Raw genomic sequence first — 72,089 nt, 5'->3', positions numbered from 1 at the left:
ACAGCACACTTTGCACAAGGAGATGCTGTATGATACTGTAATGCAGAGGAAGCCTTTTCTGTGTACATGCCACAAACAGAGTCGATTGAGGTATGCTAAAGCACATTTGTGTTGTGTGGGCTGCCAGAAGAGGAGGTACTGCTGACCCACCACCAGAGGGCACCCTGCCTGAAGTGCGGGCTTCAGGCACGAGAGGGCGCTGCCGCCACGGACACAGCCGGGAGTGACAGCTGTTACTCATTACTTCCTGACAGCTGTCACTCATTCTTCATCATCTCACTCCATAAAACCCAGACGTCATCTCCACCTCATCGCCGAGATATCATACTTCATTGGAGGTAATATCATCAGCCATTTGTGTTTATCTTAAGCTGTATATTGTGAGTGTTTGCAGGAGTACCGGTCCCTCTTCCTGTGGAGGCTGAGTGAGTGCAGGACGGCACTCTTTTCCTCTGAGGAACTACTGTAAATACATCAGCATTCTGAGTGAGAGGTGGAGGTGGCATTCCCACCGTTGTTGTTACTGGGTGTACACACACCCACACTTGACTGTCTTTGTTCTCACCAGCAGTACCAGATCCGACAGTCGGGGACGGTGATCACCTGGGAATTTGGGACTTGGCAGCTCCAGTATTCACCAGGTTCTGTGGCGGCGGAAATCGTGTGGTTCCGGCTCTTCTCAGGACGGACGTCTTCTATCCTCGAGCCTGCCCACACGTCACCTTTGTGGATTGACTGTAATTATATTCTGAGATTGTCTGTATATTCGTTGTGCACATTTCACAACATTAAATTGTTACTTTTTGGCTCATCTATTGGCCGTTCATTTGCGCCCCCTGTTGTGGGTCCGTGTCACTACACTTTCACAACAGGATATCTCGGCCAGCGTCATGGACTCCGAGGGGCGTCACCCAGCTGTTGAACAACCAATGGGAGAGCAGGGAGCGCAGGCGTCTGCAGGAGGCGTGATTGGTGAGCTACAGCACATTCTCACCGCCTTTACGGCTCGGTTGGATCAAATGACCGAGCAAAACATCCTCCTGAACCGCAGGGTGGAGACTCTCTCCGCGCAGATGGCGGCGAGCGCTCAGGGCGCTGCTGCAGCTCGTCCTCCTGCCGACCTTGTGCAGGATATGAACGTTCCAGTGGTGGTTCAACAACCCCTCCCACCATCCCCTGAAGCATACATAAGCCCTCCTGAGCCGTACGGAGGTTGTGTGGAGACGTGCGCGGACTTTCTCATGCAGTGTTCGCTCGTCTTCGCACAACGTCCCGTCATGTACGCGTCAGATGCTAGTAAAATAGCTTATGTGATTGCTCTGCTTCTGGGTAAAGCACGCGCCTGGGCTACTGCGCTCTGGGAACAGAACTCACGGTTGTTATCAGCATACACTGGGTTTGTGGGGGAGTTCAGAGCAGTGTTTGATCACCCTAACAGAGGAGAGACCGCTTCAACAATGCTGCTGTCAATGCGACAGGGGCGCCGATGTGCAGCCGAATTTGCAGTCGACTTCCACATCGCGGCTGCGAGGTCCAGCTGGAATGACGTTGCACTCCGCGCCACCTTCATAAACGGACTGTCGTTAGTCCTGAAGGAGCATTTGGTTGCTAAGGAGGAACCGCGGGATTTAGATGGGCTTATCGATCTCGTTATACGGTTAGACAATCGGTTGGAGGAACGCTGTCGGGAGCGAGGCGAAGGACGTGACCAGATACGCGCCGCCGCCCTCTCCCTTCCGGTTTCGAAAAGGGGCCGCCCTCCACACGCTCCACAGCCGCAGCGCTCTGTGGGGCAACAGCTCCTCCTGCTGGCATTGTTAGGGAAACGCACAGGGCCAAAATGAGCAGGCTGATCCGCGGGGAGTGTTTTCTCTGCAGCTCAAAAGAGCACACACAGAAAAACTGCCCCAAACGGCCACAACAACAACCGCCCTCAGAGACTGGGCTAAGGGGGGGTAAAAACATTCACGTGAGACACACACAGATTGCCACACGACTCCCAGTTACAATCCTGAGTGGGGATTTAACCCTTCAAGCCCCAGCACTGGTGGACACAGGGTCAGAAGGGAATTTGCTAGACAGCAGATGGGCAAGGGAGGTAGGGCTCCCTCTGGTGGCGCTTCCTTCACCATTGCAGGTTCGGGCACTAGATGGCACCCTCCTCCCTTTAATCACACACAAGACACAACCAGTAACTCTGGTGGTGTCTGGAAACCATCGGGAGGAGATTGAGTTTTTTGTAACTCCTTCTACCTCCCGCGTGATTTTGGGCTTCCCATGGATGTTGAAGCACAATCCCCGGATTGATTGGCCGTCTGGGGTGGTGGTTCAGTGGAGCGAAACCTGCCATCGGGTGTGTTTAGGATCCTCGGTTCCTCCCGGTTTACAGGCTAAGGAGGAGGTCAAAGTCCCTCCCAATCTGACGGCAGTGCCGGTTGAGTACCACGATCTTGCTGACGTCTTCAGCAAGGATCTGGCACTCACCCTTCCCCCGCACCGTCCGTACGATTGTGCCATTGATTTGGTTCCAGGCACTGAGTTCCCGTCCAGCAGGCTGTACAACCTCTCACGACCTGAGCGCGAATCAATGGAGACCTACATCCGGGACTCATTAGCTGCCAGGCTGATCCGGAACTCCACCTCCCCGATTTGGGCAGGTTTCTTTTTTGTGGGCAAGAAAGATGGCAGACTCGTCCATGCATTGATTACAGGGGGCTGAATGAGATTACGGTTCACAATCGATACCCGTTGCCATTGTTGGATTCCGTGTTCACCCCCCTGCATGGAGCCAAAATCTTTACTAAGCTGGATCTTAGAAATGCGTATCACCTGGTTCGGATCCGGAAGGGAGACGAATGGAAGACGGCATTTAACACCCCGTTAGGTCACTTTGAGTACCTGGTCATGCCGTTCGGCCTCACCAACGCCCCCGCGACGTTCCAAGCCTTGGTTAACGACGTCTTGCGGGACTTCCTGCACCGATTCGTCTTCGTATATCTGGACGATATTCTCATCTTTTCTCCGGATCCTGAGACCCATGTCCAGCATGTACGTCAGGTCCTGCAGCGGTTGTTAGAGAACCGACTGTTTGTGAAGGGCGAGAAGTGCGAGTTTCACCGCACGTCTTTGTCCTTCCTGGGGTTTATCATCTCCTCTAACTCCGTCGCCCCTGATCCGGCCAAGGTTGCGGTGGTGAGAGATTGGCCCCAACCAACAAGCCGTAGGAAGCTGCAACAGTTCCTCGGCTTCGCTAATTTCTATAGGAGGTTCATTAAGGGCTACAGTCAGGTAGTTAGCCCCCTGACAGCCCTGACCTCTCCAAAAGTCCCCTTCACCTGGTCGGATCGGTGCGAAGCCGCGTTCAAGGAGTTGAAACGACGGTTCTCTACTGCGCCAGTTTTGGTGCAGCCTGACCCTAGCCGCCAGTTTGTGGTTGAAGTGGACGCCTCTGACTCAGGGATAGGAGCCGTGCTGTCCCAGAGCGGAGAGACCGATAAGGTTCTTCACCCGTGTGCCTACTTTTCACGCAGGTTGACCCCGGCTGAACGGAACTATGACGTCGGCAATCGAGAACTCCTTGCGGTGAAAGAGGCTCTTGAGGAGTGGAGACACCTGTTGGAGGGAGCGTCTGTGCCGTTCACGGTTTTCACTGACCATCGGAACCTGGAGTATATCAGGACCGCCAAGCGGCTGAACCCCAGGCAAGCCCGCTGGTCACTGTTCTTCGGGCGTTTTGACTTCCGGATCACCTATCGCCCCGGGACCAAGAACCAGAGGTTGGATGCCTTGTCCCGGGTACACGAAGAGGAGGTCAAAACTGCACTGTCGGATCCACTGGAGCCCATCCTGCCAGAGTCCACTATCGTGGCCACCCTCACCTGGGACGTGGAGAAGATCGTCCGGGAGGCCCTGGCACGGAGCCCGGACCCAGGTACAGGTCCGAAGAACCGTTTATACATCCCACCAGAGGCCAGAGCTGCAGTCTTGGACTTCTGTCACGGTTCCAAGCTCTCCTGTCATCCAGGGGTGCGAAGGACCGTGGCAGTTGTCTGGCAGCGCTTCTGGTGGGCGTCTATGGAGGCCGACGTCCGGGAGTACATCCAGGCCTGCACCACCTGTGCCAGGGGCAAGGCAGACCATAAAAGGTCCCAAGGACTTCTCCAGCCGTTACCGGTGCCTCATCGCCCCTGGTCCCACATCGGCCTGGATTTCGTCACGGGCCTCCCGCCGTCCCAGGGCAACACCACCATCTTCACAATAGTGGACCGATTCTCCAAGGCGGCCCACTTTGTGGCCCTCCCGAAGCTCCCAACAGCCCAGGAGACAGCAGACCTCCTGGTCCACCACGTCGTCCGTCTGCATAGGATACCCACCGACATCGTCTCCGACCGTGGTCCCCAGTTCTCCTCACACGTCTGGAGGAGCTTCTGCAGGGAACTGGGGGCCACCGTGAGCCTCTCGTCCGGGTATCATCCACAGACGAACGGACAGGCAGAGCGGGCCAACCAGGAACTGGAACAGACCCTCCGCTGCGTAACATCCGCGCACCCGACGGCCTGGAGTAACCATCTGGCCTGGATCGAGTATGCGCATAACAGCCAGGTGTCTTCTGCCACCGGCCTCTCCCCATTTGAGGTGTGTTTGGGGTACCAGCCCCCATTATTTCCCGTGGTGGAGGGAGAGGTCAGTGTGCCCTCGGTCCGGGCCCATCTTCGGAGGTGCCGTCGGGTGTGGCGCACCACCCGTTCTGCCTTGTTGAAAGCCCGGACGAGGGCCAAGACCCATGCAGACCGCCGGCGGTCCCCGGCCCCTGCATACCAGCCACACTGTTTCTGACAGATGCTGCATTAACAAAAGGATCACTTTAACCATTTCCAAATTTGCACCGTTTTTATACACAGTCCTTCCACATTTAATTTTAATTCCGTTGCAGTTGTCCACACAGGCAAATAAATTGTCACTATCCCCATGTTGATTGTTCTGACTGCAGATAGTAGGAAACATAATATTCTGTAAAAAAGCACAATATGCCTAATTAAACTTTACTGTAGCTGACAAATTTAGTGCTCACATTTAGAGCACAAACTGCACATGGCAGCTGTTTGCACAAGCCAGCATCCCTATGCCGTTGACTCCTATCATGTTCTCTGAATCATAAGTGGTGTTACGTTTAGGAGATTGATTCATACCTGTGATTGACTTCCAGCTGCTTCTACTCCCCCTGAAAAAAGGGCAGTGATGCAGTTTCAGTCTTTGGCAAAGCACACAGGCGATCTCAAGTTTCCCTCCTATCAACAGATGTGCTGCTATCTGATGGTACGATTGTATTTGTCTTGGACATTGTTCGAGCTTTGATCATAAATTGCAGTAATTATTCCTCCTTCTGGAAACAAGGCGTGGAACAGGAGAAGACAGCAGCGTATGTAAGTGTAGACACAGAGGCCGATGTGTGAGAGGATAGTCGAAACAAATAAAGACCTGTTTCTTTGTTTCTCATGATGTATTTCACAGCTCAGCTACCTGATTGGAGCCACTTAGCAGATAGATAGATGATAGAACTGTGTTAATGGAACAGAGTGGTTTGTTATTGATTTTTGTCAGCCTACCTTTTTGGTCATACCAACATCCAAACCTGTGGCCACCAAATCCAGCCACTTCTGGAATTTCAGTGGCACCCAAATACTCAACATAAAATCTGTGGTATACCACTAACCTCTATCTTGCTATCAGGGAATTTGCATTCTATTTATTTAAACTGCTGCAGAACTCAGAGTGCCATGTTTTATTTGACGTGCCTGGTATTGAAACCAAACCTCAAAGTAGTTATGTTTTTAAATTTGAATCAGTAGAGGTGTGTTTTCACTAGGCCAATAGGTTTTTGCTTCACTTTGCTTCTTTCCAACAGGGATCAACTCTGGACCAAAATACAAACTGTCCAAAGTATGAGAACATCACTGCTGCTTCTGTGGAAAATTGCTGCACATTTTGGAGTCTAGAACACTGATTGTTGGAGTTATTCTGTAGATACACTGTTTTATTTTATCATGCATGTTTTGTGTTCTCTGCTCTGGTAGAATGTAGTTCTCTCTGCTCTGATAAAGTGTATTGTACTGATGTGATGGGTGAAGGTTACTTAAGATATGTGACATGACGTGTTTCTGCAAGTTGTGGTATCTCTGTGTGCACGCTAAGCTCTTTTTAGGACATGTGAAGATGACTCATGCAGGACGCAGCCGAAGCTGAGCAGTAAGATAAAGAATAGAGAATTGAATGTTCCAACCACAGTGTGATTGTGATACATCAGTCCTTTTGTCAGAAGAAGTGTGATTAATCGTTAGATGTCTTAAACACATCTTAACCGAGCCCAAGATTAAAAAGGTTCTGAACATCCTGAATGTATTGTGCAATCAGCAGTTCTGCGGCAACAGCTCACGGGCTATCACTCTTCCCCTCAGGAGCTGTACCGCCCATGTATGTAGGGAAGTCCTAAATAAAAAGAGCGGGAGCGCAGGCCAGACTTTAGTGTAGCTTTGGTGTACAGCCTGACTGCACTCCTCGCGAGCTTAAATTGAATTCTATCTCTCACTTGTTTTATTGCCTGGTTGTCTCTTCCTCTTATCAAAGGTACAGTAATCTAAACCCGACAAAGACTGGGGGCTTGTCCGGGATCCCAACAGACCTGACGGATCCAGCGAGCGTGATTGACACCAGAGAAATCCTTGGCCAAGGTAACTCAGACCCTTTGACGGGACTGGCTCAATCCGTTGGCTGGGATCTGAAAGGTTGACGGGATCACCGAGAGGGAAAGAGACCGACAGAGTGTGAGTATAGAATTTGATTCTGATAAAATTGTTGTTGTGAATGGTGGCAGTAGGCTGCGTAAAATAGAAATGTTGAAATACTGAAATAGTGACAGAAAGTCACGGTTAAACAGGGAAATAAGTGCACAGTGAAAAGGCAGTTAAACCTCGCAGGGATGGTGGAGTCCCCTAATGCAGGACATTAGTTAAATTCCACGGGAGGGCGAGCTCCCCTGACCTAAGAATACGCGTACGGTTATTAAAAGTGTTTCTATGTATTTGTGTAAATAAAATAACTGTGTGTGAGTGTAATAAAAGTGACTGAGTGAGAGTGTGGAGTCACTTCGACTCCCCTCTATGAAAATCTCACAGGAAAGTAAGTAGTAAGTTTTGAGAAGAAGCAAAGGCAAGGTCTTCCCGTGCCCTCCGGGGTGGCGAAAGGGAACGCACTTCTCAGAATAGTTGATTACTACCCTGTGATTGTAACAACACCAGTGGATTAGGACCCTGTAGGGGCAAAACCATCACTGGTCTAAAACGTTCTGAAAACACAAAATGGGAAAATCTAACAGTAAAAATGAGAGACCTAAGTCCCGGGACGATCTAAAAACAAAAGATTGGATATACATGAATAAAATTGATCCAAATTCAACAAAACACTTAGATAAGTGGATAAAAGATGATGGATTTGATGGACGCCTGCAGAAAGAGTCATTAACTAAACTAAAGAACAGTATTGAGAAAAAGTGTGGAACAAGTGAGAAAAAGAAAGAAAAAGAGGGTCAAGGTGAAATTGTAACATGGGAAAGAGAAGTTGAGAAACGAAAGAAGGGCCTTAGAGAAGCAAAGGAAAGACAGAAAGAAACAGTAAATGATAAGAAGGAGCAGGGGAACGTGATGTTTCACAGACAAGAAGATAATGAGACAGGGCCTGCGGCTCCAAAAGTAGAAATGGTAGTAAAATTGGATACTACAAAACACAGTCAGCCAGAAGCTGAAATAAAGGAAAATAAACTCTATCCAGATTTACCGCAGGGACAACCCCCATCATATGTAGACCCTACACAACACATCATGAGAACACGATCCAAAACACTAAAAGATGAAGAAAATCAACCTGGACCATCAGCCCCACCGGCTGATCAGGAACCAGGTGGATCAGGAGTCTATCCAATGATTCATGTGGCAAATCCACATACGTCAGGACCAAGAACTATTCTTGTGTACCGAACTTGGACACAAGCAGACGTTAAGGCAGCTGTGGAAGGTGTAACTCCCCCACGAGAAGATGTAGCCCAGTACATTATTGACATAACCGCTTTGGTTAATCCTACAATCTTAGAGGGGATGAAGTTCAACAAGTCATAATGGCAACTGTGACAAAGGATTGGGCTGATGTAAAAGGAGATTGGGATCCTGCAGAGGCAGACCACACTCCATTAGCCCATGATAGTCAGGAATTGGAAGATCGATTGGCCGCACTACTGCTGAGAATTAAGCAGAAATACCAGCAGAAGTCAAATTACACAGAAATAAATCGCACAAAACAGAAAGATGATGAACCATTCGAAGACTATCGACATCGAATGGAAAAAGTTTTTAAAGTGCACAGTGGTCTTCTACCACTGAAAAATGATAGCGTGTATGAACAACAATTGAAAAATGCACTCCATGCCAACTCCAGATCAGATATCCGAGCATGGGTAGACAAACACATGATAACGCTCCCAACAGCTGGGTTACAAGAGTATGTAGACCACGCCATACACGCAGAAAGAAATCTGAAAACAAAAAAGGCAGCCCCAAAAAGGAAACAGGTGACTACCTTCTATTCTGATGAGTCTGAATGGCAGGAAGGCCAAGTCTTTTTTCAAGGCAGAAAATTCGGACCACCTCTTGGGCGGGGCCGTTTTAGAGGCCCACCCCGAGGACGTTTTCAATCAAACCCACAGAGGCAATGGAAGCAGGACAGGCAAGGGTACTCCAGGACTGGACGGTAACTATGAGAGCCTCTTGGAGGAAGTAACCCCAACATCTGCAGTAGCAGACTGTATTTACCATGATGGGAAAAATAGAGCTGCAATTGCGGTCTCTCATGTTCCTCCAGAAATTCAGAGATTACATAGGACTGGGACTCCCTTCCATGTGTCCCTCTTCAAACCATATCCCGTGACTTGGCAAAGCCTAGGGTTTATGGTCAAAGAGGGCGTAAATGCAACTGATTGGGTTGAATCCCATCCAGGGAGTGGAGAATTTTTCAGTCCTTCCACCGGTCTATTCCGTGTACTCCTTCTCCATAGAACGGATTTGGAAGCAGGGAGTAGTGTTGACCATTGCGATAATCCTCAACAGACAGCATGATCATATTTATTGAATCCAGAGGATGAGCAGAGGTTGGTGGAAGTTCCACCTACCCTCTGGTCCCAAGGACCCTCTGATGTAGGGCTAGTAAAAGGAGCCCTACCAGTGCAAATTAGACCAAAAACGGAATATCGCCCATGTGTCCGGCAGTACCCTTTGAGACCCGATGCGACGGAAGGGATCCGACTGGTAATACAAGATCTATTGAAGGCAGGAGTCATGATCCCCTGCCCCGATTCACCATGTAACACACCTATCTTTCCGGTAAAAAAGGCTCCTCCCTCTGTAGGTTGGAGAATGGTGCAAGACCTACAAGCTGTCAACAATGCTGTTGTTCAAAGAGCTCCTTTTGTCCCGGATCCGTACACGTTGTTAAATTCGTTGCGACCAGATGCTAAAGTATTTACTGTCGTTGATATTAGTAATGCTTTCTTTTCTGTCCCGGTTGATCCAGACAGCCAGTTCTGGTTCGCTTTCACATACGCAGGACAAAGGTATACATACACACGATTGCCACAAGGATATGCTGAAAGCCCAACCATTTATTCGCAAGTAATGTCAGCTAGTATGGCCAAATTTGTACCACCAGGTGGTAGCCATATTTTCTTGTACGTAGACGACATTCTGATAGCCTCTCATGACAAAGATACCTGCATCACAGACACTTTGGCCACCTTACATCACCTAGCCAGGGAAGGACATAAGGTCAGCAAGAACAAATTACAGTTGTGGTCCCCGACAGTAAAGTATTTGGGACATGAATTGAGTGCACAAGGACGCACTATTGTTCAAGACAGGAAGACGGCTATTCTCCAGGCACCCAAGCCATTGACAAAAAAGCAGATGATGTCCTTTTTAGGCATCACTGGCTACTGCCGTAGCTGGATTCCAGATTATGCGCAAATTACGTCTCCTCTCTTGAAATTAATGTATGACAAAAGTATATCCATGTCAACAGCATTGAAGTGGACCCCAGAGGCGGAAGCGGCATTTGTGCAAATCAAACAAAGTCTGGTGTCTAGCTCGGCTCTAGCCCTACCAAATTATGACAAACCATTTGTTCAAACTGTCGATTGCAAAGGTCATTTTATGACTTCTGTATTGACGCAGCAATATGGAGAAAGGCTTCGCCCGGTTGCCTACTATTCTTCCAAATTAGACAGTGTTGCTTGTGCACTTCCTCCGTGCGTACGTGCAGTAATAGCAGCCTCTATGGCTATAGAGAGTTCTGCCGGAGTTGTGCTTTTCCATTCATTAATACTAAAAGAACCCCATGCAGTGTCAGCATTGCTGCTACAAACAAATATGACATTTCTGTCTCCAGCACGTCATCTTTCTTGTATGGCTACGCTCCTATCTCAACCCCATTTGACTATTGAACGCTGCACAACATTAAATCCTGCCACACTCTTGCCCATCCCAGTGGATGGAGAACCACATGACTGTGTGGAGGAAGCCCAACGAGTATCTAAATGTAGACCCGATTTAAAAGATACATCTCTTTCAGAGGGCACAGTGGTATTTGTGGACGGCTCCTCAAAGAAAAATCATCTAGGAGAAACGATGACTGGGTACGCGGTAGTGACACATGATAGTGTCCTACAAGCTGTCAAGCTATCTGCTAACATGTCGGCACAAGCGGCCGAACTGGTAGCTCTCACCGTAGCCTGCCAAATTTTCAGAGATCAATCTGTCACAATCTATACTGATAGCCAATACGCATTTTCCACGGTGCATGTGTTCGCTCAACAGTGGAAAAATCGTGGAATGGTCACTTCAACAGGGAAGCCTGTCACACATGCCACTCTGCTCACCAAATTATTAGAAGCAGTCCAGCTACCCAGTCAATTGGCTATTTGTAAATGTGCAGCGCATACAAAAGGGATTGATCTTATTTCCCAAGGTAATGCGTTCGCTGATGAATCTGCAAAAGCTGCTGCTGAAGGCCATCTTCATGTGGTTGCTGATCCTAACACACTTACAATTGATAAAGCAACTGAAGTAACACCTGATCTCTTGGTAGAAATGCAAAATCAAAGCCCGGACAGTGAGAGGAAATTATGGGAAAAACATGGAGCCGTCAAAAACAAGGACGGTCTCTACATGTGACCCCTTAACAAACCTGTGTTGCCCAAAAATTTGTATAAATGGGCAGCTATTTCAAGCCATGGTGTTTCCCATGTCTCGACAGGGGGGATGATTAAACAAATCGAAACAGTGTATACAACATTTGGATTTAATAATTTTTCAAAACAATTTTGTAAAGCATGCATGATATGTGCAAAACACAACGTGCAAGGGAATTTGAGACCTCTACGAGGAAAGTTCCCTGAACCACAATATCCATTTCAGACCATACACATGGATTATATTCAATTGAACAAAAGTGAAGGGAAAGAATTTTGTTTGGTCATTATTGATGCATTTTTAAAATGGGTCGAGAGCTTCCCCACAAAACATGCAGATGCATTAACAGTGGCAAAAGCACTGTGCAAAGACATAGTACCTAGGTATGGTATACCAGAAAAAATATATAGTGACAATGGACCGCATTTTGTAAACCAAGTTGTGAGAAACATTGGACAACTGTTTTGCATAAACCTAAAAAACCACTGTGCATATCACCCGCAAAGCGCAGGACTAGTGGAAAGAATGAATGGGACAATTAAAAATAGGCTAAAGAAGGCGATGGAAGAAACAAACAGACCATGGACACAGTGCGTGGACTTAGTAAAAATGTATATAAACATCACAAGTACAGCAGGATTAACACCATATGAGACCCTTTTTGGCCAACCGTACAGATTACCTCAGTTCAGAAATCCATGGGAAATACCAAAAGAAGCAAACCTAGCTGATTATATGAGAAAGATGCTGGAAAAGCAAAAGGACAGGACCTCAAACATTGATGATCCCATCTCGCCACAGAACAACCCTAAAGTGGTACCTGGAGACTGGGTACTGATAAGAAGCATCAAGAGGAAACACTGGCACTCACCTAAGTGGGAAGGTCCATTCCAAGTACTGCTCACTACACCCACAGCCTTAAAAATAGGAGAAAGACAAATGTGGATACATTTAACACATTGTAAGAAAGTGATCTCTGTAAACCCAGTGTAAGTACGGAAAGTGAGCAAGTCTGATAATAGTGTGTGGCTCTGGTGTTAAGATCCAGGGCAGACACGAAAATCAGCAGAAGAAATTACAAGCCACTGACCAGAAACTTAGGACACTGACTTTAGGGAGATCCTGACTATGTCGCACCATACACCATTATGGATGAAAACAGCATTGTGCTGCTGGGCATTAGTGTTAGGAGCCATAACAGTCACTATATGGGGAATGCACGTGTGGACACCATTAATGAAAAAGGGAATTGACTTTGGGGAAGTAGAGAACATCACAACCAGAACAGACGAAACTACAAGTGGAAATTCAATCCGCCGCGTTAAACGATATGTGGTTACCTCAAAGGGAGTAACCTGCTACAATCATGGGAGGCAGATACTATGTGGACTAAATCCTTGTGAAGACCAGGAAACATCCTACCAATGGTTTTATGCCTGTTACACCACACCCAGGATCTATTATGTTGTACAGATACCCTTTTTGGCCCTAAGACAAGATAGCTGGATTGGTGATCCTGGACAATGGCTGGCTTATGATTTCTACATGACTACGGGTTTTCCCCGTGCCAGTCATTGGTGGGGAAATACCTTTCTGATGAATGGCTACCCGTCCGCCTGGCCACAAAATTCCTATGGGTGGACAGACGAAGCGTATAGTTGGAAAAATATCATATCAAACCTAACAGTCAGCGGCCGAACCAAAACAGTGACATTCACAATAAACTCGTTAAAATTCCCGATAAGCAGACCAATCGAACGGATATGTCACACGTTTGCACTGTGTGCATACAAAGCGGGGTATGATCCTTGCTGGAAGATTGTGCTATGCCCAAAGACACCAAATACAAATGCCTCAAGAGACACCACGAATCAAACAATACTGGGTGACCTTCTCCCCGGACCGGGGTCTGTAAGAGCCAAGCAGGCCCGCTTGCATAAAGGGCCTCTGTCAGCGGACAAAATAACAATTGGCTCCTGATGGCGGAGCAAGCAGTAAAATCCACAAAACAGGATTGCGTAGTATGTATGGGGCCCCGACCAATTTTACAGGTGATTCCAGCAACGATATCGGACGACTGCCTATTGGTGGTAATGAAAAATACAACAATACACCGAAACCACAATTGTTCAGTATGGGACCACATTTACCCTGTTGCGGCTGCGGTAAAAAACAAACCAATATTCTCAGAAAAGGTAGCTTTGGGAAATTTCTCCTGTATCAAACTGCCCGGAACAGGGAAACCACTGGGAAATCTGAACGAGACTAAGTGGTGTAGTCGAATAATACAGATAAACGGTTCATTTGTACCAGTCAGCCGAAGTGACGTGTGGTGGTGGTGTGGAGATAATAGAATTTTTGACAGATTGCCTAGGAATGTGTCAGGCTACTGTGCTTTAGTGTCCCTACTCCTCCCAGTAAAAGCCATTCCCATTTTAGCCAAGGACTTGCTGACGCACCTAAAGTCTGTGGTGCCTGAAAATTGGCATAGAGTAAAAAGAGATTGGAAAGGAGTGGGAGATCCAACATATATTGACGCAATAGGAGTCCCCAGAGGAGTGCCTGATGAGTACAAACTGGCTGATCAGATAGCAGCTGGATTTGAATCCTCCATCTGTTGGTGGTGCTCAATTAATAAGAACGTAGACAGAATAAACTACATCCACTACAACGTGCAGAAATTGGGAAATTGGACAGAGGAAGGTTTTAAATCGGTACATTCTGAACTGGCAGCCACCTCACTGATGGCCTTCCAGAACCGCATAGCCCTGGACATGCTACTCACTGAGAAAGGAGGAGTCTGTGCAATGTTTGGAGAACAGTGTTGCACATTCATACCGAACAACACAGCAGCCGATGGAAGCCTGACCCAGGCCATTGAGGGCCTGCGGACACTGAACAAGAAGATGAAGGATCACAGCGGCGTTAATGCCGAATTCTGGGACTCGTGGCTGGACGTGTTTGGGAAGTATCGCACTTTGGTCTCCTCTGCGCTTATATCTATAGCAGTTTTTGCTGCAATTCTGACCTTGTGTGGATGCTGTTGTATTCCTTGTCTACGTGGTCTAGTCAATAGAATGATAACCACTGCTATCTCACCAGCCAGACAGGATTCAGCTCAGGCATACCCCCTTCTGGGTAACCATCCAGGCGATGACGATGATGAAACTGATGAAGAAGACGACTACGACCACTATCTTCCAGATCTGTTCCCTGATCCAGGTGATTATGGTGAACCTGACGATGACCTCAACACCAACGATAAGACCTCCCGAGTGTAAATGTATTCTTACCATTGTTTAATGACCCTGCAGCTGAAAATCTGAATAAGAAGTGGTTGCTTAGTAACAATTGTTTACTTTTAGGTGAAGATGTAATACCATTGGAATGCATGATAAACAGGGGGGAAATGTTGGAGTTATTCTGTAGATACACTGTTTTATTTTATCATGCATGTTTTGTGTTCTCTGCTCTGGTAGAATGTAGTTCTCTCTGCTCTGATAAAGTGTATTGTACTGATGTGATGGGTGAAGGTTACTTAAGATATGTGACATGACGTGTTTCTGCAAGTTGTGGTATCTCTGTGTGCACGCTAAGCTCTTTTTAGGACATGTGAAGATGACTCATGCAGGACGCAGCCGAAGCTGAGCAGTAAGATAAAGAATAGAGAATTGAATGTTCCAACCACAGTGTGATTGTGATACATCAGTCCTTTTGTCAGAAGAAGTGTGATTAATCGTTAGATGTCTTAAACACATCTTAACCGAGCCCAAGATTAAAAAGGTTCTGAACATCCTGAATGTATTGTGCAATCAGCAGTTCTGCGGCAACAGCTCACGCGCTATCACTCTTCCCCTCAGGAGCTGTACCGCCCATGTATGTAGGGAAGTCCTAAATAAAAAGAGCGGGAGTGCAGGCCAGACTTTAGTGTAGCTTTGGTGTACAGCCTGACTGCACTCCTCGCGAGCTTAAATTGAATTCTATCTCTCACTTGTTTTATTGCCTGGTTGTCTCTTCCTCTTATCAAAGGTACAGTAATCTAAACCCGACACTGATGGTCCAGAGTCTGTAGCCTGTGATGTCATGGACCAGGAGGCAAGTTGGGTAAGGGTCCGGTCTCGTCCCAAACATGGACGAGTCATCAGTGAGTGATACAAGGATGTTACATTCAGCTCATCAGAGCTTTAGTTATTGAGCTGTTCAGATATCATCGATGTTCGTGCAAGACATCGAACTTGGGAGGTTGGACAAAGTTGGATGACAGTCAAACAGAACGCTGACATTACAGGAACTACGCAAAAGATGAGGAACCGTCAAGACAGGAAGCAAAATTAAATATTGACTAATTGAGATTGTCGTTGAGATTCGTTCACATTTTTCAACAATTTGAAAATTCTGACAAAGTGCCAGCTACAGGAACAAAGCTGGACGACGGTTAAACGATGCCTCCAAAAGTCAACGTATGTCCAGATTTGTTGTTTTGTTTTGGCTTTGGTGTCCTTTATAAGTGCCGTGTGACCGAGGATTATGGCTCCTTCACATATAACACGATTGAGACAGAATGGCATACGAAGGAGGATTTGAATGGCACCCATGGAAAATTGGAGCCACACTCAAACGCCTCGTACAGCAGTCGCCATATCCATTCGGGCACAGCACATGGACTCTATATTTGCATAGCGCTCGCGCTGGAAACCCATTCGAACAGTGGGCAAGATGATGTTGCACTGTCATCTGATCATGTTTGCAGCATTCGCACACGTGTTGTATGCAGGTGGGACATATCGTGCCGTGGCCAAGGAGCTGCACGAAATCATTGGCCATGTCAAACCTTGGCCGAGGCAGCCTTCACACCAGTGGCTGAATGTCGGCGAATGCCAGATGAATGGCCATTTGACCCAGGTGCCACCCACAAACATCCAACATCACTCGCGGGGCACTTAGAAAATGTGGGGCCATTCGCGGTGCCAGCACGAAAGCAGAGAGCAGGCCGAGCTGAGCTGGCTGTGCGAATGGCCCCACATTTTCTAAGTGCCCCATGAGTGTGTTACTGGGCAGCACAAATGGCGAGTGAGTGTGCCATCCCCGTCCCCCCGAAGCACAAATAGCATGTGAGTGTGCAGTGTGCCCCCCTCCCCCCAACACAGATAGTGTGTGAGTGTTGTTAAAGATTTTGTATATATGTTATCACTGTTAAACGTTTGTACATTTGTCTTCTTTCTCATGAGAACGGTGTTGTGCTGTTTTGCACTTCACCCTGAGAATGTATGTGTTATTCAACCTTGTTTTAGCTTTGTCTTCTTTCTCATGAGAACGGAGATGTGCTGTTTTGCACCTGTCTTAATGCAATCCTGAGAATTCAATTTTGTTTTAGCACTCTGGGGTCAATCTGAGCTGGGAATGAAGGACTGGATGTACTTATTGTTATAACATAACTTTGTTTTCGCAGCCTCTAACGACTGGGAGCAAGAGAACGTTTTGACTATTGTGATGTGGTGTTTAGTGTGAAGGAGTGTGGAAGACAGGACACTTCAGGCAGATGCAGAACAGCTGATACCTGCAACAGACGAACGAGATGTGCTGACCTGAAGTGTTCTTCCTTACAGCTGCACTTGACGTATGCGTTTATGTTATGGGAAGAAACTTGTCTTGCGTCATTACCCCCACCCTTAGGACAAGTTTCTTGTTTATGTGATGAGGGCGTCTCTTAATAAAAAGAGCGGAAAAGCAGGCCAGACTTTAGTGTAGCCTTGGTGTACAGCCTGGCCGCACTCCGCGCGTAATATTTGATTTTCTGTCTCACTGGTGTTTCTTGACTCTGTTTGTCTTGTTAAAGGTTTTAAAAAATGTTTGGAGGAGAAAATACCCAACAAGTGTGTCGTCCCCACCCCCACGAGCCGGTAGGTGCGGCTGAGGTTGCATACGGTGACTGCAGTACAGTGTGATTGCAGTCAGCAAAGCGCGCACAGCTAGATGGCTGTCATGTACACAATGGTACAGCTGACAGCTGTGGAACACCATGGCATATTGCAAACCTACACCACCATAACAGAGATGAAAATAAGAACCCAGCCCGGCTGCGTGTCACAGCACCAACGTGCCAGCTGACCGGCAGACACGTCATGTCACAGCCTGACAGCCTCACAGAAAAATCATCATGGCCAGCTCAATTGCCCTACAGGCTGGAGCCATGACCCCATCTATGTGAGCACGTTGCTGCAATGGGAAGGTTGGCATGTCGTTCATGTATTGATTGACGTGGTCACACACGCACACATGCACTACAGTTATACATTTGTCAGGGGACCGTGGTTGACATGTAATCACGTCATGGGTTGGATGACATTTGAAATCAAGCAGGGAGGGGGCTGTAACATGCTGAGGCCAGAAAACATAGAAGAAGCCCAAAGGACGAGATTCCACCAAGTTAACCTGGAATCCCATGAAAGTATTTAAACATTATTAAAAAGAAAAAATAAAACAAAAATAACAGGTAATGTATTAATTAACTGTAAATTTATGTGACCCTTTACATACCTTATTATTATTATTATTCTATGTAAATTTTTCATACTGTTTATGTTTATCCTAATATTACAGTTTTATAAATTTTGTACGGTTTGAAATTTTTGTTTAATGCTCTTAAGCTGCTGACATGCCTTGTAAATGAACTGAAAATGAAGTTGAAGCTCTCTCCCAAGAAAACAATCCCCCTGGTTTTCTGTGTGCTCAGTTTGTTTGAGGTTCAAGCCCGTCACCTGACGGCAGCAGTAAATTCAACCCAGCAGCATCTTTCAACATGCAGCAGATACGACGTGCTGTCGAGTGTTGGGAGGACTTCACCGTGTTGCCTCAAATTACCCATAATTCTCTTCGATGCTTCAGCTGGCCACGCAGATGTGCCGCAGCACAGATGTTCTGATGTACAAACCAGCCTTGAGTCGTGTGGAAACACTCATCAGCTGCCCGGTCTCAGCTGCCTGATCCATCAAATGCTGCTGGCCTTTCCTTTTATCCTTGCAGCACAAATAAATAAATGATATCATTTGGTGTTAAAACGGGGAGTTGTGCCTGGATTTTTGAAAACGATGGCAATCAAGCAGAGTGAATCATTTCTCATTAAAAAAAATGACTGCACCCCCCCTTCCAACTGCCACATGGCCTTCAGGCTGCATTGCATAAAATGAAATGGTACATTTAGTAGCCACTCTTCAGCTGGAAACAAACATGTTTGAGTTCCAAGTGCAGTTTAGACATTTTTATTTATTTATTTTTTAAAAGAGGAACAAATGAGATACTGACATCTTCAGCTCTCCAGTATTCACCAGTAAAATTTTGAGTGAAAATGTTGCTCAGAAGAAAATAAATCTGTGTTAGTTTCTACTCAACATGTTCATTTTCATATCCAGTGCCCAGGTTGGTCTCGTCCGGTCCAGAGCAGGGGCACTGCTATTGTGAGATGGCAGAAAGCCACTGTGCCATAAACCAACAAATCCACATCTACATTAGAGCTCTATATCATTTCTCAAAACTATACGGTTCAATATATATCATTGGATGTTCAATACTTGATACGTATCATGAAAATTCAGTAAGGTATGTCGAATATATTCCAATTCTAAAGTAGAACTCTACTAGTGTATACTAAGGTATATCTAAATATCTAAAAAAAAAAAAAAGAGTAGAATAGAAGAGTAGAATAGAGTAGAGTAGAGCCACTTAGGTGCCTGGTCTTGAGAACCAGGGATGGTTTTTATTATTTATACATTTATGTGCTTAATACTGCCTCTATAAATTTTATTTAAATGCATACATAAATTGTAGTGTTGGTTAACACAGCTTTTTAATATTTTAGTTTTATTGCTTAATGTGTATTGTATTAGTATTTTCTTTTGCCTTTTTTTTCTTTGCCTTTATCCTACCTCAAACTGATATCACAACCTTCATGTTTATTTGATAAGACTGCCAACCCAAAAGACCTTTTATCATTTTCATGATTTTGGCTTCCCTAATCCTAACTGACCGATGATGATGATGATGATGATGATTATTAGTAGTAGTAGCAGTAATAGTAGTAGCAGCAGCAGCCTTGTGTGCAAAAAAAAAAATGTCTTCAAAAGTAGATCTTTAGTCTAAAAGTGTTGGGGGTGGGTATTCCATCCCTGTTCCACTCTGGATACTTCCCTGACCTGCACGGTGAGTAGAAAAAAATGGAGAACTTGTGCATTTATGTCTCTTCATTTTCAGAAACAGACTGTGCATATTTGATAAAAAAGAAAAAAAAAATCTAAAACGCGTTTTTCTTTTTTTACTTGATGTGCACAGACTTTGAAAGAAAAAATGCATAAATATATTTCACAAACTCACCACAGGTGTGCTGCTGTTGTACATTGTGTCACCACTGCACTGTAAAACACAGCGAGATGACATAAACTGTTTTAAAGCTCTTGAAGTTGCTGCATAAAACTGGTGACTAATAGCTCGTTGCATCCAGTGGTGATATATCAAAAATATGGGGCTGGGATTATCAGTATGTGAACCAAATGTTTTACACTGGTGCTACAATAATCCCGTGACTTGGTTTAGACACCTAGTCTACATATTGATAGCCCAATTCTGCTATCCGGATGACCTACCTCACACTAAAATGAAACTGAATTGAAAATGAAGTTCAACTTCAAATCAGGAGAAGTTGGGATGATGTGGAGAATGGCAAACAAACAAACAAACAAGCAAACTAACAAAAAGACGTCAAGTGGTCATTGTGCTTGTTTCCAGAGGGGAAGGTTGCTGGTTCAAGACCACCCATGCTCATTCTCAACGTAATGTGGAATTGCATCAGGAAGGGCATCTGGTGTAAAACGTGCCAAACCAAAAGCAGATCCCAACAAGCAGATCCGTATTGGATCTGCTGTGGCCACCCCAAATGAAAAAGGGAGAATCTGAAAACCACTTGATTTGACTTTTATTTCTCTTCCATTGCAGACTGTGTGAACTCAAGATATTGTTTTTTTTTGTGGTCCTTTTCAGTTTAATATACATTCATACATTCATTCCTGCAATTGACTGCAACTCCCCCCCCCCCCCCCCCCCCCCACCCACACACACACACACACACACACACACACACACACACACACACACACACACCAGGAGACAATTTATTCTAAACATAATTAAATCATCATTTTTACATCCAGTTTTCTTGACATAAATCAAGGGATGGGCAAATGTACATTTCCAAGTCACTGTTTATGTCTTGGATTTTGTTTAGCATAATTATTAAGAAATACAAAAAGTATGGTTGTGTGATGAATGCAGTTCAATTCAGCTTATTTTATATAGTGCCAATCACAAGTTGCCCCAAGGCGCCTCACAGATTTACCTTCACAAACATAAATTTGCCTTCACATCGGTAAATCTGTGTCACGTAGACAGTTCTCAAAAATTGAGCAGTTTTTCCACTCACATTCACAGAAGCCTATTCTTTCAAAGCTGTCATGGTTGTCTTGGTTGCTTCCCTCACTGGTCTCCTTCCAGCATGGTCATTTAATTTTTGAGAGCTCCCTCCTTGGCACAGATTTATCATATTGTTTGTATTTCTAAATGATTGATGAACATGAAGTCCAAGACTGATTCAGTCACTTGGAAATGTTTATGTATCCATCCCCTGACTTCTTTCAACACAACTGGCTGTAAAAATTACGATTTAATTGATATATTTAAAATAAATTTTCCCTCTCCACTTTTTTGGCAATGTGTTGTAGACCTTAAATGCAGGAATGATGTATATTAAAAAAAATAAATAAATGAAGTTGACCACAGAAAGCATGAAATATCTGTGGTTCTTACTGTCTGCAATGAAGTATAACTCAACATAAGTGCAACGATCACTGTGTGTGGTTATTTTGTTTGTTTGTGCATGTTTTTAAATTGTATTTTCCACATTGTCCCAACTTTTCCTCATTTGGGGTTGTACCTATCCAGTTACTACAAAGCTACAAGCTGAGATCTAATGTCTAAAATGTGACTGAGGTTTGACCATCATTTCTGGGGTTTTAGCCAAAAGAGGAAAAATCTGTGATGTTTAATGACATTTCTAAGAATTTAAAACAACAAAAAGATAAAATTATACATTTTTATTCAAAACTGAACAGCTCCCATGACATATTACTGCCCAACTAAAGGCAGTGCTTCACAATAAAATGAATGTTGACAGTAAATCTTTGCCAGGACTTCTACAAGAGTTTATTTTGAGTGAAAACAAGACTGAATGTGATTTGAAAATGTGAATTATACAACATTTGAGTTGTGTTGATTCCTGGTTGGAAAATCTCCTTAGTACAAAGTGAGTGTATTGTGTGCTCACCAGCAGTATCAGATGTGTATCCTGAGGGAAGTCATTACTTTATGATGCGGTATGTTCTGATGCCAGCATGTCAAGATCCACCTCAGGATGATTTGCATCTTCCACAAGTGAACATTGTTGCTCACCATCAGTGGCACTTCATGACATTTTCAAGGTTTGAACTGAAAATAAAGAGTTTGTACTAAGATTGTACAATGTAACTAACCATAATACTTGAGATCTGATGTGCATCTGGAAAGTAACATAACAAAATGCAGAAAACGTGAAGTGCTGTGAATACTTTCCGGATGCACTGTATATACGAGGGCCGTCCGTAAAGTATAGGTCCTTTTTATTTTTTTCAAAAACTATATGGATTTCATTCATATGTTTTTACGTCAGACATGCTTGAACCCTCGTGCGCATGCGTGAGTTTTTCCACGCCTGTCAGTGACGTCATTCGCCTGTGAGCACTCCTTGTGGGAGGAGTCATCCAGCCCCTCGTCGGAATTCCTTTGTCTGAGAAGTTGCTGAGAGACTGGCACTTTGTTTGATCAAAATTTTTTCTAAACCTGTGAGACACATCGAAGTGGACACGGTTCGAAAAAATTAAGCTGGTTTTCGGTGAAAATTTTAACGGCTGATGAGAGATTTTGAGGTGATACTGTCGCTTTAAGGACTTCCCACGGAGCGAGACATCGTGCAGCGCTCTCAGGCGCCGTCATCAGCCTGTTTCAAGCTGAAAACCTCCACATTTCAGGCTCTATTGATCCAGGACGTCGTGAGAGAACAGAGAAGTTTCAGAAGAAGTCGGTTTCAGCGTTTTATCTGGATATTCCACTGTTAAAGGAGATTTTTTTAATGAAAGACGTGCGGACGGGTCCGCGCGTCGGGACGCAGCCGGCACAGTGCGGCGGCACAGGAAAAACACCTCCGTGTCGATAACCATTTGTAAAATCCAGGCGGCTTTTGATGGCTTTCAGTGGAGTGAGTATATGAGAAATTGTTTAACAGTTGGACATGTTCCAACTTGTCCTTAAGGCTTCCAACGGAGGTGTTTTTCCTGTGGCGGAGCGTCACGGCGGCTGCGAGCTGACGCTGCAATCCGCCCGCACGTCTTTCATTAAAAAAATCTCCTTTAACAGTGGAATATCCGGATAAAATGCTGAAACCGACTTCTTCTGAAACTTCTCGGTTCTCTCACGACGTCCTGGATCAATAGAGCCTGAAATGTGGAGGTTTTCAGCTTGAAACAGGCTGACGACGGCGCCTGAGAGTGCTGCACGACGTCTTGCTCTGTGAGAAGTCCTTAAAGCGACAGTATCACCTCAAAATCTCTCATCAGCTGTTAAAATTTTCACCGAAAACCAGCTTAATTTTTCGAACCGTGTCCACTTCGATGTGTCTCACAGGTTTAGAAAAAATTTTGATCAAACAAAGCGCTAGTCTCTCAGCAACTTCTCAGACAAAGGAATTCCGATGAGGGGCTGGACGACTCCTCCCACAAGGAGTGCTCACAGGCGAATGATGAGGGTTCAAGCATGTCTGATGTAAAAACATATGAATGAAATCCATATAGTTTTTGAAAAAAATAAAAAGGACCTATACTTTATGGACAGCCCTCGTACAGTAGTGTTCAGAATAATAGTAGTGCTATGTGACTAAAGAGATTAATCCAGGTTTTGAGTATATTTCTTATTGTTACATGGGAAACAAGGCACCAGTAGATTCAGTAGATTCTCACAAATCCAACAAGACCAAGCATTCATGATATGCAAACTCTTAAGGCTATGAAATTGGGCTATTAGTAAAAACGTAGAAAAGGGGGTGTTCACAATAATAGTAGTATCTGCTGTTAACGCTACAAACTCAAAACTGTTATGTTCAAACTGCTTTTTTAGCAATCCTGTGAATCACTAAACTAGTATTTAGTTGTATAACCACAGTTTTTCATGATTTCTTGACATCTGCGAGGCATTAATTTTGATGGTTTGGAACCAAGATTTTGCTCATTTACTAGTGTGCTTGGGGTCATTGTCTTGTTGAAACACCCATTTCAAGGGCATGTCCTCTTCAGCATAAGGCAACATGACCTCTTCAAGTATTTTGACATATCCAAACTGACCCATGATACCCGGTATGCGATATATAGGCCCAACACCATAGTAGGAGAAACATGCCCATATCATGATGCTTGCACCACCATGCTTCACTGTCTTCACTATGAACTGTGGCTTGAATTCAGTTTGCGGGTCATCTCACAAACTGTCTGCAGCCCTTGGACCCAAAAAGAACAATTTTACTCTCATCAGTCCACAAAATATTCCTCCATTTCTCCTTAGGCCAGTTGATGTGTTCTTTGGCAAATTGTAACCTCTTCTGCACGTCTTTTATTTAACAGAGGGACTTTGCGGGGGATTCTTGCAAATAAGTTAGCTTCACACAGGCGTCTTCTAACTGTCACAGCACTTACAGGTAACTCCAGACTGTCTTTGATCATCCTGGAGCTGATCAATGGGTGAGCCTTTGCCATTCTGGTTATTCTTCTATCCATTTTGATGGTTGTTTTCCATTTTTTTTCCATGCGTCTCTGTTTTGTTTTTTGTTTTTTTGTCAATTTTAAAGCATTGGAGATCATTGTAGATGAACAGCCTATAATTTTTTGCACCTGTGTATAAGTTTTCCCCTCTCCAGTCAACTTTTTAATCAAACTACACTGTTCTTCTGAACAATGTCTTGAACGTCCCATTTTCCTCAGGCTTTCAAAGAGAAAAGCATGTTCAACAGGTGCTTGCTTCATCCTTATATAGGGGACACCTGATTCACACCTGTTTGTTCCACAAAACTGACAAACTCACTGACTGTATGCCACACTACTATTATTGTGAACGCCCCCTTTTCTACGTTTTTTTACTAATAGCCCAATTTCATAGCCTTAAGAGTGTGCATATCATGAATGCTTGGTCTTGTTGGATTTGTGAGAATCTACTGAATCTACTGGTACCTTGTTTCCCATGTAACAATAAGAAATATACTCAAAACGTGGATTAATCTTTTCAGTCACATAGACTACTATTATTCTGAACACTACCGTAGCCACATATATTTACTACCTGTGTGGGGTGTCTGTCATTTTCTACCACAATTGAAGGTGTACCATATTCTTTCGGCTCCATCCTGGTAGCACTAGCATACACAGTTGTATGTAAAATTTGTGCACCCCTGATGATTTCTATGATTTTCCTTTATAAATCATTGGTTGTTTGGATCAGCAATTTCAGTTAAAAATATCATATAGAAGACAAACACAGTAATATATAAGAAGTGAAATGAAGTTTATAGGATTTACAGAAAGTGTGCAATAATTCTTTCAACAAAATTAGGCAGGTGCATAAATTTGGGCACCCCAACAGAAAAAAATACATCAATATGTAGTAGATCCTCCTTTTGCAGAAATAACAGCCTCTAAACAGCATTAGTGAAGGTTACAAATGATCTTCTTATGGCCTCAGACAGTGGACTCCTCTCTGTGCTTGTTCTGTTAGACCTCAGTGCTGCTTTTGATACTGTTGACCATAAAAGTTTATTACTTAGGTTAATTATGGAGTTAATTATGGAGTTCCACAAGGTTCTGTGCTAGGACCAATTTTATTCACTTTATACATGCTTCCCTTAGGCAGTATTATTAGACAGCATTGCTTAAATTTTCATTGTTATGCAGATGATACCCAGCTTTATCTATCCATGAAGCCAGAGGACACACACCAATTAGCTAAACTGCAGGATTGTCTTACAGACATACAGATCCTTACTCTGGATGGCATTACCCTGACCTCTAGTAGTACTGTGAGAAATCTTGGAGTCATTTTTGATCAGGATATGTCATTCAGTGCGCATATTAAACAAATATGTAGGACTGCTTTTTTGCATTTGCGCAATATCTCTAAAATTAGAAAGGTCTTGTCTCAGAGTGATGCTGAAAAACTAATTCATGCATTTATTTCCTCTAGGCTGGACTATTGTCATTCATTATTGGGTGATTCTTAGACTACGGGCACTTATTATGTCCTTTGATCATATTGTATGAAAAACAGAAAAAAGGGGAAATTTCACACTTTTATAGTTATCTTTACAATGAAAGTGTGTTAAGAAATTTGTTCTAGTAGTCTATGATGACTTTTTCACCTTTTTTCAGCATCATTATATGCAAATATTGCTGTTTTGTGCTTGTCCTACACCCAGACTTTTGATCTTCAATGATAAAAATGAATGGTAAAAAAAACATTTTTTCTAATGTTTTAAAATATCTCTGAATAAAATATCAGTAAAATAATCAAAACATAATTGGGGTATTCAATGTCATACCACTGTTGTGATTTTTTTTTAAACAAAATGTAGTTGTCCCACACTATTGCCGTAATTTCCACCACAACACTGTAATGTCCCTTTAAACTGTTTGTATGAAAGATTGTTTGGGTAGTTTCTATGGAGATAAACAGTGACATCAGAGCACATGTATATAGCGCTAAATCACAACAAACAGTTGCCCCAAGGCGCTTTATATTGTAAGGCAATGGTGTGGTGGAAATTACATTTACAAGGCCAATAGTGCCCGTAGTTAAAGAATCACCCTATTATCAGGTTGTCCTAAAGGTTCCCTGAAAAGCCTTCAGTTAATTCAAAATGCTGCAGCTAGAGTACTGACAGGGACTAGAAGGAGAGAGCATATCTCACCCATTTTGGCCTCTCTTCATTGGCTTCCTGTTAATTCTAGAATAGAATTTAAAATTCTTATTCTTACTTATAAGGTTTTGAATAATCAGGTCCCATCTTATCTTAGGGACCTCATAGTACCATATCACCCCAATAGAGCGCTTCGCTCTCAGACTGCAGGCTTACTTGTAGTTCCTAGGGTTTGTAAGAGTAGAATGGGAAGCAGAGCCTTCAGCTTTCAGGCTCCTCTCCTCTGGAACCAGCTCCCAATTCGGATCAGGGAGACAGACACCCTCTCTACTTTTAAGATTAGGCTTAAAACTTTCCTTTTTGCTAAAGCTTATAGTTAGGGCTGGATCAGGTGACCCTGAACCATCCCTTAGATATGCTGCTATAGACTTAGACTGCTGGGGGGTTCCCATGATGCACTGAGTGTTTCTTTCTGTTTTTGCTCTGTATGCACCACTCTGCATTTAATCATTAGTGATTGATCTCTGCTCCCCTCCACAGCATGTGTTTTTCCTGGTTCTCTCCCTCAGCCCCAACCAGTCCCAGCAGAAGACTGCCCCTCCCTGATCCTGGTTCTGCTGGAGGTTTCTTCCTGTTAAAAGGGAGTTTTTCCTTCCCACTGTCGCCAAGTGCTTGCTCACAGGGGGTCGTTTTGACCGTTGGGGTTTTTCCGTAATTATTGTATGGCTTTGCCTTACAATATAAAGCGCCTTGGGGCAACTGTTTGTTGTGATTTGGCACTATATAAATAAAATTGATTTGATTTAAACACTTCCTATAGCTTCCAATGAGAATCTGGATTCTGCTTGTAGGTATTTTGGACCATTTGTCTTTACAAAACATCTCGGGTTTGTGAGATGCTTCTCAGGCATGGACAACCTGCTTAAAATCACACCACAGACTTTCAATAATATTCAGGTCTGGGGACTGAGGTGACCTTTCCAGAACATTTTACTTGTTCCTCTGCATGAATGCCTTAGTAGATTTTGAGCAGTGTTTAGGGTCCTTGTCTTTTTGAAAGATCCAGCCTTTGAGCAACTTCAGCTTTGTCACTGATTCATGAACATTATTCTCAAGAATCTGCTGATATTGACTGGAATCCACGTAACCCTCAACTTTAACAAGATTCCCAGTACCTGCACTGGACACACAGCCACACAGCATGATGGAACCACCTCCAAATTTTACTGTAGGTAGTATGTCTTTTTCTTGGAATGATGTGTTCTTTTTCAGCCATGCATACAGGGTGTGCCAATAAAATGTTACCACTTTCTGATCGTACACAAGTTTCTGAAATGAGAACTTATTCAAAAATTTTATCTACAGACCTGTAACAGAAGCATCAAATTAACACTTGATACCAAAGTTTTCCCACTTTGTCTCTTGTTTTCCACACAGTTCAATAACTGATGACATGTTCAATCCACACTCTTCTTCTTTGGATTACAAAAGTGGTAACATTTTATTGGCCCACCATGTACACCCTTTTTTATGTGCAAATAACTCAATTTTAGTTTCATAAGTCCACAGCACCTTATTCCAAAATGAAGCTGGCTTGTCCAAATGTGCTTTAGCATACCTCAATCGACTCTGTTTGTGGCATGTACACAGAAAAGGCTTCCTCTGCATTACAGTATCATACAGCATCTCCTTATGCAAAGTGTGCTGTATAATTGAACACTGCAAAGAGGCACTATCTGTAGCAAGATCATGTTGTAGGTCTTTGACTTTGACTGTTCTCACCATCCTTCACTTTGCTTCAGATTTTTCTTGGCCTGCCACTTTGGGCCTTAACTAATACTGTGGCTGCCGTCTTCCATTTCCTCACAGTGGAAACTGACAGCTGAAATCTCTGAGATAGCTTTTAGTATCCTTTCTCTAATCCATGATGTTGAACAGTCCTTGTTTTCAGGTCATTTGAGAGGTGTTTAGAGGCTCCCGTGTTGCCACTCATTAGAAGAGATGCCAAGAGGGGAAACATTTGCAAATGGCCACCTTAAATACCCTTTCTCATGACTAGATTCACCTGTGTAAGGAGGTCAAGGGTCAATGAGCTTACCAAACCAATTTTGTGTTCCAGTAATTAGTGCTACATGTATTCAAATGCATAAAATAACAAGGGTGCCCAAATTTATGCACCTGGCTAATTTTGTTTAAATAATTATTTCACACTTTCTGTAAATACTACAAACTTCATTTCACTTCTCAAATATCAGTGTGTTTGTCTGCTATATGATATATTTAACTGAAGTTTCTGATCCAGACAACCAATGATTTATAAAGGAAAATCATGAAAATTATCAGGGGTGCCCAAACTTTTGCATACAACTGTATAGTGGCATATACGTATAGTGTGCAGTGCCATTCGAGGGTCTAAAAAGCTGCTCCCCACCCCATAATCGATAACGCCAACACACAAGGAGAATTTTGATCATATTGTTGATAAAACATTGTAAATCCTTCATGTGAATACAAAAGATCAAAATTACAGTGATGAAGAAGAATATCCTTTTCATGACTTTTATCACAAATAGGAAAACTGAATGGATACCTTTATGTTTGTGAATATAGTTCGGAAGAGTCATTTTTCTTTTCTCGAGATTTGGATTTGTAGTGAATAGTATTCATTTAGACTAAGGCCTCGTGCCCCTATAGCATTTTTTCTTGGCGCCGTTATCTTTTGTCAATAGCTGTAGATGAGAACATATTGTGTGCGGCTGCATGCCGCCTCCAGATAATAAAGGCTCTACCCAGCATCTTTTTTTAGACAGGTCTGCTTTTTTATGCAGCTGCTCCAAGTACTTTTTACACTAATATTGTGTGACTGCAGCGCTTTTTCAGTGAACTGGGAGAAGAGATTTATTCATGTTGCCTCTCTGTAGTCAGCTGATTTGACACTCAACATCTATCACAATCGAGACAAAAACAACATTCATTCTGATAGCAAATTGGATAGACGTCATGTTCCTGCAGAAGGTGAGTACTTTTTAGCACCGTCCATAATAAGATAATCTTTAGCTATTGGTTGTAATAGAAACAAATCCCATGTGAAGGGTTTTTTCCCGCCCTTATTAAAAACACTGAAGCCAGTCTGCTCTGTGTAAGCCTGATGCCCATGAATGGGAGACCTCTGTGGAAGATCAGTGGCTGTGTACATTTCTTCAGGTAAAACAGGAGTTGCATCAGGAAGAGAATTCAGTGTAAAACCTGTGCCAAATTCCAATGCGGATCTGTGCTTGATCCACTGCGGCAACCCTGAGCAAATGAGAGGAGCCTCATCCCATGTGGTCTCATCTGACCACATGACCTTCTCCCATGCCTCCTCTGGATCATCCAGATGGTCACTGGTGAATTTCAAACAGGCCTGGACATGTGTTGGCTTGAGCAGGGGGACCTTGCTGCCCTGCAGGATTTTAAACCATGACAGCATCATGTGTTACTAATGTAATCTTTGTGACTGTGGTCCCAGCTCTCTTCAGGTCATTGACCATGTCCTCCTGTGTAGTTCTGAGCTTTCTCAGAATCCTTACCCCACAAAGTGAGATCTTGCATGGAATCCCAAACTGAGGGAGATTGACAGTCATCTTGTGTTTCTTCCACTTTCTGATAATCATAACAGTTGTTGTCTTCTACCAAGCTGCTTGCCTGTTGTCCTGTAGTCCATCCCAGCCTTGTGCAGGTCTACAGTTTTGTCCCTGGTGTCCTTAGACAGCTCTTTGGTCTTGGCTATCGTGGACAGGTTGGAGTGTGATTCATTGAGTGTGTGAACAGGTCAAACAGGTGCAATTAATACAGGTAAAGAATGCAGAATAAGAGGGCTTCTTAAAGAAAAATTAACAGGTCTGTGCGAGCCAGAATTCTTGCTGGTTGGTAGGTGTTCAAATACTTATTTGTAGCAGTAACACACAAATTATTTAAAAAAAAAAATCATACATTGTGATTTCCGGATTTTTTTTATTTTTTTAGATTATGTCTCTCACAAGATGAAAATGTCAGACCCTGATTTCTAAGTGGGAGAACTTGCAAAATTGCAGGGTGTTCAAATACTTATTTTCCTCACTGTAAATAAATTCCAAGACATATTCAGTGAATTGGAACTGTTCATGTATCCATCCCGACTTGTCTGAAGAAAACTGGCAAACTGATTATTTACAGGTATTATACCAAAGCATTCCATTACTTATGCAAGCCATCATCTTGGCTTTTATATTTTTAATTAATTTATATCAAGTTGTAGAGATTTGCTTTGAGTTTAAGGAAGATGATTTGAGAAATTTTTATATTGTGAAACCTGATTTACTTCTTGTATTTGAAAAAGCGGAAACAAATTGTGTGAAATACCAAGGGAGGGTACTGTATACTCGTATATACACTACACACTTGACCAAACTAGAGGTTAGACATATAGTTTAGTATTCAATTATCACACCCCAGGTAATTTACACACACACACACATATATATATATAATTTGCCCTGTGGGAAATTATGTCAGAGGAGAGCATCACTGAAGAATGCTTGAAGAGTTTTCCTTGATTTTAGGCACTATGTCTCATATCACCATATTTTGCAGAGTAAAGCCTGTTTTTATCATGACTGGCTTTGAAATGAACTCAAACCAGATGAAAGGAAATTGAAGCTAAATGCAGCTGGAGAGCACCATGTGAGGGCAGTAGTTTGGTGGATGAGATGAAGATGATGTCACTTCGTGCATACGTCTACAGTGGTGGAATTTACACTAAGTGGCTTATAATATTAATACTAACTAGAACAGCACTAATTAGAGGATGGTGGCATGCTTCTGAAGCATTTTAGTCAACTTTAATCTTTGTTTTGATTTTCAATTTAAAACAAAGTCGTAACTTTGCAGACGAGTGTGTGACGTACATTTCAATGATGCTAAATCTTCAGTTAAGATCAAACATAATTTTCTCTTATCCGAGTGAAGCTTATAAAATGTCAAGGGCTGTTGTGCTGACCATGTTTTACATCTTTCAACAGAAATGCAAAAAGAAGTATTCAGTTCCCCTTCAGAATTTCTTTATTCCAGTGTCGGGTTAGATGAGTATTTCTGACTGAATTGCTCTTCCGTCTGAGATCAACCCTCCATGATGCACTTTCAGTGCATCTGGGAGCCAGCTGTAGGTCATCTTTTGTCTTTTACAGTGTGCGACTTTGTCGGCGTCTGATTGGGGTCACCAAAAGGTCATCTCATTCAATATACGCCTGAACAGACAGAGGTTTAATTTTGAAGAATGCACTGTTCAGTCATGATAAAAAACATACTTGAAAGATGTCACTAAGCCATGAACAGATTCCGAGTTAATGAGACGTCATGAAACAGGCTGTGCCAATATACAAAATTCAGGAGATGTCTTTAAAACTAAAGTGGAACATTTCGGAAATATGTTCTGAATTGTACACACTTTGATGTGTTGCAAATGGGGAAAAGAACAAAAGCTGATCTGTGTGTAACAAACCCAAAGATTAGAGAGAAGAAACAAATTGTTCTTTTGCTATGAAAGGTTTTATTGGATAAGGAAGATAAGAAATCTGATCCCATGATACGAAGGCGCCACCATCCGAATATAGACGAGTCCACCCTCAAAAATGATTAAGGACATAAAAATATTAGCATGTCAAGATGGAATAAAAAAAACATATACAAAAACATAAAGTGTTAAAAGCGAAAACTTGATATGTTAGTACAATAAATAGAGGTGACAGCTACCCTCTTTCTAAAACTATAGATTGCATATCCTGATTTAAAAAAAAACAAATCCTTAGTTTCTCTTTAATTCTGATCTTTCATTCATTCATTCTTTTTTTTTTTTTTTTTGCTGCTTATCACGGTCCGGGTCACAGTGGCAATATGCCAAGCACCTCGGCCCACACTTGCCTATCCACTGCCAAGTTCTTGAACTATAATACTGATCTGCTTCTCAGAATTTAACTTTTTTTTGTACAACCAACGCACTCAACTTTTACATCAAATACTGGTGTTGAGCAATAACCACTGCCACTTGCAAACATGATTCTTTTTTGTCTGGTTTGTTGCCAACTTAAAATGTGACTTTTTCCACAGAGGCCATACAAACAGTCACATTTATTCCTTTTGAAGTACTGGTCAACAGTACTTCCTTCACAAGCAATTGACATCAGTGTTTCACTTAGAAATGTTTTTAAGGCCCAGTGGTACTCACTGAAAAAACTCAAAATGGTGAGGCGCATCCAAGGGCTTCTCAAAAAAAAAAAAAAAAAAAGTGAATATTGTGGAAGAAGTTCCATATTTTTGTCAGATATTTCAGAAAGTGAAAATTTTATATATTCTATCTTTTCATATAAACCGAAATGTTGTGAGGGCTGCACTGTAAGATTCTTTTAAAATCAATTAACCTACCGATTTCATGATTAATCTATTATTTTTATTACTCATGCAATATAATTAATTCACCCAAAACACATTTAAAAAAAATGTCATTTATATCAATATTTTATTCAATTGTCCTCTCTTTAAAACTATGAAGTAGGGTACACTGAATATTATTTCACAAAAAACATATGTATTGTAATACACCCTACATTTAGCAACCAAACAGTAAAATAAATAAAAATGTAAAATTCAAGTCGCTTTAAGGAGAAGTAACAAAAGTGTAACAAAAGTGTAACCTCAAGTCCAACAGTGCAACGCAAGCATCTTACAGTACAAGCGGCCTTATATTTCATCTCATTTGATGTTATTTATAGGTCATACATAATAGTTAAAAGGTTAAAAACATTCATATTGGATGGACACAGCATTTGCTGGCGTCTTGAAAACTTATAAACAGCAGGTTTAGTGGAGTGAGGCAGAGAGCTGCAGTCATGCACGGGAGTGTTTCCTCTCTACCCGACTGTGTAACAGAGTGTAAATGTAAACTTTTATTACTAAACGCTTCTGAATTCAAGTTAGTTGCTCTGTAAGTTTTTTTTCCCCCCCTTTCATTTTGCCCAAGTTTGTTTGATTTTCCACAAATTATGGCATCTCATTAAATGTGGGTAAAAAGCTACTTAGAAAACAGAAAACAGTTTGTTCAGATAAATAATATCAAATCAGAATTGTGTAATATTGCTTATGGAGTACCACAAGGATCAGTACTTGGACCCAAACTGTTTATTTTGTATATCAATGATTTTGTGAATGTATCTAATGTGCTTGGTAGCATTTTATTTGCTGATGATACAACGCTGTTTTACTCTGGATCAGATATACAGGAAGTAGCACAAGTGATAAAAACAGAATTGGAAAAGGTTAAGCATTGGTTTGATATAAACAGACTGTCACTAAATATTAATAAGACAAATTTCATATTGTTTAATGACAGAGCAAAAAAAAAAATAACGTGTCATTACAAATAGATGGAATGGATATACAAAGGGTAAAAGAAATGAAATTTTTAGGAGTCATAATTGATGAAGATCTTACATGGAAGTCACACATAAATTACATAAAAGGAAAAATAGCGAAAGCCATTGCTGTTTTGCATAAAGTAAAATATTCATTAAATAGTTATGGTTTATTAACATTGTACAATTCATTGATTTTCCCATATTTAACTTATTGTGTAGAAATCTGGGGATCAACATATACAACTTATATACAACCTTTGTTTATTCTGCAGAAAAGGGCTTTAAGGGTGATTAGCAACAGTGGTTTTAGAGATCCATCTAATCCATTGTTCATTAAGTACAGGGTACTTAAATTTCGTGATTTGGTCGATTTGAAAATATTACAAACAATGTACCAAGCAAATAAAAATACTTTACCAACAAACATTCAAATATGTTTGAGAAAAGAGTAAGTAGTTATAAACTGAAAGGAATAGAAGTCTTTAGAAAACCAAGATACAGAACCAGAGTAAAAGAACGGAGTATTGCAGTAAATGGTGTAAAATTATGGAACAATCTCAACAAAGAAATTAAAGAATTAAGGTTGCTTAAATTATTTAAAAAACGTATTAAACTAGATGTATTAAGTAAGTATGAAACTATAAAATAAGTTAGTGGGCTGTAAGGAAGTTAAAAAAAAATGTAATTTGTTAATAATGTATAAAATGTTTTAAGTTTAAAAATGTAACCTGTCAGAGATGTAATCTATTTAATAATGGTCATAATTATGAAATAAGTCAGTGGTATGTGACAAGTTAAAGAAATACAATCTGTTAAATAATGTTGAAAAATGACGCTGGATATTGAAAGATTGTATTGTAAAAAGACGTTCTTCTCTCTGCTCCTTTTCATTCTGGTAATGGAGATGCTTTATTTCTGCTTTTCTGTTTTGTTTTGTTTTTTTCTTTTAAATGAATGAAATAAATAAATAAATGAAATGAATGAATGAAAATGAAATGTCACTCTTCATATTTAAAGTCAATAACGGCGAACATCCCATCTGTGAAATCTTACACGAATTCACATGAAACATCAATTTTTCTAATTAGCTTCATCATGTTTTCTCCTGATACCAGTGGCAGTAATATCACATGCACAGATTACGCTTTTAAGACTAAATCTGTCATTGATGCAGGCGGCACTGAAATATGAATCATGGGAAGCAGTGTGACGTTACATTTAAAAGCAGCAACATGGTGACAGTCAACAAGACAGCACCATTTTGCTACTGCAGCCATCTGGAGAAGTTGCACTGGGATGCTTCCACTTCACATGTACTCGAGCATGGCGGTAGTACTGCTGTGACGAGCCATTTCTAAACACAGAGTTTGCAGAGCACCACGTTGTTCAGTCTGCTAAAAATACTCGCACACTTGCATGGGCATGTTTGTTTTCCCCTCACTGCTTCAGCTGCTTGCTCTTCTGAGTACATGCCCCCCACTCAAGTGTGGTCTGAACTACACACAGTCATACTGCAACATGTCAACGTACATTACGTAAATCAATGCATTTACATACAGTGCAAATTATTGTTTTCCTCTCAAATTTCTACTCACAACACCTCAATGACAATGTGAAAAAAGCTTTTTTTCTTCTATTTTTGCAAATTTATTAAAAACAAAAAACGAAGAAATCACGAGTATATAAATATTCACAGCCTTTGCCAGGAACCTCAAAACTGAGTTCAGGTGCATCCTGTTTCCACTGTTTCATCCTTATGATGTTTCTACAACTTAATTGGAGTCCACCTGGGGTAAATTCAGTTGATTGGACGTGATTTCGAAAGACACACACCTGTCTACATATAAGGCCCCACAGTTGACAATGCATGTCAGAGCACAAACCAAGTATGAAGTCAAAGGAATTGGCTGTTCATTGGCTCTGAGACAACATTGTCTCAAGGCACAAATCTGGGGAAGGGTACAGAAATATTTCTGCTGGTTTGAAGGTCCCAATGAACACAATGGCCTCCATCATCTGTAAATGGAAGACGTTCAGATCCACCAGGACTCTTCCTAGAGCTAGCTGCCCATCTAAAGTGAGTGATCAGGGGAGAAGTCATCAAGAACCTGATGGTCACTCTTCCAGAGCTCCAGCACTCCTCTGTGGAGAGAGGAGAACCTTCTAGGAGGACAGCCATCTCTGCAGCAATCCACCAATCAGTCCTGTACGGTAGAGTGACCAGACAGAAGCCACTCCTTAGTAAAAGGAACATGGCAGCCAGCACGGAGCTTGCCAAAAGGCACCTGAAGGACTCTCAGACCATGAGAAACAAAATTCTCTGGTCTGATGAGAGAAAGATTGAACTCTCTGGCGTGAATGCCAGACGTCATGTTTAGAGGAAACCAGGCACCATCCCTACAGTGAAGCATGGTTGTGGCAGCATCATGCTGTGGGGATGTTTTTCAGCAGCAGGAACTGGGAGACTAGTCAGGATTGAGGGAATGATGAACGCAGGTATGTACAGAGACATCCTGGATGAAAACCTGCTCCAGAGCGCTCTTGACCTTAGACTGGGGTGACAGTTCATCTTTCAGCAGGACAATGACCCAAAGCACACAGCCAAGATATCAAAGGAGTGGCTTCAGGGCAACTCTGTGAATGTCCTTGAGTATCCCAGCCAGAGCCCAGACCTGAATCTGATTGAACGTCTCTGGAGAGATGTGAAAATGGCTGTGCACCGACGCTCCCCATCCAGACTAATGGAGCTTGAGAAGTGCTGCAAAGAGGAATGGACAAAACTGCCTAAAGATAGGTGCACCAAGCGTGTGGCATCATATTTAAGAAGGCTGTAATTGCTGCCAAAGGTGCATCAAAAAAGTATTGAGTAAAGGGTGTGAATACTTATGTACATGTGATTTATTAGTTTTATTTTTAACAAATTTGCAAAAATTTCAGAAAAACTTTTTTCATGTCATTATAGGGTGTCGTGAGTAGAATTTTGAAGGGGGAAATTAATGTACTCCATTTTGGATTTGGAATAAGGCTGTAACGTAACAAAATGCAGAAAAAGTGAAGCGCTGTCAATACTTCCCAGATGCACTCTGTGTGTGTGTGTGTGTGTGTGTGTGTGTGTGTGTGTGTGTGTGTGTGTGTGTGTGTGTGTGTGTGTGTGTGTGTGTATATATATATATATATATATATATATATATATATATATATATATATATATATATATATATATATATATATATATATATATATATATATATATATATATATACACATACACACACACACATATATATATATATATATATACACACACACACACACACACACACACACACACATATATATATATATATACACACACACACACACACACACACACACACACACACACACACACACACACACACTAAATCACTTTCTGAAATACTTCACAAAAATATTGAATTTTTTGACCAAATATTAAAATTTTATGAGATGGACCTGTTGAGTGCAAAAAGCAACGTGTTCAGAAACGTGTCACTGCTGCACTAAAAAGTGCACTTAAAAATTTTATAACCTCAATTAAGGTGGCACTGCTGTGTGATGTAGCCAGCTTTACTTTGAAAATTAGTGGATTTTTAATATGATTTTGGAATACAGTAGCAATCCTGAGCCATTAAGTGGCTTGTGATCTTTTAAGAATTTGGGCCAAATTTAAAGCGGGGGGAATTCTGTTACATATGTCTCAGAGGGCTCAAACAAGCTGTGTCAGGCATAAGTTATGTTTGTAACTAGAGAATATCTGTAAAAATACTCAGAATTGTTGGACATTAGACACATTTAACATTAGACCTCAACCATACAAAAATAGAAAAGGTAGAATGTCGGAGATAAAACTGGTTTTGAACTATATGATTTCTGTAGTAATTATTTGATCAAAACTATTTTCTTTTTCCAAATTTGCTCCTTCAAAGTTAAAATCTGGATGAAGAACTTAATGATTAAAGATTTTTACAGTCTTACATATTAAACACACGTGGCTGTGTTTATGTTGGAAATAGCAATTGAACAACATTCTGGCCTCCTATAGTAGATTTTGTTGAACTGTTCTATGTAAAACAATATACTCTGAAAAATTAATATCATGACTGACAAAACGACAAACAAGGAGATCCTTTTTGACAGTAAGTGAGCGGTCCCCACCACCATGTTCCCACATTTTTCTACTCCAGTCTCCACTTTCAGGCTTTCTCCTGAAGCTTATAATACTCTTTCAGCACTGCCCACGCTTTTGGTGCCATGAAGCCATCAGGAGGATTCTCACCCTCGCGAGCCATCCTACGCATTCGGGTGCCAGAGATGAAATCATAGTCTTCATGTCTAAAATTTCAAAAGAAAGAAAAGCAGCTTTTAGCGACATGTCTATCTTCAATCATAAAGATTTGTGAAAAGCAGTGGCCAATATAACAACCAGCCACTGCTTTGCATCAAAAACCAGGACAGCAGCCTATAAAGTCTGGAACAGAAAGTACCTCAAACAATGCATTGTTGTAGGCAATACATGAACAAGATTGTTTTCTGCATCACTGAAGGTGACACTCTGCGTGGCCTTTTATTTATGTAATATTTCATCAATTTTCAGTCAGTATCAGAGTAGTTTGAGTCCAGTCAAATGTTGAAAATGTTTCAATCTTCTTCTAGAAAAGCTTCTAGTCGGGTAGTGAGAGACCTAAATATTTATCCTATAATATGTCACTGGTGTCACAGTGATGCAAAGAATGCCATTAAAAGTTGTTACTCATTGTGTGAGTTTGGAGCATGTCCAACAACACAGCAATTTAAAGGCTGCAAAGTAAGGCGCAAAGTGTAAAGGGACTGTATTTACATAGTCTTAATCAGTAACAGGTGTGTTTTTGGGCATGACATGAAATAAACCAATTGGACTCAAGTGAGGGTTTCCAGTGAGTTACCAGATCTAGTGCCTCATGAGGCCACTTATGTAAAGTGTATTTGAATCTTGCACCCGATAAACAGGAAATCTGTGCACTCAACATGTGGAACTACCCTTGGTCATGATTGGTAAACACCAAGGGAATCATTGGTCCATCCCCACCTACCGCAAGTATCCATTTATTTGCCAGTCAGGTAACACTCAAGTGTTCCCTCAGGATTTGTAGTTGCTGGGGTCCTCAGCAATGTGGCACTAGTGCACATTGGCTCATGCTCAGGGAAGTGCATCATAGCATTGTAATAACACCTCATTTAACACAGAGTCATTCAAGTAGCACTCGAGGACTCTGCAGATAGGCCTAGTACATCCACTCATAGCCTTTGGTTGCCTTTCATCAATGGCTAGAGTCAAAGTAACCTTCACAAGTGCACAGTAACGTGGAAACACCAGGAAGGTGAAGACATCATTTGCTCTCTTGCAAAGATCTCACCATCCACCTGCGTCCAGTGACATGATGAGTCTATGAATGCTACCCAGGAATATCGCAATCTCATAGGTGAAGAACCCAGAGAAATGACAGGCCACAGTAAATAAATCTGTTGATGATTAAGACCAGGATATCATTGAAAGCTGGGATCTTAGTCTTGATCCAGGACAATCTCAAACCCAGACACACTGACTCCTCATTCAGATTCTTGACTGGTGCATTCAGAGAATCTACTGATTTCAACAGGGACCACAGCATCATCCACAAAGTCAAGGCCAATAAACCTTTCCTCACTGACAAAGGCACCCAAGTGTCTGGACTCCATGTCCATACCCAACACCCAGTCCATGCAATGACTGAGCAAAGTAAAAGCGAGAACACATCCCTGACAAATGCCAGAATATACTGGAAAGAAGCCAGGGACTCTGCCTTCACTTTGCACATCACTCACACTGCCTGTCCAGCAGCACACTGAAGGCAATGTAAATTTTTAGCATGTTGGACACAGCAGCGCAATCATTTGAATTAAATGTTTTCTTGGAAAAGTCAACTTTGTGTGGAAAGAAAAAAAAAACATGGAGATATTCACGCCTGCATTCAATGACTACCTGTAGAGCTACATGATGTGGTTAATTGTTGGCTTTTGGCTGGAAAACCAGACTGCTCTATTCACTGAGCAGCAAGCAGCTGGCACTGGATCCAAGTGAGAATAACCCCTGCAAGTACATTAATCATTTGTATCTGATGCCTCCAACTCCTTCAGCAACTCCAATTTCTTGTTTAGATCTATATTTGGTGTCCAGAATACTTTGCTTAATTCTGTAGAATTTATTTTTTCTTGCTCTTAAACATAAGAAGGCACTGGTTCTCGAGAGCCCCTTCACACATAACACAATTGAGGCAGAATGGCGCATGAAGGAGGAGTCAAATGGCACTCATGGGAAATTGGAGCCACACTTGAACGCCTCGTACAGCAGTCGCCACATTCATTCGGTCACGGCACATGCACTCTATATTCACGTGCCGCTCGCGCCAGAAACCCATTCAAATGGCAGGCATGATGAGGTCGCACTGCCATCTGATCGCATTCAGAGCATTTGAACGGCATGTCGTACGCAGGTCAGACATATCGTGCCACAGCCGAGCAGCTGCATGAAATCATCTGCCATGTCAAAGCGTGGCTGAATTGACACCATCGAGGCAGCCTTCACACCAGTGGCTGAATGTCGCTGAATACCGTGGCCAAGTGGCCAGTCAACCCACTCTCGGCCAGAGTCGGCTGGATTCCATGTGCCACCCACGAACATCAAACAACACTCGTGGGGCAGTTAGAAAAGGCGGGGCCATTTGCGCTGCCAGCACGAGAGTAGAGAGCAGGTGCCCACTTTCGACTTGACTGTGCGAATGGCCACACATGTTCTAAGTGCCCCACGAGTGTGCCGTTACCAAGCAACACACTTCATGCAAGGCCTCACTCTCCCGGAGTGTGTTTCGCTCCCCCACCCCGCAACACAGATGTCGTGAGAAGTGTGTCATCCCCCACTTAATGATCCAACATTGTCAGGTGCAGCTGAGGTGGCTGCAGTGCGATCGCTGTTCAGCGCAGCACGCATGTGGATGGCTGTAATGTTCAGCTGGAACAGCTGACCGCTGTGTACTCGCAACTCAGCTGGAGGACATATGTCGTGCCATCAACAACATGAACAACACTCTACGCAATGCACATGTGGGCGGGCTCTCAAGCTCTCGTCAGTTCCAGCTGACAGCAGCTTAGTGCACATGACGTGTTAAATTAAACACATAGAGAACAGGACAATTAAATAAATACATACAAAAATAACTATATACATAATAACATAACAAACACATACACAAATTCCACATGAGGCAAGCTGTCCTCACATGGAAATACATAAAAACACATGTTGCCTTTGCAACGGGCAGGAGCGACCGCATCAGCATGCACATCGGCAGGCTGTCCCATGTGAAAAGAACCGTCTGATCATGTGTACACTCAGCTGGTGATCTGAATGTCACGTCACCCACGTCAGCTATGGTCCACATAACGCGGTGTCCTTCACGGCGCCAGCAGATGTGGACATAAGAGGGCACTGCTTCATTCATGTCCATTCATGACTTGACGTCTATGACCATGGGTCATATACAGAGAGAACAGAAGGATCATACTTGTACTCTCCATTCGATAAGAGGAATTAAATATTAGAAAATGCTGTGTTTTTTTTTGGTGTGTGTTTTTATTCCCCCCACACAGCAGTGGTGCGATGTGGTGTCACATGTTCCAGGTGCTCACACTACGTTCATGCGCGTGCACGAAACCGTCACCGTGGTATCATTCCTGCATGTCCCTTCCGACAGCAGGTTCCCCATTTTGTTTAATGTTTGCGGTTTTTTGACCGGTTCCTGCTTCTTTTGTCCAACTTTGTTTATGTGTGAAGGGGCCATAAGGTATTCCCTAAAAGCAGTGACAGATCTGAAGTTTTTAGGATTTCAATTAAAAATTTCTGAAAGCACTATAACTTTGTTTCATAGTATTCAAATAAGGATTCACAGTCTCATATTGCAATGAAAAAAAATTACCTTTTCAGGGGGAGGGGGCAATCATGAACCACGCAGGAAAAATGTAAATTTATATGTAACGTAGTTGCAAGTCAAAGGGCACTGCTGGGCTATACATGTTACTCAAACAAATGCAGTAGCTCTTTAAGTGCGACAGAAAGTGCCCCGACCCTCCCAAACAGGAAAAATGAAAACAAAGACAAGGACAGACACAGCTAATAAACAGTGGCCACTAAAGAGTCCTTCAGAAAAACAATGGAAAACAGCTGAACATGTTTCACATCTGTGCGTATTTCACAGGTTTTTGCCAGATACCTGCTAGACACAGGTAAGGCTGCTTTGACAGGTTCTCGTGGAAGTTGTCAATACTAATGTTAGTTAAGTTCCATTTTTGCTTGGTTTGCCAATACAAGCTAGTGGGGAGACTAAGATTTTATCATACGTAGCTTATTTTTCATAGTGGGAAATTCAGAGTTCACAGTTTCCACTGAATGCAGCATGAGCTTTGAACCTTGCACTTTCTCCTGTAACTAAAGCAGACATTAATATTGAAATTAAGACACATACTGTTTGAAAAACTTTCAGCCAATGTGTCTGTAACTTGTGCGCAACAGCATAGTGAGATTGACAGGGCACATCTTGTGGCTCTGAAACACTAAGAAACTTCAAAGAAAACTTCATAGTCAATCAAATGGTGCAAGATGAAGAACCTCCAGAAAAATTCAACAGTGAATTAGAAACAGCTTCCTGTGGTCTGAACTTATAAACTAAAGAAAGGAGGCTGAGGGCTGTCCATGAACATTTTACATTAAACATTTATATCCCTCTTCAAAACTGGCCAAGGCTCTATGAACCATATATTCTACTGACAATTACAGGCTTCTGGAATTGAATTTTGACCTTAGCCTGTTGCTATTTGTCCTTCACCATTAGCATGTCACAGGGGTCACTGACATGCCATACAAAATACAGTATGGTGCTTTTGTAAAGGCTTATACATGCTGTGATCCCGTCTACTTCAATCTGTTCAGAGTTCCTTATATTGTTCCCAGACCTTGTTCTGACAGTCGTCTCTAATAAAAAGTGCTCCGAGAACACAACCACACTCATATTTCAAAGTATCAAGCATACCGAGAAACTATTACACGACTCTTAAACAATCAAGTTTGCTAACAATAAAATATGTGGTTATAGCAGCATGGAGATGGAAATTTGACCTTCAACTGTTACCTTGATTGTTAACCAAAATCAAATAAATTATCATCAAAGCGTGCACCTCTGGTGGTGTCGCTTAAAACTATCGAGCCAACTGACCTGAAAGGTATTTTTTTGTGTTTTTATTTTAATGTACCCAATTCCAGATTATAAATAATTCTTAACCATTGAGAAAGATTATTTTCTACAGCTTACCTCCCATGCCTGATCATTTTCCCTCACTAACATCTACAAATCTGCATGAAATGATCCAGACTGAATAATTTAACTGCGACTGCTAAGCAAAAATATGCTAATCAAGATAAGGCTTTGCGCCCGCTCCCAGTGTGGCAACGATGATTTTCTCCACTGATTGACTCAAGTATTTCAAATTCAGGGCTCCACAAATAATACTAACTGTTTTTTCTGAGCACTATTCCATCATTTCACATGAGCACCAAAACACCCAATCACTTTGGATGCCACATCATAAATACGCATCATGGAAAACAAAGCTAATCTTTTGATTAGTCTGGCCATATTTAGTTATAACGTTCCAGCCAACGCAAGTACAGTTGCATAACCTGATGATGGAGGCTGCGTTAAATTCAGAGTGGCGTTGGAAAAGCAGGATTTGTGTTGCTCATAATGTGCAGTGTCTGTATACAAACTTTAATTAGCGGCAGTTCTCTGCAATTCTCGAGCAACTTCAAAGCTCACGGAAAGCCACAAAACTCTTTAACGGCATAAGAAGGAAAAACAGTTCCTGTTATTCTTGGTTTGGAATTTCATTGTTGATGTAATGAAAGGAGGAAAAAAAGGGGATGAAAGCATTTTTTTAAGACAAGTTTACTGAGTAATTAATTTAGAATATTTAATTTCTGTTAAGGCCTCTCTGTCTAACTGGACCAAATGTCAGGTATTACACAATACTGCAGCTACAAAACAAGCGACAATACATAACGAGATAGAAGCACAAAGCTATGATTTAACAAAAGGCCAGTAACCGTACTCACTTTTTGGGCTCGTAAAAGTCCATTGCTTTTTTGACCTTATTGTAAGCGGCGACCTTGAAGGGCACAATCTCCAGGGTGATAAGACCTGGTGCCATGGTGAGCACCTTTGCTCCATGAGTGGGTTCATACAGATCCTTTCCCGTGGCAGGGTGGGGCATCCCTGCAGGGTCACGGCCCACAATATAGAAGTTGGCACCAGCCACCATTCGAGCTCTGCAATGCCACTGAACCTGTGATCAGCAATTATTAAAAAATAAATAAATAAATAAAATATAAAAGTTACAGAAGAAGAAGAAGAAGAATGAGGCTATATAAAAGAAAATGCATTCATAAAATGTCATTTGACATTTTTACCAGCAATTAAAAAATAAAAAAAAAAAGGTGTAGACTATCCAGCATAGACATGATCATTTTATATGATTTTGACATTTTTTTGGGGGGGGGGGGGGGGGGGGGGGGCTCTTGTAGCTTTTATCTGGTAGTTCATTGAGCAGCAGACAGGAAACAAAGACAGCACAGAAAAGAGACAATCATACAAAAAAAAAAACCATAAAACATAAAATGCAGGCTCAAGCCTCCCGGTTTGGATCTCTCTTAATATTCTCCAAGGTTCTTCTGCAGTGTGTCTGTCTGTCTATACAAAATAGAGATAGACACTGGCTACACAAACAAGTGCAAAGACTAGTTTTTAGTCAGACGATGGGTAGGGCATGTGGAGAACATCCATCAGACATGTCAGACCCCCAAAGAAGTGGAAAAATGTTAACAGAAACAAGTGGAAGAAATCCACAGGGTAATATCTCCCAGCTTTCACACCAATCTCAATCATTTTACCACAATTATCATGAGTGAGTCATTTAAAAACTCTGAGCCCTACAGCTATTTTCAGTTATATTGAAAGTGGAGTCTGGTAACGGGAGGGAGGAGGAGACACTAAACAGAATGTTTTGAGAAAAAGACCTCATCTTTGCCAAAAGTCTTGCAGGCACAAATCACATGGCAGCGCTCCTCCCACCTTTGTTATTACCATTTGCTGCAGTCACATTTTTGTTCCCTGAAAGTTTTGAGTGAAATGGGTGTCTTTTATTTTAATAAAGATATCTGACTCCTATGCCCGCAAGTGCAACATTCTTGACAAATATTACCTCAGTTGGTCCGGCATACATCATCGGGGAAGGAAAGATAGCTACGATGGTGGACTCTGGATTCAGGACACCCTCTTCAAGCACAGCGGCGTGCTGCTTCATTCGCCAGGGCAGTGGCACATCATCATCTTTGGTCCATCCTCCCAGTGGGTGGAGCAGCAGCACGGGCCGCCGATAGCCTCGTTCAATGAGACGCTTGTGGGTGTCCTGCATCAGAAGAGCGTGGCCATTGTGGACCGGATTGCGGAGCTGGAAGGCAAATACAGCGTCTGCATAGGAGCAGGGAGGGGGTTAAAGTGAGACCAAATACAGTCAGCCAAACGTATGGAGTACAGCTTGAATAAAACAAACCAAAAGCCACAGTGCACGCAGAGGTAGTCACGCAGCTAACTGCCCAGGCACTTCTGTTTGGTCTGGCATAATCTAAAGAACTGACTACAGTCCCAAATCAGAAGAAGTTGGGACGTATGGAAAATGCAAAAAGTGAGTCACACGTTTACTTTGACTTTTAGTTCATTGCAGACATTATCAAGCCAACATATTTCATGTTTTTTTTTTAAATGGTCAACTTTCCATTTATTAATGTACATCCAGTAGTAGGAGTACCTTGCCTCTCACCCAATGACCGTTGAGACAGGCGCAGCCCCCTGCCACCCCAGTGACCCTGAATTGGAATAAGTGGGTACAGAACATGAATGAATGGATAAATATACATCCATTTCCGCATTTCAGGTTTGCAACACATTCCAAAAAAGTTGGGGCACTAAAGCATTTGCCATAATGTTCCCATTCCTTCTCACAAGTTAATAGATGTTTTGGCTTTGAGGATACCAAGCAATGAAGTATTTCAGGTGTTAGTTTGTCTTATTCTTCCCTCAAATCAGTCTTAAGGTGGAAACAGTACATACATGCATCACCTGCAGCCAGAACCAAGTGTGTGACAAATCAGCAATTAGAGATGGGTTGTTTTTACTCTACTGTGAGAAACTTTGAGTGACAAATCAGCAAGAATAATCCTCTCCTCCCATTTGTCTGCAAAAGCACTGCAGTGTCATCATGCGAGGAGGTGATGGTCTAGTGTTTAGGCGTTGTGCTTTAGACCATAGGATCTTTGGTTCAAATCCCAGCTTGACTGGAAAAACACTAAGGGGCCTTGGGCAAGGTCCTTAATCTCCAAGTTGCTCCCGGTGTGTTGTGAGCGCCTTGTATGGCAGCACCCTGACATCGGGGTGAATGTGAGGCATTATTATATAGCGCTTTGAGCGTCTGATGCAGATACAAAAGTGCTATATAAATGCAGTCTATTTACCATTTATCACATCATCTCTCTGCAAATTTGAAGGAATTTTCAACTTAAAAGCAATCTGACTGGCCACTCAAAAAAGCAGTCTGCTCTGAGGAAAGAGAGAGAGAGAAAAAAAAATTGCTATATGGACAGAGGGTCTTAAGTGTTTTTTTTGTGAATGTGACTCCATATTGTATTGCTTGACAAATGTTTTCCAAAGTAATCCCTTGCTTGTGTGGTTATATCAGCTGTTGATGAATGACTGTTCTAAACAAAGTGCCACCGGAGGGATGGGAGATCATGTGTTCAGTTTAGGCCCTTGTGCCCGTGCCCATTAAGTAAGGAATTTCTTGAATCGTTAATGGTACCCGGCACTACAGAGGGAGAAATATGTAAATACCTACCAATATTTCCTTGAGGAACATTATTTCACATAATTTTAATCACATATTTATTTAAAAAGTCGAGATCTTTGGAAAACTCTGCTCCTCAAAGACTTGCGAATACTGTTTTTGTATCAAACAATGACAATCAGCTATTAATATCACCTGTTTGAAAATCTTTATTTCTTTAAACCACATTACTAGCCTTAAATTGCCCATCCCAACTGTATTTAGAATGTGTTTTAGGTCTGAAATGTAGGAATATTAACACATGAAATAAACTTGACCACACAAAACATTAAATATCTTGGGTTCATACTGTGTGCAAGTCAAAGTAAATGCAAGAATCACTGTAGGGCTTTTTTTTTTTTTTTCATGTGCATTTTCCATACTGTCCCAACTTTTTCTGATTTGGGGTTGTCAATCTAAAGAAACAGCCAAAGTTCTGAGAGTGACTGCTGGTTGTTCTCCCTTATGTTAACAGGAACAAGGTAGTACTTGTTAAATATTGTGACATTTCTTTCCATCTGAAGATATTTTCACATGAACTGTTCAAACAAATTCTGTTCCATGTCTGTTTGGATCTGTTCATTTAATCTGGTGAGCAAAATTTTGCATGGTCCAAAGATCCATATGCTATTGGTCCAATATTAACTGAACGCAGACAGTGCTTGTTTTACGCATGAGTTTTACACTAATATTATTACCACAACACTAATACAATTTTTGTTGATGCAATAACAACCCTCCCTCAGACATGCTGACTCACACCGTTAGTTTCAGCGGACTGGTTTCTATAAATAAACTATTCAGCCATAGGTGTTGGAATGATTCATTTAAATCATTGTTCAAATGAGCATATTGTCACCATTATAGATGCACATTCTGAACATAAATGTTGCTCATAACACATTCTCAATTAATGTAAAACAAAGTAGGAAAAGAAAAATCATTACTTCCTCATTAATATCACATTATATGCAACATAGAACCATAAAAATGCAATTGAGTGATCTACTCCCAAGAGGGTGCTATGTCCAAAGTACAGAAGTGTAAGCATGCACCATTTACATTTAGAACTACTACGGTCACAAGAAGAATCATTTCATCTATGCAAATCTATGTACTGAACAAACCTAAAATGTAATCGGCTCAGCTACTTCAGAGGGAGCAGGTACCTATGATGTAAGTATCAGAAATTAATTGCGGAGTTAGGAACTTGTACGTCAGACTCTTTCAAAATGTGATTTTGATTTTATATATTCATTTGGCCCTAGACTAATTTATAAAAAGATAGTGTTCAAGACAAACCAAACTCCAACTAAAATGCAACAATTTGATCAAAACAATTTTGACCAAAATATGTAAACTAGCCTATGGTCAATATCTCAAAAGTCTTAATTTAATTTTGACAAAAATAATAATAATAATAATAAACACAACAAAAACAACCAAGTCCAGCAGAATACTGTTCCATACCAGCATTCATTTGTTTGAATCGTTGTTTCAGCTCAGCAGGCGTTAGACGGTACTGGTCAAGTCCATCGTTCCAATAGATCCTGTCCAGAACCTGCAGGTCTCCACCAACCAGCCAGTCCCCACTTTCCATCACCATCTGAAATGGCCATCACCGTTATGACAGTGAACACAATTCAAACAGAATCCAGACCGCACCAAAATGCTGTTTCTGGATGTCAGTGTGATTTCTAAAAACTTTTTTGAGTTATTACAGAAGTTTCATGGCAACACAGCAGTGTAAATCAAATTATCGTCATGTTGCCAAATGGAAAAATAAACACTAACATTTAGCTACATCTACAGAAACAGACTGTATTCCACAATAAAATTTAGTAATGTATTTCAAGCCACACTGGAGGGAATTTCCCCCTCATAAGAGTGCCCACATTTGAGGCAAAGGCTAAGATTTTTTTTTTCATTCAACACTTTTGCCTGCTTCTTGCGACATTTATTAGAGCTTAGCTAGAGTTACTCAAAACACTGGCCTGTGTGATGTTAGCATAATGGAAAGTGACAATTCTTGACAGGCTGTGCATAGAGTAAAGCACAACACCAAAGGAGAAATGGAAAGAAACCCATCACAAATGAAAGCTGCAATGTGAACATTTGCTGAAAAACAGCGAAAGCTGATTCAAAATAAAATTTAACCATAATCCTTTACCAACATTTGACACATCATATGATGATTACTCTTAATTCTGAAGGTCACGACAATTAAACCATTTACGCCTTACCAGCTGATTTCTATTTCAACTGGCAAACAAACGGTAGAGGCAAACTTCATATCTGAGATAGAATCAATAAACACTTGGTCATTTGGAAAGACGTTTTCATGATCACGTGACTCATTTTCCACAATCCAATTAATCCAAATAAATGGTAAATGGACTGCATTTATATAGCGCTTTTCCATTTGCATCAGACGCTCAAAGCGCTTTACAATTATGCCTCATATTCACCCCGATGTCAGGGTGCTGCCATACAAGGTGCTCACTACACACTGGGAGCAATAGGGGATTAAAGACCTTGCCCAAAGGCCCTTAGTGATTTTCCAGTGAGGCGGGGATTTGAACCCCAGGATCTTCTGGTCTCAAGCCCAACACCTTAACCACTAGACCATCACCTCCCCTCCCCAAATAGACTAAAGATGGCCTAAACAGAGCCCCAAGATATATTCAACAGCCCTATTCTTTGGAGAGATCAACAGCAATAAGTCACAATTTATTTTCCTTAAATAAGTGAATAGAAAACGTAATGTCTGCATGAATAAATCAAAGGAGCAGCCTACGCGTACAGATGTGCTGTGTTTAACCAATACATGTGCCTCAAGACTTCACATTTGGCCAAATAAACAGCCTACATGCCATAACTTCCACTGAAAGGGGCTCCTGTGTGACTGACAGGTAAACAGGAAGACGTGGATTAAGTCCACGTAATAAGGAGCAGATCATTTTTGTTTGGCCGGAGATGGGATAAAAACATTGTAGCTACCAGCACAGAGGTGTTGACAGACGCTTTCCACAATGTGGAGTTAAAACACACTTAGGTATAGATGGTATTATACACAGTGTGTAATGAGTGACACATTGATTGCAGCAAGCTGAACACACACATATAATCAAGTGTGATGCGTTGGAGTGCATAAAGAATGACAGTTGTGGAAACGCAGAGCTGTTGAGACTCGACAGTTGGTCATGGTACCAATTTATGAATCTGACAGCATCAAAACATGATGCCACATCAGATTAGATCATAAAAAGGTGATTTACAAACGATATGTGCTAAAATTAAAAATTAAATAGTGACACAGCTGTTGTCAATCTGTATCCAGAAACACAAGTTCACAGAACTGAGGTAGGGAAAACAGCAACCTGGTAACCAGCTTGGTCTGCATCTCCGAACAGTTACCTGTCTTCACAAGATTCGTCTTTGTCGGGCGTTCGCTCGTGTCACTGTCTGAAAGGGTTGCAACACCTAATATGCAATTCAAATTGTACCTGTGCTCCACTGCAGGCAACAGAAGGCATGATGGAAGCAATTCATGGTGGATATTTGAAGGACAGAGAGAGATGAAAGGTGTGAAATGCAATGATTCCATTGCCCTTTGAGCTGACCGACACAATCTCAAAACTCATTTAGTGAAGGGTGAGTGACAGACTCAGTATCCAAATATAACACCTCCACAATGACGCTGTACCACAAAGATCAAGTGATTACACTGGGCATCCTGACAGTATTCTGAAAAGAGCTCCATTTATCCAACTATTCATTGTTTCCATAAGCAAAGTACAAACACCGGCTCTGTTCTGTGTTCTATCAGTGTGAAACCCAGAGAAGCTGCCTGCATTCCTGCAGAGTGTTTATCAAATATCACTTTGAGAAAGACCTTCTGGAGATCAACAGCTGTTTGCTCAAGCTCTGAAATCAAGGTTGAGCTTCTTATACAGAATCATTTTAAGGTTTTCTCATATTTCTAAAACATTATCGCATGTAAAATTAGTTTTCACAACACAGCTTGCTTGCACCCATAATGACCCCGTCTCACTCACCTTGATGTATGGGTGCTCCTTGCATGTTGTTCCCCACTGGCGAGCACAGCGCTCTTCTTTGCGGTGCTCATAGAATTCAGGGTTACGAAGAATGGCCACTCGTCTGCCCTCGTAGACCAAAGCCATGGCTGTCACACCATCTAAGCGCTCTTTATCTGCGGTAGAGACTGGCAGCACCACAGGTACAGACAGGTTGATCACACCACCTAAGGAAAATGATTTTCAGGAGTAAGAGACAGATTTACGTTGACTGTAAAAACAGAAATGTATCAGGAGTGACTGATGTGCAAACTCAAATAATAAGCCACCACGTCAGTTTAATCAAAAGGACCCTACTACTAAATACCACAAATCCTATCTTGACAATCTACAGTCCACGGTCTTCAAAAGTTTAAGTTCTTCATTTCAAACACCCATTCGTGTGTGTGTGTGTTGGGGGAGGGGAGATCTTCAGCACTGAGTGCAAATCGTCTTTTTTATTATTTAATTAATCAAGCATACTGCATTTGTTCTGACAAATGTCATAGCAGTGCAATTATGTTGCTTTTGCTACAGTGTACATTGCTACATTTCAAAAAAAATGCATACACCATACGACAAAGAAAAAAATAATAAACTGCCGCTGAGCAAAACATACCGCGTGGTTCACAGAGACACATGCAAGGAATATTAGTTAAATCACATTTAATACTCCATTTCATAAGTATTATTAGAACAAATAAAAATTTCAGAGGATTTCAATTGGGTGGAGAATGACAAAACTGTTAAAGTCCCAAAAATAACAAAACATGGTAAAGCAGAATGTCAACTCAGAAACACTGTAATTATCATTCATAAATAGTAAACAGACTATTTATACAGCACTATCACGCTCAAAGCACTTTACAATGAGGTCTCACGTTCACCCATTCACACACATGGATGTCAGAGTGCTGCCATGTAAGTCAGCGGGAGTGCCTTGGGATTAAGGACCTTGCCTAAGGGCCCTTTGTGATTTTCTGGTCCGACAGGGATTCGAACCAAGGATCCTTTGGCCACACGCCCACAGCTTTAACCATTTAAACTAAGACTTTACTGAATAACACCTGGCTGAGTTGTGAACAAGGAAAAAGATATTTAATATTATCAATATAATAAACATCACCACAAAGAAGCAACAGTGGCCTTAATGGCCAAAAAGACCCTGCAGTTAGAAGTATGTTTTACAAACTTGATTAGTCCTCTCTTATGTAATGTCATAATCATTGTGCAAGTTAAAAGATGCAAACATGGCCCAAAATAGGAGGCTCATTGCCCTGACTTTATCTCTCAGAACCCAAAATTGCAGAGCTGACTATGCAGTAGTTTTTACAGAGTTACTGCAGGGAATATTTTCATTTCAAATATCATCATTATGAACACTGATCTGGCACAGTTCATGTAGAAATAGAATATAGTTCCATGTCATATTTAATGTAGTAATGACTAAGCCACAAACTAATGAATAATCAGTATGCCATTCTGCAGAATGGCAACACTGAATTGTTGATTAAAAGCAGCAACTTAACCTGCATCTTACCATCCAGCAGACAGTCAAAATGAAGACACTGCAAATATTCTCGCTCTCTCATGAAGCCATTTAGGGGAGTGGCCCAGCCTTCAGCTAGAACCTGCACCCACTGCAGGTCCACCTGTAGATCACACACAAACAATCCAGCCACTGTAACAATAAGTGTCAATAAATACATAAATCACTTTACATCAAAGTTTATCAAAAAAAAAATTGGTGTTTTTAACTGAAGCACCTTCCCAATCTGTACAGCAGGCAGTGTCTCTGCATCAGCCTTAGCCAGATCCAGTTTGTTCTCATCAACATACAGCTCTTTCACCTCATAAGATGCATCAACAGGAACTATATCCTGCAGAATCAAAACAACCAAATTAATTAATCAGTTTACATACATAAATTAGAATTTGAATATCCTGTATAATCCACTCTTAACTATAACTTCACTTTTATGACTTTGCTCCCCCCTAGTGGTAACATGAACAACTGCCGTAAACACCCCAGTCTCCAATGTTCTGATATAGTGGTTTCAAACGAACAACAGAGAATTCATGCCCTCACCCTCTCCTGGAGGAGGTCAACAAGTTGCTGAATGCACTCATTCACACTGCAGGAGTCTGTCTTCAGCACCAGCTCTGGAGCCTCAGGTTTATCATACTCAGAGTCAATCCCAGTGAAACCTGGAGCGGGAAAAAAAAGAGACAACAACAATAATAATAATAATAATAATAATTCAAACTACGCAACTTTTAAAATACAAAAAGTTTGTTCTGTTCCCATAATGTGACCAAAATTGGCACAGAGGCAGGTATCATTAATGGTGCCCACTTTTGGTCATTTATGGCACAAAATCATTGCACTGAAATAATGCGCACCTTTCATTACTGACATTGTTTTATTATGTGAAGATGCATTTTTTGCTTCAAAGGACCTCATATTACTGCCATGAAAAGTCAATTAATGACTTGTTAGAGGTGTTAAAGTCATGTATTTATCCCTCCTGGAAAATAAAATCCATGTACACATGCTATTGGCAGAACAGGTCGTTGTGTGCCACAGGAGTTTAAAAAAAAAAAAAAAATCAGGTTTCAATTCCAGGTATGTCCACCTGTCCTGATGCTACGTGTGTCCTTGGACAAGATATCATCTGTAATGTCCCAGGTCGCCCAGTGGTAAATAGCCACTGACACTAGTTGGGGAGTAACCTGTAATGTCCTGGGGAGCTATGTAAGAACATAAGCACTGGTCAAGTTGGCCACAGAACTGGGAAAGGACGTAATCATCTCACACATGGTTTTGCAACATATGGTTACAACAATAGTAGTTTATCCTTTAAATTTATAATAGGCATTATTATCATACAACAATTACTGTTACATTATGTACAAGTGTTTCTTTGTGACTAAATAAAGAACCACTTTCTACGACATACTTTCATATGTGTTTGGTTCAAAGGAACTCACATTTTAGTCTATTTTATTTGGTTAATTTATGCTGGTGTGAGAGTTGTCAATCAACTCCAGCATTGCCCAAGCAACCATGGTAACACCATGAAAGTCTGTCTGCTGCAGACTTTTTTTGTTTTGTTTTTGGTTGTTGATCTGTCACCTTACAACTTACAGTAGTATAAACAGTATAGTTGTTTTAATTCTGAATGCAAACGTACAGTAATTTAAATGTGTGCATCTGCTCAGAGAACTGTGCCAACGTGAACCCTTTCTAGTTCGAGTCCTCATGGAAGTTTCTTTAAGTTAGGGAACACTGAAACATTTTGCAAGCTTTTATTTAAGGCACACTTCAGATGTGCAGTTCATCAAATTTCACTCACTGGCCTCCAGTAACAAAGAACAGACTACATTAAAGACCATAATCCCCTCACAACCTCACTTCAGATTTGTACACAATTTAAAAAAACCCAACAAACTGTATGCAATTATACCAAAACAGTTTCTAATTTGTATTAGAAGATTCAGGTGGGCAAAAACTGGAAACACCTTCTCTTCTGGTGATTGATAGGACTACTACTACTACTACTACTAGTGCAAATGTTTTACAGTGAACAGCAGTGTCTGTTTTCTAATCATTTAATGGATATACAAATAATACTGTATTAGACTGAGTCATAGTGTCTATTTTTAAATGGTCATTCATTATATTTTTCAAAAAATTAAAAAAACCAATATAGACCAATGAGACATTTTTTTCTCCCCCTTTATAATGCATTTTTGGATAGATTGGGTTAGGTGATGGTCTAGTGGTTAAAGCATTGGGCTTGAGACCAGAGGATCCTCAGTTCAAATCCCAGCCTGACCAGAAAATCAGTAAGGGCACTTGTGCAAGGTCCTTAATCCCCGAGTTGCTCCCAGTGTGTAGTGAGTACCTTGTATGTCAGCACCCTCACACTGGGGTGAACGTGACGCATTATTTGTTAAGCGCTTTGAGCATCTGATTCAGATGGAAAAGTGCTATACAACCCCTGGGAAAAATTATGGAATCACCGGCCTCGGAGGATGTTCATTCAGTTGTTTAATTTTGTAGAAAAAAAGCAGATCACAGACATGACACAAAACTAAAGTCATTTCAATGGCAACTTTCTGGCTTTAAGAAACACTATAAGAAATCAAGAAAAAAAGATTGTGGCAGTCCGTAAGGTTACTTTTTTAGACCAAGCAGAGGAAAAAAATATAGAATCACTCAATTCTGAGGAAAAATTATGGAATCACCCTGTAAATTTTCATCCCCAAACTAACACCTGCATCATATCAGATCTGCTCGTTAGTCTGCATCTAAAAAGGAGTGAACACACCTTGGAAAGCTGTTGCACCAAGTGGACTGACATGAATCATGGCTCCAACACGAGAGATGTCAATTGAAACAAAGGAGAGGATTATCAAACTCTTAAAAGAGAGTAAATCATCACGCAATGTTGCAAAAGATGTTGGTTGTTCACAGTCAGCTGTGTCTAAACTCTGGACCAAATACAAACAACATGGGAAGGTTGTTAAAGGCAAACATACTGGTAGACCAAGGAAGACAAAGCGTCAAGACAGAAAACTTAAAGCAATATGTCTCAAAAATCGAAACATGTACAACAAAACAAATGAGGAACAAATGGGAGGAAACTGGAGTCAACGTCTGTGACCGAACTGTAAGAAACTGCCTAAAGGAAATGGGATTTACATACAGAAAAGCTAAACAAAAGGCATCATTAACACCTAAACAGAAAAAAACAAGGTTACAATGGGCTAAGGAAAAGCAATTGTGGACTGTGGATGATTGGATGAAAGTCATATTCAGTGATGAATCTCGAATCTGCATTGGGCAAGGTGATGATGCTGGAACTTTTGTTTGGTGCCTTTCCAATGAGATTTATAAAGATGACTGCCTGAAGAGAACATGTAAATTTCCACAGTCATTGATGATATGGGGCTGCATGTCAGGTAAAGGGAGATGGCTGTCATTACATCATCAATAAATGCACAAGTTTATGTTGATATTTTGGACAATTGAAAGGATGTTTGGGGATGATGAAATCATTTTTCAATGCTCTATGGCATCTTGCCATAGAGCAAAAACTGCAAAAACTTTCCTTGCAAAAAGACACATAGGGTCAATGTCATGGCATAGGGTCAATGTCAATGAGCAGATCTGATTTGATGCAGATGTTAATTTGGGGGATGAAAATTTACAGGGTGATTCCATAATTTTTTCCTCAGAATTGAGTGATTCCATATTTTTTCCCTCTGCTTGGTCTAAAAAAGTAACCGTTACTGACTGCCACAATCTTTTTTCTTGATTTCTTATAGTGTTTCTTAAAGCCAGAAAGTTGCCATTTGAAATGACTTTAGTTTTGTGTCATGTCTGTGATCTGCTTTTTTTCTACAAAATTAAACAACTGAATGAACATCCTCTGAGGCCGGTGATTCCATAATTTTTGCCAGGGGTTGTATAAATGCAGTCCATTTACACATGCAACTATTACTCGGGGTGACATAAACAGTCCAGAAAATACAGCAACTATTGCAGTAAAAATGATCAGCATTAACCAGGCGATGCTGAACACTGCAAGACAAAATGTTTTGGGATATCTGCTTTCCCACATGTACCATATTAGGTTTATTTGATTTATTTTGGAATTTCTATCCTTGTTGCCAGATATGTGCATTGGCAACCTCTTCAAGTTACAAGTGTCTGTTCTGCCATCATGTTGAGGACAAACAATGGCATCTGTATCCACCACACTTTTTTTTGTCCGAGTGTCCTGCTTTCATGACATCATTACTGCACACATCTATTAGACGACACAGTTGTATGAAGAAGTTTGGGCACCCCTGATGATTTCCATGATTTTCCTTTATAAATCATTGGTTGTTTGGATCAGCAATTTCAGTTAAATATATCATATAGCAGACAAACAGTGATATTTGAGAAGTGAAATGAAGTTTATAGGATTTATAGAAAGTGTGCAATGATTCTTTAAACAAAATTAGGCAGGTGCTAAACTTGGGTACCCCAACAGAAAACAATACATCAATATTTTGTAAATTCTCCTTTTGCAGAAATAACAGCCTCTAAATGCTTCCTATAGCTTCCAATGAGAGTCTGGATTCTGGTTGAAGGCATTTTGGACCATTCTACTTTGCAAACCATCTCCAGTTCAGTCAGGTTTGTTGGTTTCAAAGCATGGACAGCCCACATAAAATCACACCACAGATTTTCAATAATATTCAGGTCTGGGGACTGAGATAGACATTCCAGAATGTTGTATTTGATCCTCTGCATGAATGCCTTAGTAGATTTTGAGCAGTGTTTAGGATTGTTGTCTTGTTGAAAGACCCAGCCCCAGCGCAATTCAACTTTGTCACTGATTCTTGAACACTGTTCTCAAGAATCTGCTGATACTGACTGGAATCCATGTGACCCTCAACATTAACACAATTCCCAGTACCTGCACTGGCCACACAGCCCCACAGCATGATGGAACCACCTCCAAATTTTACTGTAGGTAGCAAGTGTTTTTCTTGGAATGCTGTGTTCTTTTTCCGCCATGCATATCGCCCCTTATGTCCAAAAAACTCAATTTTAGTTTCATCAGTACACAGCACCTTATTCCAAAATAAAGCTGGCTTGTCAAAATGTGCTTCAGCATACCTCAAGCAACTGTTTGCAGCGTGTACGCAGAAAAGACTTCCTCTGCATTACAGCATCTCCTTGTGCAAAGTGCGTTGTATAGTTGAACGATGCACAGAGACAGTATCTGCAGCAATATCATGTTGTAGGTCTCTGGAGCAGGTCTGTGGGTTGAATATAACTCTTCTCCCCATCCTTCGCTTCAGCTTATCAGATTTTTCTTGGCCTGCCACTTTGGGCCTTAACTAGTACTGTGCATGTGGTCTTCCATTTCCTCACTATGTTCCTCACAGTGGAAACTAACAGCTGAAATCTCTGAGATAGCTTTTTATATCCTTCCCCTAAACCACGATGTTGAACAATCTTTGTTTTCAGGTCATTTGAGAGTTGTTTAGAGGCTCCCATGTTGCCACTCATTAGAAGAGATGTAAAGAGGAAAAACATTTGCAAATGGCCACCTTAAATACCCTTTCTTATGATTGGATTCACCTGTGTAAGGAGGTCAAGGGTCAATGAGCTTACCAAACCAATTTTGTGTTCCAATAATTAGTGCTAAATGTATTCAAATCAAAAAATGACAAGGGTGCCCAAATGTATTCACCTGCCTAATTTTGTTTAAATAATTATTGCACACTTTCTGTAAATACTAGAAACTTCATTTCACTTCTCAAATATCAGTGTGTTCGTCTGCTATATGATATCTAACTGAAATTTCTGATCCAGACAAACAATGACTTATAAAGGAAAATCAGAAAAATTATCAGGGGTCCCCAAACTTTTGCATACAGTTGTATTTACTTCAGCGAGTTACATCATACAGTACTTTCTGTTTTTTGCTTCTAAACACGTGACACACAGGATGCCTGGAAATTCTGTTTCTCTGAGCCTGTCACACCACTGCAGCTGCATAATTTCATTATCCAGCCATCTGTCAACACAAACCAGTTTTTCCCTTTCTGATCTCATGCACTCAGAGTAGCCACAAAGAACATTAGTATAAATACATATAAATAATTACAACTGAAATTCCAATGAATTTGGGATGCTGTGAGAAATGTAAATAAAAACAGAATACAATGATTTGCAAATCCTCTTCAACCTATATTCAATTGAATACACCACAAAGACAAGATATTTATTGTTCAAACTGATAAACTTTATTGTTTTTGTGCGAATTTTTGATCATTCTGAAATGGATGCCTGCAAGACATTTCAAAAAAGCTGGGACAATGGTATGTTTACCACTGTGTTACATCACCTTGCCTTCGAACAACACTTAAGTGTTTGGGAACTGAAGACACTAATTGCGAGTGTCATTATTGGGTACAAAAGGAGCATCCCCAAAAGGCTCAGCCATTTACAAGCAAAGATGGGGTGAGGATTACCACTTCGTGAACAACTGCGTGAAAAAAAAATAGTCCAACAGTTTAAGAACAATGTTTCTCAATGTTCAAATTGCAATGAGTTTAGGGGTTCCATCATCTACAGTCCATAATATAATCACAAGATTCAGAGAATCTGGGGAACTTTCGACAAGTAAGCGGCAAGGCCGAAAACCAACATTGCATGCCTGTGACCTTCATCTGTGATGGTATGGGGTGTGTTAGTGCCCATGACATGGGCAACTGACATCTGTGATGGCACCATCAATGCTGGTCATCCAGGTTTTGGAGCAACACATGCTGCCATCCAAGCAATGTCTTTTTCAGGGATGTCCCTTCTTATTTCAGCAAGACAATGTCAAGCCACATTCGGCATGTTACAACAGCGTGGCTTCGTAGTAAAAGTGTGCGGGTACTAGACTGGCCTGCCTGCAGTCCAGACCTGTCGCCCATTGGAAATGTGTGGTGCATTATGAAGCGCAAAATACAACAACGAAGACCCCGGACTGTTGAACAAGTGAAGCCGTACATCAAGCAAGAATGGGAAAGAATTCCACCTACAAAGCTTCAACAATTAGTGTCCTCAGTTCCCAAACACTTATTGAGTGTTGTTAGAAGGTGCTGTAACACAGTGGTAAACATACCAGTGTCCCACCTTTTTTGAAACGTGTTGCAGGCATCCATTTCAAAATGAGCAAATATTTGCACAAAAACAAAGTTTATCAGTTTGAACATTAAATATCTTGTCTTTGTGGTGTATTCAATTGAATATAGGTTGAAGAGGATTTGCTTATCATTGTGTTCTGTTTTTATTTACATTTCACACAGCGTCCCAAATTCATTGGAATTGGGGTTGTGTATGCTACATACAATATTATCAGTAGTAACTTAGTAGTCACACATAAGTGTGAGGGGCTACTGTCTGAACTACCAAAGGAAAAAATGTTAAAAATGGAATCTGCTCTTCAAAAATAGAGACAAAACTGAAGAAACTGACGAATATTTCACAAGCACGTAATGTAATGAGAAAATTGTAGTGTAGACATAATACAAATATGTACAGTCAGGTATACAAGTAGATGGACATTAAGGTTTTTTGTTCTGACCCCCCCCCCCCTCAGGGTTTTTTTTTTTTTTTGGCATGTCAGGGGATGGATACACAAACGCTTCCAAGTCACTGAATGTGTGTCGGACTTTGTGAACATCAATAACTAAGAAATACAAACAGTACAGTATGGTACAGTAAATCCGTCTGGAGCAGGAAGTTATCAAAAAAATGAAAAACCCCAAGACATGCATGAGAATTCAAAAGGACTTATAGACTTGGTACTTTGGTTTGATGTGTGATCTTGATTTTTTTTTTTTTTTTTTAAAACAGTTTCATTTCTACTGCATTTGTGGCAGCATAAATAGGAAAAAATTATAAAAAGTTTGTTGACACTTTCCAGTCGTTTACAGACCTGACTGTAAAACTTCCAAAAAGTTAGTTCGGCTTCCTTCGGCTGCTCCCTTGTTTGCACTCAGGGTCGCCACAGCAAATCCAAGGTAGATCTGCATGTTGAAGTGGCACAGGTTTTACGCTGGATGCCCTTCCTGATGCAACTCCACATTACATGGAGAAATGTGGCAGGGGTGGGATTTGAACCCGGAACCTTCTGCACCGAAACCAAGCACTTTAACCACTTGGCCACCACCCCTGCACTGTATAGCTTCCAAAACAGGTGCACAAAAAAAAAAAAAAAAAAAAAAACAACACAACTAAATGTCATAATAACCAAAATGCACTCCCAAGCAATGACTTTATATATTTCCAGATTATAATCCAAGTTTGAGTTCAACAACAAAATATATACAGTACACCAGCAGACCATACCTCTGATTTCTCCAGCTCTGGCCCTCTTGTAGAGCCCCTTCACATCTCTCTGCTCACAAACGTCAAGTGGCGCATCTACAAACACCTCAAAGAAAGGCAGCCCTGCAGCCTCATGGATGTTCCTGGCATTGACACGATCCTGATGGACAAAATCCACACATGCGGAAAGGGACACACGAAATTACCAAACCAGGAGTCTGTAAAACGTAGTGTATCAGTAAATGTAATCAATGGAAAACAAAACAAAATAAAACTAGGATGTTGAAAATTCCTTGCACTGTTAAAAAAAAAAAAAAGCCTTGGAAAAATTTTGAACATTACATTTCATACGGGAAGGCTAATAAATTTGTCCTCGTGTGTGTGTATATATATATATATATATGTATATATATATATATATATATATATATATATATATATGCTGGTCATATAATCAGAATATCATGAAAAAGTTGATTTATTTCAGTAATTCCATTAAAAAAGTGAAACTTGTATATTCTATTAATCCATTACACACAGGCTGATATATTTCAAATAATTATTTCATTTAATTTTGATGATTATAACTGACAACTAACGAAAATCCCAAATTCAGTATCTCAGAAAATTAGAATATTACCTAAGACCAATACAAAAAGGATTTCTAGAAATGTTGGCCAACTGAAAAGTATGAGCATGTACAGCACTCAATGCTTAATTGGGGCTTCTTTTGCCTGAATTACTGCAGCAATGCAGCATGGCATGGAGTTGATCAGTCTGTGGCACTGCTCAGGTGGTATGAGAGCCCAGGTTGCTCTGATAGTGACCTTCAGCTCTTCTGCATTGTTGGGTCTGGTGTGTCACATCTTCCTCTTCACAATACTCCATAGATTTTCTACGGGGTTGAGGTCAGGTGAGTTTGCTGACCAATTAAGAGCAGTGATACCATGGTCCTTAAACCAGGTACTGGTATCTCTGGCACTGTGTGCAGGTGCCAAGTCCTGCAGGAAAATAAAAGCTGTATCTCCATAAAGTTGGTCAGCAGCAGGAAGCATGAAGTGCTCTACAACTTCCTGGCAGATGGCTATATTGACCTTGGACCTCAGAAAACACAGTGGACCAACACCAGCAGATGACATGGCAACCCAAACCATTACTGACTGTGGAAACTTTACACTGGACCTCAAGCAACGTGGATTCTGTGCCTCTCCTCTCTTCCTCCAGACTCTGGGACCTTGATTTCCAAAGGAAATGCAAAGTTTACTTTCATCAGAGAACATAACTTTGGACCACTCAGCAGCAGTCCAGTCCTTTTTGTCTTTAGCCCAGACAAGACGTCAAGTCAGCAGTCTTCACATGATTGTGTAGCCTACAGAACTAGACTGAGAGACCAGTTAAAGGTCTTTGCAGGTGTTTTGAGTTAATTAGCTGATTAGCGTGTGACACCAGGTGTCTTCAATATCGAACCTTTTCACAATATTCTAATTTTCTGAGATACTGAATTTGGGGTTTTCATTAGTTGTCAGTTATAATCATCACAATTAAAACCACCACCACTTGAACCACTTGTGTGTAATGAATGAATGAATTACTGAAATAGTAAGTCCCTTCGGCTGCTCCCTTGTTTGCACTCGGGGTCGCCACAGCAAATTCAAGGTGGATCTGCATGTTGAATTGGCACAGGTTTTACGCCGGATGCCCTTTCTGACGCAACTCCACATTACATGGAGAAATGTGGCAGGGGTGGGATTTGAACCCGGAACCTTCTGCACTGAAACCAAGCGCATTAACCACTTGGCCACCACCCCTGTTTTATATCAACTTTTTCATGATAATCTAATTATATGACCAGCATCTGCATATATGCAAGTGGAGGGGAGGGAGCCATCTTTTATGGTCAGCAACTCAAATGATGCATTATGATGTAAACTTAGCTTTGCCCATTTGTCTATTTGACTCATTTTCTTACAGAAGTATTTTTTTTTCTTCCTTTTCTTTGTATTGTTACCTCCGCCAACGAGATTACGTTTTCGGTCACGTTTGTCTGTCTGTCTGTCTGTCTGTCAGCAGGATAACTCAAAAAGTTTTGAACGGATTTTGATGAAATTTTGTGGAGTCGTTGGGAATGACAAGAGGAACAAGTGATCAAATTTTAGTGGTGATCCGGATCATGATCTGGATCCAGGATCTAACTCCACAAAAACAAGGCAGAAAGGCTTGAAAAAAATTAGGGTGTAACACAATCAAATGTTCTATCAAACAACAAAGTTTGGTGATGATCAGATCCGGATTCCGGATCTGGTGATCCAGAATATGCAAAAATATAGGGAAAATAGAAAATGTGTCAGTGTGAGGTGACAAATGAAGCTAGAGATGCACAACTAACACCAAATTGTAGCTGAATCTGTACTGATTCAGTAAGGTGTCATCAGATTTGATGTAGCTTCAAATGTTATGAAGCTAGATCCAGAAGAAAACCGCCATTACCGAAAAATCGTTTTTATACAATAACGTTTGAACTAATAAAGACATAAAAGTTCTAGTGGTATGTTTTCATGGTCAAGGATGTCAAATATAAAGGAAAGAAAAGTGTATGTATCATAGTTTTGGTTGTAACACTGAATTGTTGAATAGATCACTGTGCCAAGGAGGGAATCTCTTTAGGGTCACTGACCCTATGGCCTTGTTTAGAGAAGTGTTTCATAAATGTTAAAAAATTCATGTATTTGCAGTTTAGTTGAATAATAAATTGAATTTTGTCTCTTATTTGTTTTTGTCTATAAGCACATGCAATATCAATATCAGTGCTCAGATGACAGTAGCTTCTGGGAAAGGTGCAAGTTGCCAAGCGCTAAGGATACATGCTATCCAGTCACAGCAGATGAAACTTTTTTTACTACTGAGCAAACATCATTGTTAGACTTTTTTAGGTTCAATGATTCCACGGCGTGTAGATGTTATGGCGTCAGTGACCCCATGGCCTTGGCGGAGGTTTGCACTCTCTGAGTGCTTCTCGTTGCTTATGCACCCATTACTTCTTACAAAAGTATTTTCTTTTTATTGTCATTTATGCACCAATGACACCAGATCAAATTATTTGTATGTGAGAACTTGGCAATAAATTTGATTCTGATTTGAGCCAAAAATAACACCAAGATTTATATTTTTTACAATGGTTGATCATGCAAGTATCAATTCATACTGCCAACTGATCACACCGATATCTATGTTGAGTCAGTAATGAGTATAATCTGTCTTGTCAAAGCTGAAAAGGAGGAAGTTTGATGATAAAGTCTGTGACTGCAGCCAAACAAGACACCAATTCCAAAACACGAGATCTCACGTTCACCAACAGGCACATACAACTGTGTGTCATCAGTGTAGCAGTGAACTAATCCTAGAACTGCACATAATATGACACAATGATACTATTTAGCACCACATTTAGCACATGCGAGTCCCACCCAGTGAAAACATCCCCCACCCTGATGTTTTGTAAAGAGACTGCAGTACTCACGTAATAGCACTGTGTGCATTGAAGATGAAAACATCCTCCACCCTGTTTTGTAAAGAGACTGCAGTACTCACGTAATAGCACTGTGTGCATTGAAGATGAAAACATCCTCCACCCTGATGTTTTGTAAAGAGACTACAGTACTCGCATAATAGCACTGTGTGCATTCAAGACGAAAACATCCTCCACCCTGATGTTTTGTAAAGAGACTACAGTACTCGTGTAATAGCACTGTGTGCATTCAAGATGGCAGACAGCCATGACTTTCCAGAAATTCTTCTTAGAAACCAGAGGCCTCTGACAAAGAACATGGCCATTCTCAAATCAACAAAAATCTGGCTTTCCCCCACATGGACAGCCATTTAAGGTGCTAAACTCCTCAGTGATCCTTCAGAAGGATTGAGTGGGGAGGACTGGCCAAGGTTGATTTTACTGGGGTTGCTGGTTCTAGTGTGACATCTGCTACCAGTAAACATCTTATAGCACTTTTATGGTGCAGTTTGAGAGGTCTCAAATCTAGCAGGAATAAGGCCAGCTTTAAGTGATAATTATGTGGCCACATAATGTGTACATGGAAGAACCCAAAAACAACAAAACCTGGTTGACATAAGATTAAGAAGACACGGTGCAATTACCACCCTTCACAATCATCAACAGCATCTCAAGTGATATATTAAATTCAGAGAAAATTGATTCACTCTCTGGTTCAACATAAGATCTCTGGGTGGTAATAATAGAATCATTTTAGTCCAGTTGTCCATGATTATATTTCCAAGCCCAGGGAAATCAAGAGCTGTTAAAGATGATAATCAACAAATGAATCATTTCAAATGAGTTTTGAAATGGTGTCAAACACACTACCAATCAGAGCACACCTGAACATTTGGCACACCCACCAATTTTAAAAAGAAATTGTACATAAATAGGCCACGCTTGTCTATAAGCCACAGGTCTCCACATTGTAACATGAGATATTTACATAGAAAGATTGTTGTGAAAGTGTAGTGACACGGACCCACAACAGGGGGCACAAACGAACGGTCAATAGATGAGCCAAAAGGTAACAATTTAATGTTGTGAAATGTGCACAACGAACATACAGACAATCTCAGAATATAATTACAGTCAAATTACAAAGGTGACGTGTGGGCAGGCTCAAGGATAGAAGACGTCTGTCCTGAGAAGAGCCGGAACCACACGATTTCCGCCCCCACAGAACCTGGTGAATACTGGAGCCGCCAAGTCCCGAATTCCCAGGTGATCACCGTCCCCGACTGTCGGATCTGGTACTGCTGGCGAAGAACAAAGACAGTCAAGTGTGGGTGTGTGTACACCCAGTAACAACAGCGGTGGGAATGCCACCTCCACCTCTCACTCAATATGTTGCAGAGTACCGCAGTGATTCCTCAGGGGAAAAGAGTGCCATCCTGCACTCACTCAGCTTCCACAGAAAAAGGAACCGGTACTCCTGCAAACACTCACAATATACAGATATATTGCAAAAGACACAAACGGCTGAGGATATTACCTCCAATGAAGTATGATATCTCGGCGATGAGGTGGAGATGACGTCTGGTCTTTATGGAGTGCGATGATGAAGAATGTGTGACAGCTGTCACTCCCGGCTGTGTCCGTGGCGGCAGCGCCCTCTCGTGCCTGAAGCCCGCACTTCAGGCAGGGCGCCCTTTGGTGGTGGGCCAGCAGTACATCCTCTTCTGGCGGCCCACACAACAAAGATGTTAGAAAGATTTTTTTTTAACTTTTAATTAAATACGTACCGTGAATGCTTTTTTTTTTTTTTGAACACGTAAATATTGATGTGCACGTCATCCAGCGCGCATGCACGGTGTCTCTGCTCCACACAGTGAACTGAGTAATTTTAACTTTTTCTAACTTTCATCGCGTGCAGCCAGGATCAGATGGAGTATGTGGTAAATGAGACGTTAATGAGGCGCTGTGACTTTTTCAACTTGTTGCGCCAAGACAGAGAACCGGCTTGGAAGGGTGGGGGGAGAAGGCGCCGCTAAGTGATCTGATGGTGCAACTCTGGTGCAAAATACCAGAGAGGGACTTTTCTTCACTAAAACAAATGGGTAACACTTTATATTTACATTGTGTGAATTTACACCGCATGAGGAGCGCAGTTTTCAGGAAACCAATCAATTGACATATTTTGACTTGTGAAAAAGCCTGTAAAAATTAAATGAGCTACATCATTGTAAAAGCTGCAGTGTTCAAAGCATGTGAAAAAAAGACATCACTAATAATCTGGAAATTACAGCATGCATCCAAAGGTTTGACTGGCAGTGCAAGTACAGCTCAAATTTGAATAGCAACTTTTTGGGGCAAGAGGCAAAACAAATCAGGCATTGGCAAACCTATCACTGTTTAATGATTCTTCCAGTCACCAACTGAGCCTTTTTTCCCCACAGTCACTCACCCTGTGGTAGGGAGAGATGAAGCTAGCAATGCAGACCAAACCAGCGTCAGCAAAAAGCCGGGCAACCTCAGCAATGCGTCTTATGTTCTCCTCACGGTCCTGAGGACTGAAGCCCAGGTTCTTGTTCAATCCCTGACGAATGTTGTCCCCATCAAGGGTGTAGCAGGGAATTCCATGACAAACCAGGTACTCTTCAAGTGCCATGCTCACTGTGGTCTTTCCTGCCCCAGATAAACCTGGACATGGAGGAAAGTAGCATTGTTATAAAGCAGAACTAAGACAGCACAGAGGGTATCCTGTAATACAGTGACCAAACCAGGTCTATCGTGGTCCAAAAAGGTACAGGTTTTCTTTCCTACCGATCACAGTAGAAGAAAAGTTCACTGATTAACTCTCTCTTTCCATACACTTTGTGAAATTAGTGGGTGGAGATGTGGCTCCAATGAAAACTTCTATCCTCTCAGCCATTTATGAAATAAGGCAGAGACCACTACATTGCCATTTTTATAAATATAAGCTGTCTCCATCTTACAACCTACCAGTCAGCCAGACGGTGCATCCTCTGAATCCCCCTCTTGTTCCTACAACCTGTCCACGCTTATTTCTGCTGACATGATGAGCTTGATAGGTGACATTTGTTGCACGTTGCATTCCCTGAAATGGTACAGATTTTCTGTAAATTCAGTCAACTTTCAAGTTACATTGTGTTGAGGAAATTAAATGACAAAGATAAAACTGAACAGACTAGGATGAATATATCTTAAAATGTTAAGGTTACATGAAAAGCTTTGTTTTTTTTGTTTTGTTATCTTAGCCTCAGAGAAAACAGAACACAAAGCTGAATATTTTAGTTTGTTGTTACGACACTTAAGTTCATTTAGGAGGCAGGTTATAGCTACAAAAGACAATTATTTTTCAAAGAGCTAGGTAAAGTTCAAATACATTTTGTAATGTCCTCCTTTCTGTGTCCTTTCTACAACGTGATAATACACTTTTGAATGTTAAACATGCAAAAAAAAAAAAAAAACAGGATTTTAATCTGAACTGCAAAGAAAGTATTTTTTTTTAAGTCTTCAAGTTGCTGGGACATAGCTGGACTTTTTATTTCTGAGCTTGCTCTCCAATCAGCCCAGTGTCAATCTCCCCAACTTTGGTTGCAGTTTCTAAAACAATAATGCAATAATTAATTTGATATTATACACATTATTCCATCCCATCCATTATCTATATCCACTTACTCCAATACTCCAATTAAGGGTCGGGGGTGGGCTGCTGGAGTCTATCCTAGCAGTCATAGGGCATGAGGCAGGGTACACCCTGAACAGAATGCCAGTCTATCACAGGGCCACATATAGACAGACAAATACATTCACACCCGCAAACACATCTATGGTCAATTTAAAGTTTTCAGTTCACCTAACCTGCATGTCTTTGGATGTGGGAGGAAGCCGGAGCACTTGGAGAGAACCCACGCAAACACTGAAAGAATGTGCAAACTCCACACAGAAAGGCCCTGGATGAGAACTGAACCCATGACCTTCTTGCTGTGAGGCAACAGTGCTAACACACATTATTATTTATTTTATATAAAGTGTCTGTCTACAGGCGTGTGAGCTGGTCAAAAAAGTAATTACCTTCAAAAAGCATGTTGTGTTTTCAGTGATGTTTGTGTCTGTTTGTTGCTTTGCTTATCTATCTCTTTAATGTATTACTCTATCTCTTAACCAGTCGCCACAAAAACTGTTGGATGCTCAATCCTATCAAGAAGAAGAAAACATACACTTTTGGTGTCAGTCAGGTCGTGAATGTGGAATTTACTATGAAGCTGCATAACTAGTAACAACATACAAACAGTATATTATGCTCCGTTTCTCTAGTCACATTTACACAAGCCTATAATGCTTTTAGAGTGTCTCAGCGGCTTCCCTCACTCAGACAGGTTTAGCATAAAGTTCCATGCAGTTTGTATTTCTTAATGATTAACATAAAATAAATTGGACACATTCTTGGCTTGGAAAAGTTCACTTATTTCTTTCCCCTGACATTTCTAAAGAAAACTGGCTGTAAGAGGCTTTAATTCCTAAATGGATAGTATTATTTTTTAATTAAACTTCTTAAATTAAAGTTTAAACTGTACACTACAAGAATATAATTATTTCATCTTGACTGATGTTATACAAAAGCAAAATTACTAAACCTGTGCAACTGTCAAACTACTCATGGAACTGACTGTATCTAACTTATAACTGAAAACCAAACATTAAATCAATTCATTAATTCCTTTTCAACCTCTTATCCAGGTCCGGATCATGGTGACAGCAGAGCAATCAGCTCATCCCACACTTCCCTACCCTCAGTCAAGTCCAGTAACTCTTCCCGGGAGACCCCAAGTAGTTCCTGAGTCAATTGGGAAATGTAGTCTCTCCAGTGTATCCTGGGTCTTCCCAGGGCGTCCTCTCGGTTGGACGTACCTGGAAGACCTCCCTAGGAAGATGGCCAGGGGGCATGCTCAACAGGTGCCCGAACCACCCTCAACTGGCTTCTTTCAATGCGAAGAAGCAGTGGCTCTACTCTGAGTCTCTCCCAGATGGTCGAGCTCGTTACCCTGTCCAGGAGTGTAAGCCCAGATACCCAACGGACGAATCTCATTTCTGCCGCTTGTATCCGTGATCTTATTCTTTCAGTCATTACCCAAAGCTCACGACCGACAATCCACCTTTTTCCGACAGGGGACCATTGTCTCAGATTTGGAGGTACTGATTTACATTTAAAACCAATGAATTGCCGTAGAGCCATGTCACTTCCGGCAAAGTGGCCAATCCGAAGGCGAGAATTCGTACTTCGACTGGCTGTCCAATGAAAACCACCTCGGGCTGCATTGATTGTCTATTGAAATCAGATGGTTTTGTTTTGTCTCTAATTAGCTTCTAACAGCCAGCTGATAGCTCTCACTGCCTGAAACGATGAGATTTATACACAAAGCTGACCTGAAATGAACAATTGTACATTAAATTTACTTTATTTACGAGTCTGACCCCTTTGAAAAGCGACCAAATTACATGTATTTGTATTGAGCTCGGCGATGCTTTCATCGGCCAGAAATGGCCACCAGAGGGCGCTCGGTGGAAAGTCCGTGGCGACCCATAGATAACATTCAGAAATATCTAATAAATTAACATGATGGCACAAAACAATCATCCGCCAACAAATGGAAACAAAAGATCAAATCAAAATAATTTTCTTGTTCGCTCGGGAAAATGTTTTAATTGTTGGAACAGCGTTTCAGTGACAATGAACCACAGACTGTGTATACACTGATAAACAGAAAAGCAGACAACATGACACAATCTGGAAAATATAACGATTAAATTATTATAAATCGGCAGTGATGCTTATGTCTAACAAATTTCGTGTGTGAATTACTGTAAATCCAGGTAAACCGCTGACTCCCGGAGAGAATTAGTTAAATTACATAAACTTGAGAATTTGTTAGAGGGTCAGCTAGCCTGTTAGCTAACATAAACAGATGGACTGACGTGGCGAACAGATAGTCCAAACAAAACTCACCCAGCTCTCAGTAACGTTGCTCAGCTTCTGTTTTTTGTGCGTGTTGCCGTAAGTCTCCATAGCTGACAGTTACAAAACAACAGAAAATTAACAAAACAAAAGAAAACTGATTTTTGTGGTACAGGTCTCTCCTGTGAGGAGTGCCCGAATAACTACCGGGAAGCCCCGCGTACCCAAATATACGTCATCAGCAACGGAATGACGCAGTAAGTGCGTAACATCCTAGTGGGAGGACCCTTGTACAAAAAAACGAAAATAAAGTTTTGGGAAAAAAGAAAAAGAAAAAAGGACCCTGTGACGAATGATAATGCTGAAATTGGAATAATATAAAATGTTATATGTACAATGTTATTTTGTTTTGTTTTATTGTTGTGTTTAATTAAAAAAAGAAATAATTTGCAATGGGACTCATATTTTTGTTAAACACTTTAAGTTACATGAATTGTGTAATGTAAATAAAATTCTCTTTGTTCCCAAGCCCAAAATTTGGGCCTAAAATTAAATTCAAGGTGGACAGTGCCACGTCTTAAAATAATAATAATAATAATGTAGAAATGTCTTTGTGAACGGTTTAACTTAAGACATAGGGAATCCATACAGTCTATGAATTAATCCAAATCTGAATGAGGTAAACAGTATGCCACGTACCGGTGAAAAAAAATGTACATCTTTTACCTCATTCATAAATCCTATTCATTCGATTATGCAAAACCCCTGCACTTGCACAAATATTAAGAAAAATATTACTTTTTAATATAATCTGAATATTTTTTCAAAGCGCCCAAAGTCATTGAACAACAACATTAACAACAAAAATGCTTCAAAACAGGGCAACCACAATGTAGGCTGACAAAAATAAATAAAATAAAATAAAAATTTTGACAGTTACTGGCACACTTTTTATTTCATTTTTTTATAGCGCTAAATCACAACAGAGTTGCCTCAAGGCGCTTCACACAAGTAAGGTCTAACCATTATATACAGCTCCATGGGTCTAACCTTACTAACCCCCAGAGCAACAGTGGTAAGGAAAAACTCCCTCTGATGAAGAAACCTCAAGCAGACCAGACTCAAAACGGGAGACCCTCTGCTTGGGCCATGCTACAGACATAATTACACTTGGAAGAATTTTCAGTAAATCATCACTTTCACAGCCAGATTTCTTGAGAAAACTGGCATAGAGCAAGTTTAGTTTGTTGCAGTTTCAGCTACAGATTACGAGTACGATGTGGAAAGCAAGCCTAGATTTAATAGGTTTTCTTATATTTCAGTACTGTGACTACTGATGCAACAGAAAAATGCTGTACTGTGCCTATTTTCTCCAATCAAATTCACCGAAGTCTATAATGCCTACAGAGTTGTCATGGGTTCCTTGGTGGCTTCCATCACTACAGTAATCTCCTTCTTGCACTGTCACTCAGTTTTTGAGAACTGTTTACTCCAGACATTCTGATCCTGACTTTTAGAGCTCTGCACAGTCAAATGCCACCTTATATCACTGAACTATTACACCTGTATGTGACAGGCAGGGCTCTGAGGTCTTTGGACCTGGGCCTGTTGGTTGTGCCTCAGACTGAAAGGCTGAAAACCAGTGGAGACTGCATTTGAGGTGGTGGAACCTAAAATGTGGAATGCATTGCCTTTGGACCAACACTCCGTGGACTCTGCTGAAACAATTAAAATGAAGCTCATGACCCGTTTGTATAGGCTGATTTTTACCTACTTTACGTTTCTGCTGTTTTTAAATTTTTTTGTTCTTATTGAAGCACTTTGTAGTTTTTATCTGGAAAGATGCTATATAAATAAACTTTACTTACTTACATTGAACATTTAT

General features: G+C 41.2%; 1 protein-coding gene across 1 annotated transcript; it reads right to left on the bottom strand.

Annotated features, from left to right (window-relative positions):
- Positions 1-34,891: 34,891 nt before the first annotated feature.
- papss1 (3'-phosphoadenosine 5'-phosphosulfate synthase 1) lies at positions 34,892-70,421 on the bottom strand. The gene is made up of 13 exons (XM_034188513.1): positions 70,256-70,421; positions 67,228-67,342; positions 66,689-66,924; positions 60,756-60,894; positions 52,932-53,050; positions 52,609-52,722; positions 52,383-52,494; positions 50,825-51,030; positions 48,237-48,372; positions 45,090-45,358; positions 43,945-44,174; positions 37,132-38,099; positions 34,892-35,225 (listed from the first exon to the last, which is right to left on the bottom strand). The coding sequence occupies exons 1-12, from the start codon at positions 70,313-70,315 to the stop codon at positions 37,961-37,963; spliced, it is 1,875 nt and encodes a 624-aa protein (XP_034044404.1). The 5' UTR covers positions 70,316-70,421; the 3' UTR covers positions 34,892-35,225; positions 37,132-37,960.
- Between the last annotated feature and the right edge of the window lie 1,668 nt (positions 70,422-72,089).

This window comes from Thalassophryne amazonica, chromosome 15, assembly GCF_902500255.1.
Source record: "Thalassophryne amazonica chromosome 15, fThaAma1.1, whole genome shotgun sequence".
Classification (NCBI taxonomy): domain Eukaryota; kingdom Metazoa; phylum Chordata; class Actinopteri; order Batrachoidiformes; family Batrachoididae; genus Thalassophryne; species Thalassophryne amazonica.
This window is presented reverse-complemented; position numbering and strand designations above follow the sequence as displayed.

Coding starts and splice junctions, on each gene's coding strand:
- papss1 (XM_034188513.1), bottom strand. CDS start 70,315: ATGGAGACTTACGGCAACACGCACAAAAAACAGAAGCTGAGCAACGTT. Junction 66,925..67,227: donor ATGCACCGTCTGGCTGACTG/GTAGGTTGTAAG, acceptor CTCCATGTCCAG/GTTTATCTGGGGCAGGAAAG. Junction 48,373..50,824: donor AGGAGCACCCATACATCAAG/GTGAGTGAGACG, acceptor TGGCCATTTCAG/ATGGTGATGGAAAGTGGGGA.